We start from the raw sequence: 71,667 nt of genomic DNA on the forward strand, positions 1-71,667 counted from the left end.
CCAAACAACTGAAGCAGAATGAGACAACTTTTACAAAAGTTCACATGTAAAGTCCTGTTAGGATGCACACAGAGGTATGACGTTTTAAAAGCAATGGTAGAATTAATATTTATCAAAACAGGAATAATGCACAACCTCTTCAGCAGCAAGCAATTTAATACATTTCAGTTTCCAGTGTTACAGCCCAGTCTGCAGAATAAATGTTGCCAGTGTGCGTTTCTGCAATGATATGTTGTCGTTCTGTTATATGTTGAAACTTTACGAAACTTGACGTTTCAATTTTTTGTTGCATCATCGGTTAGGTTTAGACACAAAAAACACCTGTTCAGGTTTAGGAGAAGATCATATTTTGGTTTAAAATAGCCAGTTTTGTTGCCACAAACATGCTTGAACAGTAGCCTGCTGCATAGTTGTCTCAAATTCTGGGACTGGGCTGCTAATTGAGCCGTCACCACCTTCACTATTTGGTATTTGTAATGTTTCATTACATGAAATTTCAGGAGCTAGTTTACCTCATGGTGGAAAAATGATTTGTGGTTCCACTTCATGGTTATAGAACAGATAGAGGAATGATAATTAATTTGTAGAGAAAGCCTAGGAAGAATGGAAGTTAGACGGGGTGGTTCTCAGATTGCTGAGTGGAGGGGGGGGGCTTCTTATGAGCTTATGGGAGGGTGCGTGGAGAAGCATTCCTCTCATAGTTTCGGGACACCTCTTCAGCCCGCGCATACGTCAGATCTGCTCCGAGTGTATAAAAGGAGATGGGGACTCCAAAAGAGGGAGAGCAAGCGCTCGCCAACTCACTTGCAGGTCTGGAGTTTGACAGAGGGAAGATTTTTCTGCTCAGGAAAGAGAAGCTCAGCTCGTGAAGATGTGGAAAGTCTGTGTTGTTGCTGTGATCGTCAGTGTTACGCTGGTGAGGAAGTAATCACTGTTTAGTCATAAGCTGCTTTTTTAGCTGTTGTAAGAGAACAATGTTTGGAAGCAAACTTTTGACTGTAAATGTCTGATGTCATGTTTAATCCCAGGTGTCAGCCTCGTGTCCAAAGGACTGCCGGTGTCCCCCTGACACCCCTCGATGTGCGGCAGGAGTCAGTCTCACGCTGGATGGCTGTGGATGCTGCAGAGTTTGTGCACGGCAGCTCTTTGAGGACTGCAGCAAGACACAGCCATGTGACCACACAAAGGGACTGGAGTGCAACTTAGGAGGGAGATATGGCTCTGCGCAGGGCATCTGTCGAGGTACGGTGACGTCTGTGCTGTTTTCTTCTCCCTGTTTTTAATGAGTTTACTCACTTAACTCTTCTCATGTCAAACCTTGCTGCCTTCTCTGTTTCCGTAAAACAGCCAAATCAGATGGAAGAACTTGTGAGTACAACAACAAGATTTACCAGAACGGGGAAATCTTCCGTCCAAACTGCAAACACCAGTGCACTTGCATGGACGGCGCTGTTGGATGCGTGTCCCTCTGCCCGCGTGAGCTCACGCTGCCCAAACTGGGCTGTGCCAAGCCCAGGCGGGTCAAGGTGCCGGGACGGTGCTGTGAACAACTCGTCTGCCCCGGAGAAACAAAGACGGAGAGCTCTGTGGGAAAGAAGCACAGGAAAAAGCACAGCAAAGAGAGAAGACCCTCTGAAGAAGACCTTACCAACAGGAATGAGTTGGCTCCTGTGTGGAGAGGAGAGTCAAAGTCTTTACCTGGTGAGTAGTTACACACAGTGTCCTTTCCAGTGGCATCTGCAGCCAGATATTAGGAAATATATGTAAAATTACAAATGTAGCGACGTGTGCATGGGAATCATCTCGATTCTCTTGCTGTATCATCTGCCCTCCTTTAAACTCTTCTCAACCTTATTTTTGTTTTCTGCCCAGCTTTCATGAGTCACCCAATGGGCCACATGAAGGTCAGAGGTGTCGAGTGTACGTCTCAAACCACAGCTTGGTCCCCCTGCTCCAAATCTTGTGGCACTGGAGTGTCCACCAGGCTGACCAACAGCAACACCCAGTGCAAACCGGTGAAAGAGACTCGGATCTGTTCAGTCCGCCCATGCAAGCAAACGACCTTTACCGGACTGAAGGTACGTTCCACGTTTTCAATGTGCTCATTTTTAGCACGATTTAACAAACACACTATATAATTTCATTATGTGGTGGTGTTTAATCTTAGCATCTTTCATCTCAACCACAAATTACACTTCGGGAGCACTCAGGTTATGTTTAACACACGCTTTTGATGTCGTCTCTCTAACAGAAAGGTCAGAAATGTAGCCACACAGAAAAGGCCAGCCGTCCAGTCAAACTGTCCTACGCAGGCTGCCGCAGCCTGAAAAAGTTCCAGCCGAGGTACTGCGGGTCCTGCTCGGACGGGCGATGCTGCAGGCCTCACCGGACCCAGACGTCACCTGTCCGCTTCCGATGCAGAAATGGCGAGATCGTCAGCAGGATGGTGATGATGATCGAGTCTTGCAAGTGTACCCAAAACTGCCCCAGCAGCAGCGAAAAGACAGCTGCCCCCTACAGACTGTTTAATGACATCCACAAACTGAAGAAGTTCTGAACTCAAGAGGACAACAAGACCCCTGAAACGCTGACTGCGCTTGAGGTTGAGGTTGGCGGTCTTGAGGTTGCAGACATCTGTAGGATGAATTTCTCGAACTCTTATTGTTCATGATTTTGCTTCATAACACTGGAGCCTTGTGATTTGCTTCTTTTAGAAGCATTTTTTTTTACATTGTGAAAATTCTTATTTTTGTAGTTAAACCAAAATTCATACACAACCTTCACATATTTAAGCCTCTCTTGACAAGACATGTCACATGACAACACGGAAATGACATAAAAACTATGGCAGCTACGAAATCAGTCATCGCACACGTCGCTATGTTTCTGCTGATTTACTGTATTTACTCATTTTATTTATAAGGATTAATATATCGTACTTCACCTGATGGGTTGTTAGATTTCATCATGAGATATTGTACAATAAACTCTACCATATATGAGGTAGCCAATTAACTGCAAAACTGACAGTTTTATGTTTTCAAGTTTCACAAATAAACACATAAAATAATGCAGTTTTCCAGTTTTTTTTTTTGTGGGGGGGGTGGGGGGGGCACAGAGATTTAAAATTTGCGGCTTGCAATAATCTGAAAAAATGGAAATTCTCAGGGGGTCTGTTGTAACAATTTTCAATAGGAAATGAGCTATACAGTTTCAGCTACATCTGGCTGACCCACTTCTGAGAGGACCAACCAGTCACTGCATACTTTAGGGAATGAGTGTAATATAAACTTCAGAGTGGTTTTCTTGATGTTGGACTGAAGCTGGGCACAAGCAGCAGAATTCTGCTTTATGAAATAGTTACAGGCTATTTCTGCTGAGATTCCAATCCTGATGCTAAATGCAACACAGTGAGTGTTTGCTAGATATAATGTGACCAGTCTGACCAGTATGACTGCGTGCATCCAAATATTCAGGGATTCTTTTCCATCAAACAGAGTTTATACTTTACATCAGTTAGCCTACTGACCCCATGCAGCAGTGAAGCATCTGCTTTTGATAACTGGCCCAGCAAAATAAAACAAATAATGAGACAAATGGGCCATTCCACTCATTTGAGTCTAACAAGGACATAAGCTCAGGGTGTGTCCATCACGGTGCTGAAACGTGATGCCAAACAAACTGCCAGAAATCAGATGTAAGCTTACTTTCCATCAAACAGCAGAGCAAAGCAAATTCCCAAAGTGCGCATAGAATTACGTAAACGGGCAAGAGCAAGAGAGCGAGAACAACAGCAAAGGAAAAACAGGGGTACTGACGCACGCAGAGATGAAATGGTTCCATCCCCTGACGGAGAGCACAATAGAGCTTTGTCTCTGAGAACTTGAGAGGAGCACTGCTCACTCAGGGGGGATTCGTCCACAGCAGGGCCACATCAGAGCCTGGACACAGGTCTGGACTCATGTAGTTTATTACCATAGATACAGTACGGGACCTCAAGTAACAGCAGCAGAACAAGAAGATCCATGTACAGAACAGTTTTTAGGTAACTCGTGCTGCAGCAGAGACCTGTGTTCTCTGTGTAAAAACTTCCATTACAAAAGCACGCCAGCAAGAGATTTTAAAGTGGTTTGGAAAAATCCCAGTGTTGCATGTTTCTCAGTAATTATGTTTGCAACCCTAAAGGCATGGGCTTCACACCTGACAGCAAAACAATTGATTTCCAGCATCATTCATCTCAGTCCAGCTGAGGATCAGAACACAAACACGTTCAATATACATCACACGTTTTGTTTTATGATCACTACAAAAACAGACGGCGTCAGCAGGTTTACAGGAGCACAGTTAGAGCATGTCTCAGGTTCAGAAGGAGCACCGTGGAAAACGGTCTTTTTCTGCCACAGGTAAACACATAATGTTTTGGTTTTCAGCACTACCTGTGTTGGTTAACAGATACGTTCATAATTAGGTGTATATATGTGCAGCTGCTAACAATGGAAAAAAAACCTGATCTGGAGCCAGTTGCACAAAGATAGACTTAGTCTTACTTTATAAGACTGATGACCACGCATACAATGCATTGTTGGTAAAATCAGACAGAGGCAAAATGATGGCTAATATAACAGTTCCACCTAGTGGCACAATACTTTTCTCCATCTGGAGACCCTTTTTATTTTATTTTTTTAGATTAATTGTTTTAGTCAATGATGATGAAAATAGTGAAATTACAGGTACTAAGAACTTAATGTGACATCTTCAGATTGCTTGTTTTATCTAATCAACAGTCCAAAACCCAAAGGTGTTCAATTTAAAGTGATTAAAAAACAAAGAAAAGCAGCAAATTCTTACATTTGTGAAGCTGAAACCACATAATCACAGAAACGACTTCAAGAATTCATTAATATTCAAAAGTATTGGTGATTAAAATTCAACACAGATTTGCTGTTTTCTTAAAGCTCTCAAACAAACCAAAGATCTGCTACGTTGTTTAAGGTGTTGAAGAGATGAGAGTCTGTCACCAACTCTCAACTCATCAAACATGCTGCCATAACAAGACGGTCTGAACTTAAACTTAGAAGGCGGACTTGTGGCTACTTGCATTAACAGTGGATGCAGATGGCCGCCACCCACGGCCTGGTTCTGCCCGTTAAAAGGAAGCTTTTCCTCGCCGCTGTTGCCACGTGCTTTTTCATGGGGGAATTGTTGGGTCTCTGCATATTAAAGGGTGTGCTCTACACCTGCTCTATATGGAAAGTGTTATGAAGCAACTTTGGTTATGATTTGGCGCAATATAAATAAAAACTGAATACAGAAGTTGATCAGTGATGTTTAAGCCCAGGATTGTCTTCATCATACAATCTTACTCAGTATAAAGTCTAGACTACACTTAAACTAAATGTATGCAACTGGCTCCTCGTCCCAGTGGAATAAGACACAATAGCACCAAATGTTCAAGTCCAATATTTGCATACATATGTGCAATATTGTGTAAGGTGTCTTGGGACTTGAGCTAAAAATATGCATCAAAACCTTTCACAGCAACAGCAGATTTCCCCGGTATCTGGGGGAAAACCAAAGTCCGTGATTGTCAGCTAAATGAAGATGTAAATATCTAAAGATAGCCCAAATCTATCGAAAATAAGCTTTTACTTCCTTTAAAAGTTTCATTATCCTTTTTAAATAACTTATAAATACTACACACAAAAAAACAAATCATACCAAAATATAAACCCTTAATTATTTTAGAAAATATGATGATCCAAAACTTGATGTTTGAAGTCCCTCGTCAAACATTGTCTTATAAGAGTTTTTGAGAAAATCAACGTAGTTCTGAATGCTTTGCTTGTGGCTCTCTGATTGATCCAGGCTGAGCTGCAGGTCCTTCAGACGCACCTCAAACTGTTTCTCTGCCTGCAGGTTAAGATACGGACAGTGATTTTCTACGACACCGACACATCTCAGGTTGCATCAGGGAATGGAGAATGAAATGAAAAGCATGACGTGCTTAAGAAAAACATGACACTCACAGTGATCTTGCTCTGGCGAAGAAGCCTCAGCTCATTGTCCCTTCTGCTCCTCTCAGCTTCCAGCTCCAGGATTTTGGTCTGAAGGGCCTCCTCTCTGGTTGCAGTCTGGTCTTTAACCTTATTGACCTGGACAAGTGGACAAATTTATCATCAAACACATCATTTGCATTGTTGTTTATGCTCTTCACAACCTGCTAATAAATAAACATTGATAGGAATGTTGGCTTGCACCTGTCCTGGCTGAACAATACTTAAAAAAGTGCTTTAACTTCATGCAAACTACAGAAGCACCCCATCAAGTAAAATAACAGATGATGGGAAAAACGCTTGATGCTTTGCGATAGCTGTTTGTTCGTGACAACGTGTGGATTTAAGCTTTAACCACAAGTCGCTTTCATTGATCGCTCCACACTCTGAGCTGTACCTGTTGTCTGACGTCTGATAGAGCTGCCTCCAGCTGCCGGCTGAGGGCCTGGCACTCTGACGAGCGCTGATCCAGCTGCCGGTTACTGTAGCTCAGGGCCTCCTCCTGAGCTGCAAGCCTCCGAACTAGCTCCAGGTTCTCCTGCTGCAGCTTGTCCATCTGCCTACGAACACACACACGCACACACACGTTAAATGAGGTAAGAGACAACAAGCATTTGACGTCTAGAGAACAGACAGGATGTCTTACTTGTGGAGAGACTTCACTTTGTCTTGAAGCTCTAAATTGGCCTCATGAATGGACTCTTTCATCTCCACAGATGACTTCAGAAATTTTGTCTGACTCTCCATCTGTAAATGTAAAATGTACAATTCAGAATCACCTGTGTTGGTCCAAGTGAATGGAGCAGATAAGAGGGTTTCACATCACATGCAAAACTGGATACAACAACAGCCCATTTAATGCTATTTGCCACAATCTAGCAAGCACAAAGTGGGCAGTTTTCAAGACACCAATTCATCATTGCTGATAGAAAAACGTGGGTGACTGAAAAGGACTCACACAGCACAAAACACTCACAAATGGGTAGGTATGTAAGGATGGTTGCAAGGTAACTGATTCCACTGCAATGAGACAATCTTTTTAATCATAAACATCAAAACCAACTCACAGCAGGACCAGAAAACGAGATGCACATGGGGTTGTACTACCGCCTAGTGGTCAGATGTAGGAAAATGACTGCAAATTACATTCTCTGACCACCACACCTTTGCACACCTTAACCTGCAGTTGCCTAATGGACTCTGACTTTTCTGAGCACTTCCTCTCCGAGCGTCGCAGGCTCTCCTGGCACTCGAAGAGACTCAGCTCAGCTGCGCTCAGTAACTCGGGGTAAGGCTTCAGTTCCTCCAAACGCCCCTGCAGCTCCTGCCTCACCTAGGCTCCGGAGGGTGGCAGAAGGAGTGGGTTGTTGGGAACAGACAAAGTATTAGCCTAAAGATTCACCACTCCTTTTCAAAAGATGCTCATAGATGCGTGTGATCCTTAAGCGTGCAGAATGTGCCAAGATTCATCTTTAGACTGAGCTTTGGCAGTTGTTAAGTTCAGAGGTTTTGCTGCCCAGAAACACTGTAGGAGGTTTAGTGGTTAACAGGTCCATGTGCAACAAATGTTATTCGGCTGTTAAAGTAAAGGTTACATCTAATATCTCATCACTAACTGGCCATTCAACAGCAAGAGAAAAAGCACTGCAGAGCTGAACAGACTACAAAATGCAGAAAAAGTGCTGTTACAGAGTTTGTTATCAAAAGAACAAAAAAAAGAAAGCATTGAGTCACCTAAAATATAACATTGACTGTTAAGTATCTTATCAAGTGCAAAAATATAGGACAAAACTTTATATGGAGAGGCAGGACGTTACCTTGTCAACCTCTGTATTTTTTCCTTCTCGTGTCTTCTCTGCCTCTCTTAAAACATTTGCATATTTTATCTTCAGATCATCAATCTCAGCTTGAAGCTCTGCAACCTAGAAAAACACAGAACAGTGTAATCAAATCTGCTGTATCCTTCCCTGCAAACTAGTGTTATCGTTGAATCATTCATTCAGCACTCCCACTACCACATCCAGTGTTGACGTAGTTAAAAGGCTGATATAACCACCATGATCCTTGAAAACTTGCTGTGTTCCAAAATGCATACTACCATACTATTTAGCACGTCAGAAATGTCCTAATACATGGTATGTCAAACGCAGCATGCCAAAAATATCAGCGTGCTCTACTGCATCTGGTCCCATTTTGCAGCATGCAAGCCAGCATGCTTTTCTCACCCACAATTCCCAACAGTCTGTGCAGCAGGACATACGTCACATCAACTGAGCTGTCAAGAGCAGCGTTCGTACGAAGACTTGGCACCCGTTCCAAACTCTTTTTCTTTCACTTTGAAAACAGACTTTGCTGCAGACTGTGATAGATGTCTAAGCAAGAGGGTCAATGTGCAATGTTCAAGGTGAAATGTTATGATAATGTACAATGTCCCAGTTGTGTGCATGCTGAGTGCAACAATACAAACTTTGTAAGGGCAGCTGCAGTCGTGTTAAAACTAAAACAGGAAGTATATGATCTGCAACACGGCCACTGTTTTGTTGCTTAAGGAAGAATTACGTACAGTAAAAATCGAAAATTATGTTAGAAAAAACACAGAACATGACTAATTTATGGCTTTAGAAGAAAGGATTAAAGGATTAACAATTGTCTGGAAATAAAGCACAACAGCTTGTAGTGTTAAAACTTAGTAGATATCCAATCCTTTCTTCCCCACAGTGTTTATAATATATTCAGAAAACAGAATCATATACACCTAAAAACACTCAATATTTCTTTTCATAGATTACAGCAATTAATATGCCATGCCATCTGGTGAGGGAACCGTCCAGGCTTCCAGGTTGGAGCTCTAAAAATGAATCAAATAAAAAGGTGACGTAAAATTAATGAGCAGATGTCAACCTGATATTGGCTCTGTTCCGCTTGATGTTTCCTCTCCTGAGACACAACCGTCTCCTCTGCGAGGGCAGACTCACAATCAGCCAGCTGCTGCTCCAACTGAGCAACAGATGCCTGCAGTCACACAAACATCAAGATAATTTAGTGACAGAAATAAAAATCAGAGACAGAATATTTTTAACTTTCTTAAGGATATGACAGACGTGGCAGATATTGCAGATTGATGGTTATCTGTTAGCTACCCGCAGATTATTTTTTGCACCTTTAAGAGTCATGATTCTCATCATGCAAACTGTTTGGCAACTTGTACCTTGAGTGCTGCATTATTGACGCTGAGGTCTCCATTTTCAGCACTGAGTTTTTCAGCACGTTGCATCACAGCTTCATTCGCTGCAGCGAGCTCGACCTTCTCTTTCTGCAGCCTCGCCGTCAAGTCTGCAACTTGGCTTAAAATACGCATATAAATTCATGTGGTTGCCATATGTGAGTTGATTTTGATGAAAGGGGTGATGTGTGGAAAAGAGAAATTACCAACCTTTTCAACAACTCTACATGAGCTACAAGTCTGTCCGTCTCGTCCGTTGTCTGCTCCTTTTGACGTCTCCTGGAGTCTCTGTCTAAACGTGCGTTGGCCAGCTGAGCGTCCTGTTTGCCGACCAAGAAAAGAAAGTCAAAGCAAGACCCTGAACTATGTGGCTGTGCCTGAAAAAAGACACCTTTTTTTTAAAACCTAAAACCTCTAATCATTTCAACTTCATACCTTTTCCTTCAATTGTGCGTAGCACTTCTCAATCGCGGCTTCGAATCTCTCAGCTCTCGCTTTCTGTGCTCGGGTGGCTTTCTTGAGAGATTCTTTGTCCTGTGCTGCCTTCTCAGACAAAGAGGTGATGGAGCCTTTCAAATCATCAATCTCCATCTTTTGCTCGATCATTGTTCTCTCCAAAGTCTGGAAAAGACATCATACCCATAAAGGTATGCATTAATATCACACATTTTCTCTGCAGTAGTCAGTCATTAGAGAGGCTGTTTCAGGCGTTTGTACCCGTAGCTGTAGAGTCAGACGATTGTTTTCGGCTTCCTTGTTGCGTAACTGCCCCTGCAGGTGAGCGCGAGTTGCCTCCACAGACTTGGTCATGAGGACTGCACTCTTTATGTTCTCCTGTGAAGACCAATATAGACTTTAAAAAGCACTCTGCATCCTTTGAATTTTTAAGAGTCTGCAAGAACATCTATATGAAGATGTCTGCTGTGCTTACTTGCTCTCCTCTCCGCTGATCCATCAGTTCCTCAACTCTCCTTTCGGTCTCACTCAAATCTCTTTTTAAATGCTGTGCAAGAAAACTGACAGCGATCAGTATGACGAGACGAGACTGGAATCTGCATAATTTAACGGTTCTTATGCAATAAAAGCGCATCTGTCTCATTTAAGATATGACATAAAGAGGTATCATTAATTTAGTACCAAATGTGGTGAGGTCGGGTGCAACAGCCTTGACATTATTTGACCACCTGTTACCAATTGAACCATCCAAACCAGTATACTGTACATAAGATTAACCCAGATTAACCCTTTACACAGACTAAATCTTCAACCAGGTTGCCACAACTTAAGCACAAAGCTTAATTTGCTTACACTTACATTAAGTTCTTTCCTTTGAGTCAATGCATACACTTAATGAAACACTCACCTCATTTTCACTCTCAGCCTGTGTGATCTTCTTCAATAAGATGTCAATTTGGTGGTCGGCACCAATTCGATCTGCCTGTGTGGAAAGAGACGAGTTATTCAAAGCAAGTTAAAGGTACCAATACAGAATTTAGAAATACTGTAACCAACCTCTGAATTCTGGAGCTGTTTCAGTTTTTGCCGAACAGACTTATTTATTCGTCTAAAATCCTCCAACTTCTCCAGCAAAAGTCCTCTCTGCCTCGTTATTCGCCACTTATCAGTGGCAGACTGTCTGGAATCCTTGATTGCAAGAGAAAAACAACTTACAATAATGGGTCATGAATGCCAAAATTAAGTTTAAAGTAGGCAAATTGCTTTTGGTTTCCGACATGGAGGGTCCCAACGTGGTGTATGCAAAACTGCAACACACATACAGCAAACTCATCTTCCATGGCATCCTTAAAAGACACAAGTTGTATGGCAGCAGAGTTGGCAGCTGCTTCTGCATCTGTTAGTATTTTCAGGAAAGGACTTTTTCCATCGGCGAGGTCTCCAGGGCTAAAAGAAGAACAGGAAGGAATTGTTTTAAGTTAGGTTGTGGCTGCTGGTGAGCGTATGTTTAGCCTCACAGATTTGACTGTGTGATCACATGTTCATGAATCATAGGATCTCACCGACTGATGTCGGTCTCTGGGGTTCTTGTGTGGAGACTGCTGCGTGCTCTGCTCCATCTCCCAAACTCATGAGGGCTAGCTAGATCACCACAGCTCAGTGTTACATCGTCCCTGGTAGAGCTGAAACCAAGGGGGGGACTTTGGAGTTCATCCTCTGGAGACATACCTCCTACTACTGACAAAACAACATACAGTGTAAGTTAGCATTAACACACAGAGGAGGAGAGAAACTTAGCATGACTTTAAAATTAGCTTTGCTACACTGCATAGCCTTGCTTGTACATCACTACTAGGTTACTATAAGGCACACTGCTACTAGGTTGTCAAGCAAGCTAAGTAAGCTTACTCCATAGCAACATACAGTCCACAGTACCATGTTAAGTCATTGCTAAGCCTTACGTTACTCCGGAGACGGCAAGGATACTGTCAATTCTGCTACACACAACCACTTACATCGACAATATGGGTAACAGAACTAAAGCTCTAACAAAAAATATTACTTACGCTTTCGCCTTGTATCGATTGTGAACAACCGTACTCCAAACTGAAGTGCCCCCTCTCTTAAAATGTCGAAGCTGATTGGTTAGTTCGGATATAACGTAATGACACCGAGTTAGAAGCTCGCTGCTGATTTGTTCCCCAATGGCAAAGTGGGTGGAGATCTATTTGATTAAAGTTGCGAACAGCAAATGAACAAATGGAAGCGAGGAGACGGCTTGAAACCATAGAAACGAACAGGAAGTTTACGGCTATGGTACCTCAAACTACAAACATCAAGTTGCGAAGATTATTAACATATTGGTACAGTTCATTGCGTGAAACTCAAAGCTGAACATATAATCGTTCAGACATATACTCGGATTAAAACTAAGTATTATTTAGCTTGTTTTGGCGGCGTAGTTTAGCATTACCAGAGTGTCTTAAAACGAAGTTAGCTGGACAGCTAACGTTAGCTCGTATTGTGTTGAGTAGGAATGTTCAAAGCAAAAATACTCTTTGTTGGTCCCAATGAGGTACGTAAATTGCTTTCAAACTTTGCAATGTAGCCTGTTTTTACTGCCCACTTGTAATTAGATAATCATTTTTGTTACATGGCACACATTACGCTAGCTAGTTGCACCATCATTGTACTACGGCGTTCACAAACAGCCGTTTTGTTGTTGTCAAAACTGACGAACGCAAAAACATCATGTGTTTGTTCACTGAGAAACGTGCAGTTGTGGAACGTAACAAAGGATTTTTACTCTATACTGTACTCTGTACAATTTTATACATTTATTCAACTACATTACATACTGAATGCAATTATGCCTCCATTAATGATTGCTTTTACATTTGATCCTTTACATTTTTGTAATACTACTTTATACATTGCAACTTAACTAAAACTGTGTATGTGCTGCATGGCAATAAGGTGTTTAGCAGTGTGACAATCAACTAACGTAAAAGTGATAATCTAACTTTTTCTCAGCATAGTTTTTCTTGATTGCAAGAAAAACATAGGTGTAAAAAATTGTATCAACAATGTACCATACCAAAGCTACACTGCATGCACAACCACACCTAACTGGAATGCAAGCTATATTAAGGCTATTAATTACACCTGTACATTTCCTGCTGTCTATGTCACATGTCACACTCCTCCACTGCAAGAAAAAAAGTCTGCATTCAAAATGTTGTATCCCTTTGTGTATACATTTTTCACAGTGGACATTCTGACATGTCACAGCAGGAACATATAAACATATGGAACATATAAATAGATTGCATCCCTTAACTATTAATGGTGAAACATGGGCTTTTCCTGCTATTACAAGTCAGAATGTTTGCAGTGAAAAAACATATTACCAGTAAAATTAACTTGCATATCTAAACTAAAAAGTTATATTAAAGCCCTTTACAGAGTGTTTGTGTACTGATGATAAGCATTATCCTTCTTGCACTGCACTGTATTCTAAAATCATGTCTGTTTTTCAGAGTGGGAAAACGGTTCTTGCAAATTTTCTCTCAGACACAACAGAAAATGTGGGAGGTGAATACAGACCTACTCAAGGAGTAAGGTATAATCTATGTGTCAACTTTACTGCTTTCCACATGGTGCAGTTTACGCAAACTCATTAAATCCCTGAGAAGATGGAAATAACATGATTCAATGGAATTTCTGGAGTGTCATTTTTAATAAAGGGAAAAATAAATGACCTCAATTATTAGGTTATTAAAGTAATATATCTATTTTGCCTTGAGAGGTCTTCTTACATGCCACAGTAGGTGGGAGAACAACTAAATGCAGATGTTTTCTTCTGCTTCAAGGATAATGGAATTTGAAACACAGCCTGAAGGGAGTGGCGACAACACAACATGTGAGGTGGAACTTTGGGACTGTTCAGGTGATTTTAAGTAAGTTAAATATCATGAACACATTTTCAGTGAAGGCTTAGGTATTGCCTTGTCTCATCTTGACATATTTAAGAAAAAACATTCATTTCCTTTTTGGTATATAATATCCAGATGTACACATACAATATATTCTCTTCATACAGATTTGAATCATGCTGGCCTGCACTAATGAAGGACTCCAGTGGTGTGGTGATCATTTTTAATCCTGATATTCCAAGTCACCTCAAAGAAATAGAGACATGGCATTCGATGTTTATCTCATCTCAAGGCTTGCAGGACAACCAGTGTCTACTCATAGCTCACCACAAGCCTGGCAGTGGAGTAGAAGACGGACGGCTGCCATTAGGTATTTTCACTGCAGGCCTCCCAAAGCTGTTATGAGTTATTTTGACTATTTCTGGACTAACATGTTCATTCTATTTGATACAGCCTCACATTTGGGCAAACTACCGCTCATTCACTCCAACCTGGAGGACGAACCAGAGGATGTCAGGCAAGCTTTCTGCAGATACTTGGGAAATGTTGTAAATACAATGTCGGAAAGTCGAGAGCGAGAGGAGATGTCCATCATTACATAGCTGCAAAATCTATTAAATATGCAGCTTAATGTCTAAAAGTTGTGCCGGCTTTGGCAACCTCTTATTAAGGGACATTCATGGACACTTCCCATTTTGAAGTTATTAATTATACATCTACACTGTCATTCAGCTGTGCATGAAATCATCCAAAACCTCTTGCAAACTTTAATATTTTGTCCATTTTTGGTTTTGGTTGCCTACATCTTTTGTAAGTCTTTCCTGAATAAAATATGACCAGACTCACTCTGAAAATGAATGCTCAAGAGACAGTGAATTTATTTCTCTGACTATAGACATCTGTTTATTTGAAAATTTGGTGCAGGTTGTTGAGAATGTGACAATTAGAAGTGCAAATTGACAGAAAAGTACAACATTTAGACATCATATCCAATAATGCCTCCTTTGCCAATGCACTCTCCAATGTAGAACCACATCAGCACCTCAGTGGCCACAAGTCCATTCCTTAAGGCATCCTATAAAACAAAGACAAAGAATTTAAAGAATGTAAAGTGTGTGTGTGTCTTATCTTGCCATGCATCCAGGTCAGTTTCATGCATTTCATTGCACTTGTGTTTGAGTTTCTGTAATGGTTAACTTTTGACATCGCCTGATGTTTTTGGACAACTGACCTGTTTCTGTAAGCTTGGAATGTTTTTTCCCCTCATTTTTCCTTTTAACTGAGATGGCATTTGATCTCCATACACCAGTTGTTTATTCGTGTGGCCCACACAGTTTACTTCTATTGTCGTACACAATTATTCAGTCATTTCTATTGTATATGCAGATAAACTCAGCCATACAACCGGTGTATACAACAAACTGAGGACTAGACATCTGAGCCAAGGGGCTAACCATGTACTGCATCTGGCAACATCAGTCACATCCAGATACAATAACTACCAACTGTAAAATAACATTCTTCGTGTATATACAGTGCACAGCACAATTAAACTGGCTTTTTGGTTTTGTCATTACAAAGCATTACTTATGTCATTTTTGCTAAATATATGGCAAATTATAATGGTCCTTCGAACCTTTATGTTATGCTATGTGACATCACATCAGTGCACACTATGTCTAGAGTAAATGATAGATTGCTAATTCATGAATTCCACTGTTGCCTTTTCAACACAAGCGTCACACAGACATCAATGAAAGAATGAAAGGACTCACCTTTACTGTGGTTTGTCCCAAGCGTCCAGACTGGTAGCTCTTGACAAGGCCCGATGCGGCTTCTATAGCCTTGGGGATCTCAGCTGGGGACGGTGGGACGAGCTCCACCCGGGCGTAGTGCCAGAAGGTCGCTAGTCGGGGTCTGGAGTATGTGACAGCGGCTGCAAGTGACACAAACATGCACTGTGTTAGAAATAGCATTAGCTAAGGAGCAGCAAAGTCATTTCGCTTTCCTCTAAGAGCTACCGAATGAGAAACAGAAGTATGTGAAGAAAAGCTGCAGCAGTGGTTGATTCGTGTATCGACACCTGAGTTTAGCTCAGATACCAGAGGTCACACTGAAGTTAGGCAGGTGCAGCGGCTAACCAGCGTTAACACCGTGACCTCGCTGGTGCTACACGGTTTATTCCACTAGCTCAGTCAATAATTGATAAAAAGAGGAAAGGCGAGTAACTTTACCACTGACTAAAGTCGGTACTTTAGCGACGAGTTTCTGTACTGCCTGAGCCATGATACGGATGTCTTCCCAGACACCTGGAGAAAAAGGAAGAAGAACTGTAGCGCGAAAAGGCTTCCGGGTCGTTTATTTCAAAATAAAAGGAGTTAAGAGAAAAAACTGCTAGAATTATATTGTATTTTCAAAGTAAAAGGGCCTCACAGCGTAAGATAAGAAGTTCAAAAATAAGTAAATAAAATCGGTGTCATATATGACGCTCATCACTGATTTATTGATTGAAAAATACCTTATGTAAAGATGCCCACAAAATGTTTGTTTCTCTTCAACCATTGTAATTTCAGGTTTGCAGAAGAAACCTGTACATTTACAATGCACTCAGTGTTTTCAGAAAGGCTTATTTGTTAAGACATATCGAGAACACACACTAATGTGCTTCTATTCTTTAATCTTTTAAGGCTGTTCTAAAAGTACCATCATTTCATATGAGGAACCAAAAATCAACCCCCAAAAATTGTCATTGTAGGATCTGTATTTGTGTATATGTGTGTTTTGTGAAAGAAAGTGGGAAGTAAAAGGCAAAGTGTGTCTAACTTTTCTGTGTGTGTTTGTGCGTGTACTTTGTGTGTATGACATGGATGACTAAATCATTGCTCACTCTTGTCTGACTCACCCTGCAGCCCACATAAGACAAACAAGCAAAGGAAAACTACTGCAGTAGCAATGTACGAACAAGAATGCAGGTTAGATGTGGATTTCCAAGGGAAACACCCAAATAATGGTGCCATCAGTTTGATATAGACTTTTAAATATGTACACTGTAACTGATTCCTCCAACTCCAAAAAACATCTCAAAACTGGACACGGTTTGCAGATAGCTGTTAGTGTATCGAAGTATTTCAAGAAGTTCTGTGATAACTTTGTAAGATGTTCTCACCCCATCCCTGCATGGTTTAAGGCAGAAACAGGACTGAGAGCAGCTTTAGTGGATGTGTAGTGTAATTGGATTAATCACTAGAGGGCGCTCTATAATAGATCACAATACCAAATGGAAATGGAGAGAAATAGAGGGCAGGGAACTGTCTTTGCTTCAAATTCCACCAATACACACAACTCTCTTGTGTTCTGCATAAGCACGAGTTGAACAGCTATTGTATTTAAGTTGCATCATAGTTTACTGTAGTCCCTTACTCCTGTGGGATGGTTGTGTGATTTGTCAGTATCTTTTGGAGGGTGGGTGTGGGTTTTTTTTATTATTACATTTTCATACCACTTGTTGCTGTATGCACATTAATTTAAAGCACATTTAGTTTGCCTGTAATGAAATGTGCCATCCAAACAAAACTTTGCCTCTTGGGGGAGTCCTTCATCTTCATCTCCAAAGACCAGTAGAGCCTTTTCATCATAACAAAGTCATGCTGCACAGGCAAACACTCTCAGAGCCCACAGAACTTTATTCTTAGTTCAACACAAACTGCCAGGTTTTCCAAAAATATCAAATATGCCAGCCTGAATTACGTGGAATATCATCAAAAGAAAAAAGGCAGCAAGAATTTTCCCTTTCAAGTAGCCATGAAAATGTCACCTTGCATTGAATTCAGAGGGCTAAGTGCAACAGCCATTCAAAGTATTTGTGCACAAGCACAAACAATATACCAACAGGGATGTGATGCCGCCAGAGTGTGTGGAAAAAAAGCATCTGCAACCGACCGTTTGTGTTTTTGTACAGTTTAACTAAACTCAATGTAATGAATGAATTAGTTCGCTTTAGAGGTTCTGGTAGGCAGATTTTGTTACCTGCCAGGCTAGCTGTCTTCTCAGGCCTTTATGCTAAGCTAAGAAACTGACTTCCATAGCTTCAGTGTCATAGTGAACAGTAACATATGGAGTTTCTGACCTCTAGCAGTGCTATAGAGCAGTTTTTTAGTGTCTTACACATTAGCACAAGGATGCACACACATGTGCACACACACACACACACACACACACACACACACACAGGTGACGTGGTTCACATTTCCACCAATGGTTTCACATTATCCTTTGGCCTGCAGGTGACAGAAATGTGCCAAGAAACGAAGAAGACTGCAAGCTAGTAAACATGAATGTAAACCACACAGGATTTAATATGTTCAAAAAAATTGGCTTTGCGAGTTTTATGAGGGAGGAAATGCATTCAGCTCGTTTGTTAGACCTCATGGAGACACACCATGTCCCACAGGGCAGCCTTAATGTCCGGACATGAGAGTGGAAACAATGCCCCCATTTAACTCTGGAAAAAAAAAAAAAAGAAAGAAAAAAAAAAGCTGAGTATTTCTCAAAATGTTGAGCTATTTCTTTAAGCTAAGAGCAGATTTGAAGACGAAACAGGACGCAGCAATGAATATGTAGTATGTATTTGCTGGCTTTTTTGCTGACTCATTTAATGAGACAACTTAATTTCTTTCATAACGAAAAAGATAAGAAACCAATTTTAAGTAGCGTGAAAGGCGTTTTATACCCTTCAGCGATTGCTGTGACCCGACAGCACGTCCTTCATTCAATAGTGATGTGTTAGTTCCACACAGTGAGACAGAAACACTACATGAGTCATACAAACAGACGGAGACAGAAATATACACAGACAGACAGGAAAAGGAGGCTGCACTGACTGAGTGGATCTTGCCTTTCATGGTCTAAAACTGCTTGTACATGCAGATGAGATTAAAACAAATGACATCACTACCTCAGCCTTCGCAATCAACACCAACACACGCATTTGGTGATAGAGCAGCGGCACAGGCTAGTAATCAGCCATAGCCCTCCGGGGTATGAAGACAGATAAGGACATCATCCAGTTCTGTGTGTGGATCTGTGGGGAAGTGTCAAGCTGTTTGCCAAGACTGAGATGATGAAGTCATTTGTTTTAATCTCAATCGGACCTACTTCACAATTTGAGACACCAAATGGATTCTTTCATTGCATTCCTCTTTCTCTTCTTTCTAATTATCATCCTTATGCTAATCAGTCTGTTGATTTCATCTTTCCATTTCTGTCTCTCTGCCTTGTCCAGATCTACCATCTTGTATCCAAATATCCAGCCTGTTTGTAGATAATCCATCAGAAACAGTCTGCAGTTCACAATTTGAATAGAAAAACTCTCCGATTAGATTTCGCTTCCCCGCTTGCAGGTTTTATCTGTGGTCGCACAGCTAGAGAAGAGGATTATTGTGTGTGTTTACTTGTTGGATAAAGCTATAAAACTCAAAATGTTGAAAAAATGGAAACAATATTATATGAAAGAGAAAGAATGAGTTTGACGCATGACAGGGAAGTCATGTCATGTGGACACGCACATTAGAAATGTGGCTGAATGTGCCTCTGACCACCTGCACATGTGGCCTGAAGATCAGATCCAACAGCTGGGTTGCATTCACGCCTGCAAGCTCATTTGTGACCCGATCACACAGCACATATTTTAAAGTCAAGCGTGAACAAGGTCCCTGGTTTTCTTTCTGTGAAAAAAAGTGAAGCCTTGTGCCTGTGTCTCTACTTGAAGCCTTAAATCTGCTTTTAGCAGTATTTGTATATTACTAAGGATCAAATGAGCATATATAACGCTGAAGAGGTGATGAACACACATAGAATTATCACCCAGCTATGCTAGTTTAGCATCTTTCAGCTAATTGTTTTGGTTCACTCTCACTGCTGCTATTAGCGCAGTTTCCAGCCACTACCTGCCCAACATCAAACAAAAGTCAGATACAGTTTAAGTGACGAGCTGGTGATTAAAATGGTGGAGCATTTAGAGACTAAAGAGATATATGTGTCCCGACAGAAGAGGTGGAGACCAAAACAGAGCTCAAAGGAGGGTAACTGGAGAGCCTCTCTTTTCAAACACCTTTCGAAGACGCATACTTTCTTTCACCTGTTGAAAAAAATAATACTACATCCTTGAAGCTTTTTCTCCTCTATAAGTGAAGCGTGAGATACTTCCACACCCTTGTCTAGCTTGTGTGCAGCAAATTCCTTCCGTGTATTAGTCACGTGCATAAACGCTCTCCTGTCAGGCTCACGTGTGACACAGTCGTTTTTCGGGCAGAGTGCATTTTTCCGTCTTTTTGATCAGCTCATCATGACACTATGTGCTCCCTGTTTGACAGATAATTGCTCCCTGGCAGGTAAAGGAAATTTTGACTCTTATACACTAGTTGGGCATGTTTTTTCTCCGTGGCAACCAAACACAGAGAGGTGGAAGAAATGCAGCAGTCCAGCAACATTACAGCTGCAAATGATGTACTACTGGCTTTAACAGGATCATTTAGTGATGCAGGGAGCGATACTCATCTCCTCTAGTACTGTCTCATCATCCAGCCAGCACTGTGTCTAAAACACATCCTTTGCGTGTCTATTTAACCTGTTGCTCTGCCCACTCTTTCACTCTGCTCACTTAATTGTCAGCTGTACCTGCTTCAATCACTGCCACCAACTTTGTTCTTCATATGGCATTTAATGTGTGTTTGCTTCATTGTGTCTTGTATTATGGCCTCAGGATGGCTTTGCAGAGGATTAGTTGTGTTTGTGCTGCACTCTGCCACTAGCCTTGGGTCGTATCAGCTGCAGGCCACAAGCACACTCTCGAAGCCTCAAACACGCATTTGAAGTTTCCCTGCCCTGCTGTCGGAGTTCGTTTCAGACGATGGCGCCTCTTTCTTTTGGTGGTCCCTGCTTCGCTTCGCCATGCTTAAGTAGCTGTTTCCTGTTTTTGCTAATGTGCACATAGTGAACCGATACTGTGGCTCAGCTCAGGCGGTGTTTGCGCGCTCGGTAATACCAGTAAGTTACGACGTTGCTGATCCTGCTGTCTGTTTCTTTTTTTATGGCTCTCCTGCTGATCTGCTTACGGCTGATGTCATAGTGTCTGCCATCCCTGCTAATTTATGTTCTTATGCTGTACTATGTGCATTGGTGTGAACTGCGAATTAACCAATAAGACTGAGCCGGTTTTTCATTTCGCACAAGCATTATGATGTTTTCACTTATTTGCTTTAGATGCTGGTGAAATACGAAATCTCATGTTAAGCATTTGACCTGTAATAATTTGGCAGTACACGTCCCTGCAGGTGTTGAGGGAAGAGGGTCCTGTTGGCTCAGTGTAAACCAGGAAATTATATATATTGGTCATAGCAATTTAGACCTAAATTTTGTCTTGCACACAACCCGTTCACATCATTACTTCTCTGTCATATCAGATGCAATATTTAAAGTCCCCTCCATTCAAAAATATGTTTTATCTTCTTCTTTCTTCACTTGAATGTTTGAGCTTCACTGGGCACTGTGATGGACGTGCAAGATTTGACACTAACAGACTGTCTTCACATTCATCTGCTGAAAGTGGAAAGTTTGTCTGTGCTCATTAAAAACATCCTGTTTTAAGAGGCGGGCCTGCGAGCATGATTTGTGACACCACAAATAGTTCCAATATTCAAGATGCACAAGTGTGATGTGGAAACTTGAAGCCTCCAATGCACAAACACTGAGGATGTACTTTTCAGCAAAGGAGACATCTCCTGTGAAGTAGCTGAGCTTTAGAAATGACACGTATTTGCAAAACCGTAGATACAGGATTTTTTTTAAATGAGGGAGAATGAGCTAACAGCGCTAAGGGCTAACAAAGAGAACAGCTATAATCTTTCTCAGAGTTTTGTTCTTTGCACACTGGAACCAATTTAAGAGCCTTAAACTGCCTCAAATTATATTTTCTTTATCCCATCTCTCATCTGACTAAGAGAACACTCATAAAAGCATTTCAAAACATCCAGATATTACATTAAAATTTGGTTCATTCCAAATCTTTTCAGCCTCACATTAAATTTGATTTTGGACCCTTCTGTCATAGGTGACAGAGCACACAGTTGGAGATTTCAATCTAAACCCAACGACTGCTTCATTAGACATTCAGCTGTTAAAGGAACAGCCTCAGCCTTGTCAGGTTTATCCTAATCCATATTTGTTTAATCTAAAAAGAGTCATTGCGTGTTTTTACAGTTTGGGTCCAGTTTAGTGCTCCAGTGAAATGATCCAGTGAAGTGTCATGTGTGGAAATGTGTGTGAGTCTACTCTAATTATCAAAATTTTAGACCTCATGCAGGGTTTGGCTTTGAGGCTGTCACAAACAAGCTTGACACAGACTTTTAAATGATTTATTTTCATATTAAACACAGATGCGCACACACACACGCACAGCTGTTAGTGTGGTTTCTCTCAGATATGGAAGATGATCTGTTGTCACGCGAACTGGCTTCTCCGTCAGTGTAACATTACAGCTGTGTTTTTACTGTCTTCCTGGTAAGAAAAAACTCTTACTGTGTTATTAATGTTGAGAGTTTACAAGGTCAGAGTGGAACTGTGGCATGAAACCACCGTGGGAGTTGGCATGGTGTGTGTACCTGGGAGAAAATAAGGTTACGTAAGAGAGGAATTTGTGTGGAAGCGAGTGTGTTTATAAATGTCTGTGTTAATGTGGAGATTTGCTGCGCTGATACAACAGAGGCCACAGTGACAAACAAAAACAGGTACATGACTCATTCCTGCAGAATCTAGACGGAGAAAAGGAACAAGGGTGACGCGCTAAAATCTCTCATATTGCAGACAAAACAACAAAAAAAGACCAACTTTTAAACACCACATTTCTTTAATGTTTAACAAAATCTTGGTCTGAGCATTAAACCACAGTTCTGGGTTTAATGAAGGAGGCGCAGTCTCTGTCCAAAGAAGCTCTTACATAACGATTGGTAATGTTATAAACAATAAACAGAGCTCAGTTAGAATTCAGGTTGGAACAATGCTTTGGGGTTGTTTATAGCAATCTTGATGTGGTGCTTAATTGTTTGATTAAAGAAGAAAATTATTATCATATCCTTGCGGCTTACAATGAAGGTGTGAAGGTGGTACAAACAACAATCCAGCCAAAATACTTATTAAATTGAAATGAAATAAACCAACCCCTGCTGAATTAAAACTGGATCTTAGTGTCTCGACTTTTACATGTTCAGAGGCAAACTGTGATAGAAGCAGCTCCCAATAACACAGACTGACGCTGAGCTGGGTATGTTCACAATTAATGTCATCAGCAGCAATTTCTCATGAAGCAGCAGCGGTGGCACATTTCACAATCGAGATTTCATTTATCTACATCCAACTGCTACTAGAAGTGAAAATAAGTAATTATAATAATTAATCTTGATGGATTAACACCACCTGCCTCGTGTATTTGCATTGTACAACCCTGATTCCAAAACGTTGGGAAGCTGCGTGAAATGTAAATAAAAACTGAATGCAATCATCTGCAAACGAACAATGTTTACTGACAACGGCTGTGCAAAGTGTTCCATATCGTAACATCCTTTATCCAATCATGTGTTTATCCAATTCACAAAGTGGTGAACCTCGCTCCATCCTCGCTTGTGAGCGACTGAGCCTTTCCAGGATGCTCCTTTCATACCCAATCTTACCAAGCAACCTGTTTACCTGTGGAACAGGTGTTTTTCCCAGTCTGTTGTTGCTCCTGTCCCCACTTCTTTGAAATGTGTTGCTGCATCAAATTCAGAAGAGCAGATATTTACAAAAATCAGTGAGGTCATACATTAAATTTATTGTCTTTGTACTGCTTTCAGTTGAGTATATGTCAAAAGGGATTAGCAAATGATCCCATTCTGTTTTATTTCTGTTTTTAACTCTTTTGGAATCAGTGTTGTAATAGTTGACACAAACATTACTCATAAATACAGAACACTTAATTATAACCCCCCAAATCAGCAGCATTTTCAAGCAGAATGTTAATAAATGTTTTTGAAACACCATCACACACTTAAACATAGCTGTAAGCAGATATATGAAGATATATATCATCAGTATCAGTAACTGGTGTATAAACAGCTAATGAAAGCTTGATAAAATAACATCTGTAATGATAAAGAAATGTCTTCACAAGTGTTGAGCACAGTTGAGAAAAAAGTTATGGATTGATCATTTATCATGATAGTTTATGATTACAGTTAAGAAAATGTATGTGTATGTATGTATAAGCAATCACTGACTGTCACCAGCTCTGGATGTTTCCTATGAGGAGCTGGAATTGCTGTCAAGTATATTCATTAACACTTAAAATGTCCTCATGTTGGCTTACAATGAGATTATAATGCGTTATGATGTTTAATAAAAGCAGATTTTCTGGTTAACGTGTACAGCAGACACATTAATGTGACTGAAATTGAAAAATCAATCACATACCATCTAGCATTACCTGGGGATCTCGGCGTTTGTGCAAAGTACAGATGAATTCTACCTGCAGGAAACAAACATCCCAAATCATTAAAATCATCTCATCTGCGTCTACGAATGATGAGCTATCCCCAGGTGCTAGTGAAACGTGAAGAACAATACTGAGAAGATACATATTTAAATAAGCTTCTCGTGGTGAGAGCGAGCTCCCAGCCTGTGCAGCATGTGCAGTCGTCTCCACACAGAAACATGCTGAAGAAACGCCTCAGTGACTCAGTGTTGTCTGGTTGCTCTGACAGCCTCGTTCTTGTCCTCAGCAATAGTAAGCCAGAGAGATGGAGCGTCCCAGCTGTGGTTTAACAACTCCACGTTGACTTCCTCTTGCAACTTCCTTGCGAGGGAACCCCCTTCACCATCTTAGGCTATGGTGCAATACTAATAAAATAAAAGAAGCTCAGGGTGGAGAAGTCGACCCTCGAAGGGTGAGGAGCAGGTGAACGATTATGTACACTTAGGGGTTGAATTTTCCCAGTTCTGCAGAAAATCCTGCACATAAAGTATCAAAAGCAAAAGTACCCTATCTGCAGAAAAATGGCCCCTGTGAGTGATATTATTGTACAAACCCTGTTGAATTATTAATGATGATGCATCCCTGCGTTTGTAGCATTGTACTGTAGTAGCTGCGGCACATGCTGCAGCAGATAAAACAGACAAAACGCTTTATGTTTGGAACATTTTTTCACTCTCTCCTTTGCTTTATTTTTTGAAATATGCATATTTTTCCTCTTTGAGCTTTGAACAGGTCTTAACATAATTCATGTGGGAAGCTGTGAACAACTCAGACACGTGAAACAAGACAAGGGGCCCAACAAAGCAACTGGGAAGAACAGTGTGCTGCAATTTATAAGCTTATCAAATGTCTTTTTATAGTAAATCTTCATCTGAAAAGCAACTACAGATATTAGAATGTAGTGAAGTAGAAATTACAACAAAACCCCTGAAATGTAGTGGTGGAAAAGTATGAAGTAGCAGAAAATACTCAAGTAATACTGAAGTTAGTACACAAGTCATTTTATTTATACAGTCAGTAACTTTATTTGTAGATCACGTTTCAGCAGAACATCACAAAGTCTTGAATACAGACTTACAAATGAGTAAAATAACATATCAAAACATGCTTGAGTAAATGTACTTAGTTACCTTCCATCATGAGTTATAAATAAACAAACTGTAATATTGTTTAAGGGCTTAATTATAAATGTAGCTAATGTGCAACAAAGATTTCTCAGTTTTCTGAGTAGTTTTAACCATCATGTAATATTCACAAAGGTTGTTCAAGGGAAAGCCTGACATATGCTGCTAATAGCACCAAAAGAAACTGAATCGAGACACGTCAAACTGTGACCTAAACGCACCACAAGACTTAAACGATGCCCAGAGGAGTCCTCCTGGAAGGCTGGCGCGGTACGATGCAGAGAGTTCAACTGGAAAAACTCTGCTCCTGTGATCTTTCAGTAATACCAAACCAACAGAAGCAGATTTCCTCCATCACGAGCTTTACAGTGACAGGTTCAAATTCAGAGAGGATGTGTGGCCACATTTATGTGACTTCTGTGCTTCCTCGGCTCTGATTAATGGATGATTACACTTTGTTACTTGGAGAATGGCCTTGCTGAGGCTTTGCGGAAAAAGTCTAATGGCCTCTTAGAGCATTAAAGAAATAATGATGACTTCAGTAGGAAAAAACACTCATATAACCCAGCTATATACCTAAAGATGCAAAAGATCAGACACAGATTTCAAACATTATGGCAAACATTGACTACAACACAAACCATTGGTGTAAATCATCTTGACCGCTGAATGCACCCGGTGATCGAATCCGACGACGTTTCTAGAGGGCGTAACTCCGGTTCCTGCTGAACTGAGCCAGTGTTTGTTTAACATCGAACTGTTATCAGCTCAGTAGGCACAGGAGGTTGAGCCCAGGCACCTGCACCACCTCACTTTCACCACAAGGGGAAGCAAACAACCTCACTTACCTCAGCAGAGTACATCCCTCAATTTTATTCCACTCAAAACTAAAAAAATAAAAAGATAAATAAATAGATAAAAAGCCATGTATTTTTGAGATATTAACTGTCAGCAGCTGCATATCTCCGAAAAAATGTCACTCTTACTCTGCATAATCCACAATGCCAACAGTTTTCATTTCAGTATGTCTTCAATAGAAAAGCAACTCCACTGGAAATTGTGCACTTGTGACATAATAACAACAATGTTTATGCAAAGAAATGCTGGTGTTGAATGTTTTACACACATTTCCATCCACTAACATCACGTATATTGGCGGTGGAGGCAGAAATCTATGTTTTCTTGTTACTGGGGAATATTAAACCCAAGCTATCTGCAAAGCTAGATCCCACTGCAGCCACTGAGCCGCTACATTTCTGTAATTTAGGTGAACTGACCATCTGATGCAAAAGTCTTTTTAATTATTTTCCATTTTCCATTATTTCTGTCATTAGAAATACATTGTTTTTTAACGATTTCAACACTGACAGAATTATTGTTTGCATGCAAGTCATGTCGCTCTGTAGCCTTTGAATGTTCATGATATTAATAATAATAATACTTTTATTTTTATAGCACTTTTTAAGATATGAAATTAAGAAGGTGCTTCACAGGATTACAACAAAAGAGCACAGTGAGACTACAGCTGTATGACATTACAACATAGCAATGCATAAATAAGTAGGATTAAAGTGGCGATGAGAAGGAAAAGGGAAGGGGAATAAAACATTGCAACACATAAAAACAGAAATGTAATTAAAAGCAGATTAAACATGTTCTTCTGTCTAATGTCTGCGATGTGTCGCCAACTAGATATTGTACATAACAGTGTGACGACATTGGGAAACACTTAAAAATCCTTCATTCGTGTGATTCTCACAGTGAATAAAGCCAGCAGCACTATGCGGTCAAGCCTCTCTTACTTTTTTCCCTACATACAGTGCATGTTTACTTCCAGCCCTCACATATGCACAATCAGAGCTTTGCTTTCATGACCACCCAGACAGTAAATGAGCTCAATTACATTGCTACTTGCTTTCCCGATGGGACATTTCCTGCACTTCCTTCCTGTATGAGTAAGCCCTCCCCTCCCTGCCTCCTACCCTCTTCTCTTTCCCATCTCTCTTTGTGCTGATCCTCGTCTTAAAGGGGACGGTCAGAGAGAGAGAGAGAGAAAAAAAAGAAAGTTCCTCAATGTCTTTGAGCCTGCTGCGTTATCCAACACACCAAGATATATGATGCTTATTACCATGACATGAATGGTTTGCTGGGAAACATGCTCAGCCACAGTAGGTCAATCACACAGCTATTATGTCTATTATAGAACAGATGTGTATATAGCTAAACATCCTCATGGTTGGGAGCAACGAATGGGAAGATGAGCCCCATAACCCCTTAAGCCCCTTACATTTGTGTACGTCGCAGCACATCTTTTAATGAAAACCTCTGATTCCATGTCGACTTCTCGCAGCTGTTAGAGGTCGCAAAAGGCTGGAAGGGCTTGTGAGGAGCGGAACTTAGCCACTGTGAACACAGGATTTCACTGAACTGTTCACGGAGCGAGCTAAGTCCTGCCCCTCCATCAAACTCTGAGATGACTGACACCACTCTCATATCTGTGAGTGTGAAGTTAGCCAGTTTAGCATCTCAGCTTAGCAAGACTGGAAACAGCTGGTGTGGTTCTGTTTTAACTACGTATTGGGCAATAATTTTCCAAACAGCCACTGTCACGGTTAGCCCACCTCCAGCTATGTTTCTTAGCTTTTTAAGTTTAATAAATACACAAACTAAAATCACAAATTGTCAAGAAAGGACTATTCTTACAGCTATTTTCCTTATGAAACAGAAAAATGCAACCTGAGTTCAAGTTTCTCTTTCACCGAACTCAGACAAGCCTAATGGCCTTGTTTATAATAACACACACTTCTTTCAAACTCAACGGAAACAAAATGAAACTCTGCAAGTCTTTTCACTGTTCCAACAATGACCAACTCTGGTGGAAAATAATTGTTATTAGATGAATAGATTCGGTAGTTAGATGTGAAAATGTTCTGCCTCTGCACGCTGTTGTTGTGCTACTGAATAGAGTCTGTCACTGAACAGCGACTCTCACTCGTTCTGCAGAGGACAACCCTTGAATAAGCAAAATAAAATAACAAAAAAACATCAAAAACAAACAAACAACCACTGTAGACTTAGCCTTTCGCCAAAATCTGAAATATTTGTCAAATCGTCCAGCCGTGGTCTAAAGGTAAATCCACCCAGCAGCACCTCTACAGCTCATAATTCACAGGTCTTTGTTCAAATAGTTTGTCGTCACTGTGAAGCCACTCAACCAGCGAAGACTTCAGAGTGACTGCACCTGTGCACGAAATAGCCCGGCACACAGGTCAGACCTGTAGTTTTACATATAAGATGTTCATTTGTGATATTTAGAGATGCTAGCTGGTGAATTTCTTTCCCTTTGGACAGAGTTGGGCCAGCTGTTTCCTGTCTTTATGCTAAGCTAAGCTAACCAGCTAATGCACAGGCATGAGAGTGGTCCCATGATGTCCAACTCAAGTGTGAGGACATTATAAGACTGAACTTGTGTTGCAAAGGACGCGTCCAAAAAACAGTCAGAGAAAGGGGTCAGAGCGGGGACTCCTGCTAACGTGGGCGTCTGCAGCCGTCAGGTGTTGGAGACCGGTGTGGGCTTCAGCTGTAGCTGGTTGGAAATCCCTGGCAATGTGATTTACATTACATCACAATCAAATCACTCTGCCAGGAATCCCTCCAGCTAAACCAACCGTCCAGTATCCTGTTTGGAAGACGAGGAGGAGTCGGCGGAGGAGGAGGAGGATTGGATGGAGAAGAGGGAGGAGGGCAGTGAGAGCAATACCGAAAACGCCTACAAAAAAAGATGGATGTGGGAGAGAGAGAGAGAGTGCAGACTGCAGGTGTCTATCTGAGCACACATTTACTCCCTCATCACTATGTAATTATGGGAAAGACACGCTCTCTCTCTCTCTCTCACACACACACACACACACACACTCTGTAAATGTTAACACATGCACACCCACACATCACGCATGCTCGTGAGGAGAGCTGGCGGACTTTTCTTTCATTGAGGCACCTGGACAAACAGAGCTGTGTTTTGAATCGACATGCTGTCGCTGATTGCAGGAGCGTGTGCAGGTGTGCGCACGAGTGTGAGCGATCTATCAAGCTCGCGCACGCGTCTGTGTCACGGGTGCGGTTGTCATGGCGTTAATAAGCCTCATATTTCTTTAGTCTTACATTAGGAAACCATGCACAATAATATTGAAGCAGCTGGAAGAATTTTGCCTCGAACGGGGCCCAGTGCGTGTGAAACGTTTTAAAAACCACTCGTAAGCTCCAGACGGTATCAGTATAAAATGGACAAGTCCTCCAAAGATCCATCCGTCCACCAACTTCTTCTTCACATGTTTTTTTTCTTGTCAGGTAATTGTAAACATATTGCGGCTTGTTTTAAGTATTTGAACAAACCACAGATGCTGTCATTTTTCTTGGAGGGTCAGTCTCAGAAAAAAAGATTTTCCACTATTAACTGTCATTTCCATAATTCTCTCAGGCAATTGCCAGCTGCTAAAAAGTCGTTTTTTGCTTTGAAACTCTCTTTATTTATCATATTTCACGAAAACCTCTCTCTATAACGACCCACTGCAGTGGTCTCCAGCGTTTATGGCCCCTCTGAAGCGAAGCTATCTCTCCTCACAGGTTGGGTTTTGTATTTTTGACGCATCTTGTAATTTACAGGAAAAAAACAAACAAAAATTAGACGAAAGACGAAAAAAGTCAAAAATATTTTGAGGTCTGCTGTCCTTGGATTTGTCTTGGGAGCCCTTGTGGCGTCCCGACCGCCAGGCTGGGAACCGCTGACCTATTAGGTGTGCAGCAGTTTCCTTCACTGCTGTTTTATAACTCTGTCCGAGCTACACAAGATTGTTTTGATTGACTGATGGATTTTAAGTGGTTTAATAACATTATATACCCTTGTGATTAAAAATAGTCTGCGATTCTCACAATTTTTCCTTCTAATGACCTTAAATCAGTCTCTGAGAGCTTCATTGTGAGATTCTTTCTATACATCGTCATATATATTACCTAGCAGCATTGAATTTGCTTTGATAAGAGAGGAGAGAGAAGTACCACAGAGAAGAAGTTAAGCAGCAAAGACGTCAAAGGCGTCCATTGTTCAGGATGACATTCAAATAATTTGGCACATTTAAGCAAGCAGTTCTTTGTCCTCATTGCTTGATCATACTTGATTCTAAGTAAAACAGCAGACATGAGAGGACGTGAGTCGGTGGAGAAAATGCGATCTGACTACTGGGAAACCTGACCTGCTGCCTCATCCTGCATCCCAGAAACAGGAGTAAGAGGTAAGCATGGCTGGCCTTTACAAATATTTATCTCCACACGGTGTTTGATAGAACAGAAAATATGAGGGGCCAATCCAGAGTAAACAGCAGGCTTCCTCTCGCTCTGACACTGTTATTCTCAGAGAAACGCTCCTGCTTCTGCTCGCCATAACTTCTGGAGCGGCTAATGCGGATTCGTTCAATCACTCGAATCAGCTCGCTTTCATGTGGCGAGCGAGGCGGGTGGTGCTGTAGGTGTTTGGGCAACGAGTCTGCTGAAGCCTTGGCTCGCTCACACACACACACACACACGCACACGCACACACACACACACACACACACACACACACACACGCTAATCATCTTCAAACAACCTACAGAACCAATGCACCAGATTAAAACTAATTTTCTGTCAATGTTAAACTGGAAAATAATGGTGAACATGTGGCCTAACACCCATAAAAACAATAATAAAAACTTTAGATTATGATTATTATAATATTGTACATTATCATTACCACTGGCGCTCTGGAAAGCCGCAAGCCGTCATTATTTATGTGCAATGCATCAACGGCGTTCCTGGTTTGATCCAGCTGGGGACCTTAATCATATGTCATTCATCTCTTTGTTTGAAAAAGAGAGGAGAAAAGCGTCATAATGTAGCAAGAAAAACACCAACTTTTGTCTGCTCCTTGTTAATTTGAAAGCTGCTGTCAAACTTCAGCAACAAAACAGACATTTCTTCAAGGAAGCAGAAGAGAAACACTGAGCGTTAAAGCTGCTTTAGTAACAAACCCAACTCGACTCTGTGGAGCATTTTTACATCTTTCAGCTTGTTGTTTTGGTTTTTAAGGCCCACAGTTTAATGGATTTGGTTCACTCTCACTGCGTACTCACTGTACACAATGTTAGCGACTAGCTGGTGCACATGGATTTAGCAGCCAAGGAGCCAGATGTTTCCCCTCAGGAGTTGGTGGTGATCACAACCGAGCTCAAATGAAAGTGAATTTTGGACATACATCACAAAATGAACACTGAAGGTCAAGATATCAACTTTAAAAGTGATAATATGTCAACTTTGTGTTTACAGCTGGTTTCTGCTGCCCCCCTGTGGCCAAAGCCTGCACTCCCACATTTTTAATTGCTTTACTTCATTGGAAATAATTAATAAACATCCTGTTATCCACGTCAGTCCCTTCTGCTTCCAGTGCTGCAGAAGTGCTCTAACTCAAACTTTTTTTTTTGTTCCCTGTCACGTTTTTCTGGATTCACAGCTGGCTGACAATCACAGCCCGGAGCTAGTCTGTTTCTGGGCTCGACTTTGACAGCCAGTCACGGTAACTTAATCGCTCGGTGCTGTCTGCCTGTCTCCATCTATGTTTCCATCTCCCTCGCGCTCACTCCATCTGCTAACCGCCAACCTAGAGTGGTATTTTTGGATAGCGATGTGCACTAATGCAGTGCCACTGTACTGCATTAATGCTGGCAAGTGTGGCAAACCTGCACACGGGGGCTTGTTGAGCCCGTACTTCCATCTGCAGGATTTTTTTGGACACCAACAGACCAAAACAGACTCACCCAAAGCGAGACAGCTAGAAAAAAAACAACAACAACAAATTACCTCTGATTTTAACCTCAAACGGTCAATCACATGTCTCCAAAAGAACACATGACAGCATCAAAATGAAGTCTTATATTTCCACCCGTGTACAACTTGTTCACTCCTCGCCTGAGGCTGCCCCTGGGCTATGGCTGTTTGACAGCTAAATGAGCAACAATTGGCCTGGCGGAGCTCCAGACCGCCTGAGCTACTCAATGGCAGCAGGAAGTACGTACATGACTAATGCCCTCCACTCACACACTTTCCTTTTTTTCTGTTCTGTCTCATTTTCCTTTTTCACTCTGCAGCTAGACCGAGGGGCCCTTCAATCCCGACACGTTACAAGATACAGAAGATGCACGAAAGCACTAATGGGCCCGTGTCAGGGTCCTGCAACCTTCACCTCATGACGGATTTTAGTCAAACGTTAATAAGTGCTTCTGACTGTTCAATCAAGAGAGAGAGCGAGAACTGCTCAGATAATGAATCTGCCATGAGCCTTCAGAGCTTGACAGGCGTCTCACGACAATTATCAAAGGAATTCTATAGCAGCCACCACGCCCTACACATTTTTTTTTTTTTACATAAGTGCCACAATTACCTGAAGCTCATCTACCTGGCTATGTCAGCAGAATGTAATAAGTAAGTCCCTACATCCACAAGTGCTTGCATGTTTTTCGGAATGACAGTTTGAAAGTTAGCAGAAAATTGCTTTCCCCCCTGCCACGCTTTCATCAGGTAGAAAGGTATGTTTGAAACACAGCAGAGGCTGGCCCTAAAGCGCGCCCATTCTGGAGGCATCGGCCGCCGCCACCTCAATCTGTAGAAGCATTAACCCGACACTCAGCGCACAGATTGTCCTCACGTATCGAGCGGCTGCCAAACAATCCCTGCTCCTCCTCGGCTTACCTTTTCACTCTCTGAAGAGCGAACAGCCAGGGCCCTTCTCTTGTGATTATCCCGTGATTTTAACAGCCTCAGCTGTGCTGTATTTTGGCTAGACACTTTTTTCTTTTTTTCTTTTTTTTTTTTTTTGGGACCCGGCCAGGGGCACACATGATCATGTCAGGGTCTGTCTGGGGCTCGCACATGTTTGCTTTATCCTAGTCTGACCTTTGGCGTTCGGTAACCTGCACTAAAAAAAAAAAAACTGCAGCTACTGGATGCTTGGATCAGTTTTGCCACTTTGCTCATAATGTTCAAAGGTTTGGATCCGGGCTCGGTAAGCCGATCTCTTGTCAACATCTTGAAGTGGCTTCGCTCCAGAGCTTCAAGTGACTCATATGGTGGCGCCACAGTGTCCACGTCAGTGCGGACAAAGGAGGCACTGCGTTTTCGTACATCAAGCCGACGTTAGAGTTGGCTTTGTGCCTCGTGAAGAGGGGACAGAGTGACAGGCAGGAAGAGGGGGGAGAGGGGCCAGCACAGAGAGACAGAGGCAGACACAGGAAGAGGGAACAGAGGGGAGTCAGAGCGAGGAGACATGACGTATGACCAGAGAGTGAGAACTTCAACGGCACTGAACAGAGGAGCTTCAGAGGTTTCACTTCAGAGATAAGTCCGCAAGCGAAGGACTTCCCAGGATTTTTTAGTGAAATGAAGCCAAAAGCGGTGCCATTCGGGGCCACATCAAGTCTCAATGTCGAAAACCAGCTCTGACTCTCTCCAGCCTCTCCTGTCTCTTGGCCTTCTGGCCAAACACATCCTATCCCAAACCTTCAGCCTGATGTGTCTCCACAGGCCTGAACTCAAGTGCCCCTTCACTGACGCCACCAATCATGTTCCAACCACCACAGCCAGTTTAGCGAACCTACCAGTACCTTCAGCATTCATTACTTTGATCTCATTGTTCCAACTGTTATTTCATTTTCTCAGTGTTTCAATTCATTTTCAGTTTATCATAACCTGTTCATAAATGAGTTTTAACTGTTTCAGCTTCTCTGCTCGCTTGTTCAGGTGTTCAGGTGTTATAGATGACTCAGTATGTGGATATATTTTCATTTCTTTGTTAAATCGTAATTTATATTTTATCAGATCTTCTCACAAGTGCCCCTGCTCGGGACTCCTCGCTGTAAGCTCCAGCCCGGTGTGGCATGTACTGTGCTTGTGGGTAAATACATGGAACAGCCAGTGCCACAAGTTTGAATCAATCATACTATGTGATAATTTTAATGTATTTTCACAGTAGAACATTTACATTCAGTATAAACCATCGGACAGACGCTGTGGTGATTACTGAGTATTTCAGTAGAATAAACCGCTCCAAAATGTTCTTTGATCTTTTATGTTTTGTTGGAAAAAATAGTTTTTCTTCCCTGTGCTTATTATTAGTAATTTAAATCAAAACTTGAGAGACCAGTATTTCATGATGTTTATACTGCAAATGGAACATAATGATTTCATAATTAAATACATCTTTAACGGCTCCGCTGGCACTCGCTTGGAGATTTTCAGCCTCCGAGCTTCCAAACATAACCTATAACATCTATCTTTTTCCAGATAAAGTCTCAATTGTCAACACATGTGTAAAACTAAATAAAAAAAAAGCCTAAAAATAAGTTTAATTACAAACCTTAGGATGGTTTACATTTGCCTGTGAAATAAATCAACAAAAATAATTTGGTTGAGGTTTGGCCACCGCAGCCAGATCACTTCTGCAGAAACTCTTTGCCCACTAAATCTCTTACAGACCCACGTCCCAGCGAGTCTGGAGGCAAAACAGCCCTTAAGGAGCCTTTAACTTTATTTACCTCTCAACATGGTGCTGGGGGAACATAAGCCTTTGCAGCTTTTTCAAGGGCCCTCTGTGGACTCATAGTCTTCTACCAGGTCTGGACTGCAAGGCCAAATTAATGCTTTGGGTGCTTGGAACCAAACAGACCCTTTAACTATGAAGCGCTACAGGAGATGTGCAAAAATACTGAACAACAGGGCTGGTTTCATACCTCCTATATGATCTATACATATATTTTCATATACATATATACAGTACTAAGTCAATTAATCTGTGTTTTGCTTTCAAATAACCATTTAGTCCAGAAAATAATGGTGAAAACAGTGAAAAATGTTCTCAAAATATCCATCAAGCGAGAGGCTAAAACCAGCAAATATCTGACAGCTGATGTTTGATGAAGGAAGGAAAAAAAATCATTGATGATTCATTTTGTGTCCATCACCTGATCGATTGATTGATTCAGTTTTAACAGGCCTCATGATACTTAAAAAGGACTAAAGTGACATATTTCAGTGTGTCAATTTAAAAATGTGTTTTTTTTAGTGTTAAGAATAAAAACATGTTTACATTGTAGTTTGTATATAGTTTATAATACTTTATAATATATAACAGATGTAACGACACACCCACCCACACACACAAACCTGCACACACACACACACACACAGCGCAGATCCAGACGCTGCCAAAGACAAAATGAGTACTTCAGAAGGTGATGACTGTCGGCGTTCAACCTGCAGCAAGCGTGCAATCCACTTTGACGAGAACTCAAGATGAGACCGACCTTGAGCCAAGTAGCAGCAGCAATCATAGTTTCCCACACATAAATGAAGGTATAGGGAGTTTATTGGGCTTGGAAAAATGCAATAAAAAGCCTTTCTGTGAATGTAGCCATCTGTGGACCTTTAAAAGAACTTCCTGTAAACAAAACTGAGGAGAACAAATCCTCTCACACTCTTCCAACACTCCACTGCCGCCTAGAATTAGCCTTTCATCTTTGTTTTCCTCCATTTTTCCCCCTGCTTTGCCTCTCTTTCAGCCTCTGAACTCGCTTCTCTGTCTCTTCTCCCAGCCTGTGCTCTGTCGCTCTGTCCTCTTCCTCGCTCGCCATTTCTGCCTTCCCTGACTTGTCCTGATCGAGCAATTTGCGATGTAAACATGCTTTTTTTTAGTACCACAAATCCAGCAAATTAAATTCAGGATGCTGTTTGTACCTTTAATTGGAAATTTAAACATTAGGAAAACTATAATTTTAAGATTTGGGCCGATAAATGACAAATTATAATGATACGTTTTTAAATTGCTTTTCATATGACAGTTAACGGGATGAGATTGATTAAAATATGCTGAGACATGAGTGACTTTTATTTAAATGATACTGGAGTTCTTTATTTTCACCTGAGTAAATCGTTGTTGACTGTAGTCCTAAAAATCTAAAGCGGCTTTTTATCTCAACATCACACTGCCTCCGATGTTTTTTCGGACTGGTGTTTATAAACAGCACAGTCCGTTAAAAAAAGGGCCTCGTGACATATTTGATTTGGGAGCGTTTTTCCTGGTTTCCACTGAGCACATTAAATATCTGGCTCAATAAAATTAAATCAGCAAGGCCTGGACACTGTCTCAGTACACCTCTACTGATGTGTGATTTTATTAGATTCAAAGCTGATGTAGAGCAGTTTTACAGAACAGCATGCTGCACATAAAGTGCACAAAATCCAAGTATTATCCTGTTGCGTTTTTTCCTGTCTGTGGTACATAAAAATGCAATAAAAGCCATAAAAAAACAAGATGAAGTTGTGTTTTGCACAGCGGCAAAACGATGCAGAAATGTTAGTATACCCGACATTCGAGCGTGATTACGACGCTGGTCGTGACAAGATGGAGCAGACAGTCCCAATCGCCACCGACATGAAAAATGTAGCTTTTAAAAATCTCTGTATGTGTGCAGTATGACACATGTTGCCACAGAAAGTAAAACCATATCATAGAAAGCTGCAGACACTTTCAGCACAGGATCTATTTTCCTGTCAGCAGCAGTCTGTCATGGTGACATGTCACTGCTGCCACCAGGCCTTTGTTCAGTGCTTCAGTTTGGCAGAGACGTTAAACCACCTCTGGCCTGTTTCAGCACACTCCCCATGACATAGACTGAGCCAGGTGCGTTTTTTCAATCAGAGTTCAGTGTGTTACTCTGGTTTTCTGGACTGTATCAGTTAGATTTTTACTGTTCACTGACGAAACCCAGACTAGTAAAGCCAAGTGGGTAGCAGTGAGTTGGGAGAGACCATTGTGTGTGTTTGAGTGTGTATTTGTGTGTGAGTGTGTAGTGGCTAAGTGATGTCAGGTGGAAAAGACTGGCTACTTCCTCCGTCTGTGCCAACTCTTAACGTATGGAGAGAGGAAGGAGGACAGAGCGAGAACCAAGAAGAGAGAAAGTGAGAAGAGAGAAGCCACATGGTCTGAGTCTCAGATTCAGTTTCTCAGGCTTCTGACTTCAAAATTAACCAAATCGACTTTGAAAAAAAAACACACTCGCTCCAATTAGAGATACAGTCAGACACGATCAACCCCGAGTGACACCGAACATGACAGACAGCAGATCCTCTTGAATGCTAGCTTTGGAAAATTGAGCCGTTTAGCCGCAGACGGCCAAAGGAATTATGAATGGGGAAGGCAATTATGTTCCCATCACTACAGACAATGGAAACGCTTTCAAGTTTCAGCTAAAAAAAAACTCATGCAAATGAATGAAAGAGCTGAAAAAGTCATTAGCAGTGTTAAAACCTGACGTGTGCCACGTACACCATCCGATTAATATTTACTTATCTCGTCACAAACATCAAAATGGGCCTCGCTCATACGCGTTCTTGCATTTGTCGCTGGTTTTTAGTTTATGTCAGTACACAAACTACAGATTAATCAAGCAGTGTGTGAAAAATGCACAATTTTCAATATTTGTGAACTCTGATTTTGTAGGTTTGCTCTAATTTCTATCATGAAGCGTTAAGATCAGGCCCTGATCCCTCACAGACAGTCATTTCCTGGTGAAAATAGCAACCAACAACCAAAATAAGGACATAAATCAGCAAATATGCAGACATATCAAGGCTGCGGGGCTAAAAACCATTAAAGCACACCTGCAGTAATTCATTTTGTGATGTCGCTTTAAATTTTTACAATTTTATCTTAAATTCAGAATAAAATATCAAGTGGCGATATTGCAGTACTGCAATTAAAGTGTGTGAACTATGTGAAACTTCACTAAATTAAGTACACATAAAGACAACTTTAAAGCTGCACAGTTCTCCAAAGCACATCATTAACCTCCCGACTCCCTCAACTCTTTCATTTTCACCTTCGCAGCAGCCACCACATGCAAAACTTCACTCACCTCTGAAACTTTACTGAAGCAGAAATTGCTCTGAAACTCACGCCTTTCAGCAGAGACAGTAAGAGAGGAGGGGGATGAATAAAAAAAAAGGAAAAAAGCCTCTACACGCTCAAACTGAAGAGATCCAAAAGTCACAGAGTGCAGCGCTCAGGCAGCACAGGTCGCAGCGTACGTACATGTTGCCTGCAGAAGCCTCCGAGCTCAGACTGCGCTCCAAGCGTTACTTTGCTCCACCTCCTCCAAACTCCTCTTTAAGTTCAAGGGTGTGGACTGAGTCAAAGCTATGACTATAGAGAGTCCACATCATTCACACAAGTTTGCCTCTTGTTAACCACACCCAGTGAGAGAGGGAGAGAGAGAGAGAGAGAGAGAGAGAGAGAGAGAGAGAGAGAGAGAGGGCAGAAAGGGAAACACTGAAGTTTTCCTTAAATAACAAGAGAGGAGGAGTGAGGAAACTTCTGGTTTCAGGGTCACCCGGAGCCTTGAAATAACCAGGCAGTAGGCTCTGTTATGAAAAGAAAATTATGACGCAGAGCAGCGGTCATTTCAGGATGTTTATGCTATTTGGCAGAAGCTCTGTACTTTTTAAGATGGCGGTAGGCGTACGGTGGGCCCTGACGTTAAACATCGGATTACAGAGATGAAAGGGATTAGCTCGTGAGCGTGTTTGTGTGTGTTCGTGCCTCCGCACGCTCCTCTGCGTCTGCACATCCGGCCGCCTGGCGTGTACATCGGCGAACATGTGCATACGTTCATGTGTGTTTGAGTAGGCACGGCCGCGGCCTATAGTTTGGGGCTGCCTGCGCCTCCGCGCTGATGGCTAACAGCTGCCATCGCTTTCCTGTCTGAGTGGGTATACAATCCGTGCTATAATGCAGTAATCATACAGTATGCCTACATCTGTTTGGCGTTAACCAAACACGTGCGATCCCAGAGCAATTCTTCTGCCCCTGCCGTTTATTTGATCTCACTTTATTATAACATAACATAAGGCCCTTCGGAGGCCGCTTTCATCCAGAGGGGTTTTACGGTGCTGTGAGTGCGAAGTATGGCTTGGCGGGAACCTAACCCCCATTCCTGGCAGCGTCAGTGCCACGTTATACCTTTTAAATAGATCCCGGTCAGCTTCACACGGCCATGGATTAAAGTCGTCAAAACTCACATGGAACAACTAGCCTCCAGGAAAACGAGGTTGAGTCCACGTGTTAGTTTCTCGCATCTTGAATATATATTTTCACTTTAAAAAAAAAAAAGCTGAAATGATTCCCTAAGACAGCTCGGCGCTGTGGTTTTTAACAAACATTGTTCAAACAGGAGTGAAATGTGGATTCCTGATAGCACTCATCGCCATCAGTGGTAAGAAAAAGCACCATGTAACCATTTGTTTACTAGGGACTATTTTCAGTGGTGGATTAATACACATTTGATGCTCCAGTGGGTTTTTACAGCAGATTAACTCTAGATAAACTACAGTGCCTATGTTCATCATATTGAAGGAACAAGTCACCCAGTGCGCCGACTGGTGTGGCTCAGGCATGTGTTTTTAATAGTGTTTTTAGTGTTTAATGGTGTTTTTAATAGTTTTTCTGGACAGCTATGGAGCTATATGAATGAGATATATCAAGCTATGGATGCACAGACAATACTTTCAGTGGCATCAGTTCTGTAATGGCTCAGTATTATCAGGTCTGGACCCCAAAGCCCAACTCAGAAGAGAAGTTCAGTTTCACTCGGGGTCAGCAGGGAGTGGCAGCTTTTGAAAAGACGGGAGAGTTCATGTAAGGACTTGTAATCAGGCGCTGAGCCACCGAGTGTCCTGAAGACCACCTTTGTTGGACTTGCAGAGGTTCAGTACTGTTCCTTTAGGTTCTGCTATCTTTGCACATTCGAATAATAAGCAACCAGCAGATTTTTGAGAAAAGATGGTAAAATTACTTGACTTGGAGTGATGTTATTGGCATACATACAAAGATAAATAAGACTTGAAATTTACTGTGTTTTCCTTGATTTTTTTTTTTAATTGCGGGTAATTTGATGTCCTCACTGGAATAATGTTGAAAAACTTAAACTGAACTGAAATTTCATTTAACACTGAGTGTTAAATGAAAGCAAGAACAGAAATATATGAAATATTCCTGCTTGCACTTCAAGAAGGTAAACTAAACGATTTTTCAGGCCAAACGAGGACAACTCCCGACTGCAGGCTGATGTAGCTAAGGTGTGAAAACAAACAAGTCCTTTCCTCCTCTGTTTAATATTTCCTTTTCAGGGAGTTCCTCTGGCTTACAATTATGGCAAAGTCCACATCTGCAGCATTTGAGGAGTAATCATTCATAAAAATGGTCATTGAAACCAGAGGTGTTGTTTGGAAGCTAGCCAAGCCGGGCAATATTTGTCCATCAGTTTCTATTTATGGCCAAATATTATGTTGCTAGGGAACGGCCAGCTCTATGGAAGTTATCAAATTAACATTAACGGCTCAGCAAACGACAGCGACGTATATGCCAAATCTCATCATTCCCCTCTTAGCGAGCTCACAGAGAGACGCAAAGAAACGTTCCGGGCAAAGAAGCAAAAAGCTGCTGCTGGAAGCTCAGCTGACCACCATCAGTGATAGCAAAACCACACAAACTCCAGTAAATAGTGTTTATTTGTCTGGCCGGCGTAATTCACTGTGACTAAATGGATGCTGAAATATTGACGAAGCCCTTCCGAGGAACCATATAAAGCGCTATCTCACAAAGGAGGGCTCTCGAAGCGAACTGTAAAAGTCCTGTTTGGTCTGGCAGGTTGCCCAGGTGGCGAGTGAAAACAAAGGCTGCCCACGCACGTTATCAGCGACGAGAGGAAGACGCGTCAGACAGACAATCCCACCCAGAACACTTTCACCTGAGCCGCAGACGAGCCGGCTGCTGGGAGAGATGTGCGAGAGCGAGAACAACATGTCTGTTGCCTCTGACGCTTCCATTTCAGATTGCCACGAAGATTTGCACAGTTGCACATCCAGAACTGACATTTTTAAGGAAGTTTTGAGTGTGAACAGTACTTTGTGTGTGTGTGTGTGTGTGTGTGTGTGTGTGTGTGTGTGTGTTCCTGTTTGCCTGTGTGTGTATGAATGAGTCATCCCAGAGTGACCCCACCCAACGTGGGCGGTTGATTTGGCGGGCCGGGAGTATTTGGCCTCTGTCAGTCTGCCTGTCCCAGACAGAACTGCTCACATAACTGGCCTCTTTGTTCCAAATGTCACTCCTCTCAAAGGAAGCGAAGGGATCCCATCGCTGCCTCGCGTGCTCTTTTCTCTTAGTCGCTCTGCGCCGCCATGACTGAGCCCGACCCACAAAATAATACTGACGGCCGGGTAATCCGTATGATGTACAACCCCTGACTAATTGCGCCATTTTTCTTCCCGTTCCATTTCAAACGAAGCACTCGGCTTGTTTTGGGAGTCTGATCTTAACAGAAATACATGTTTTTCAATCAAGGGCACTATCTGTGTTTGTGTGAGTCTGCTCTGGTGGAGAAAAAGCAGTGAGAGCCTCTGTTTCTGTTCATCTCATTGGTGTCCTTCTCATTCCTTTTCTGCATTACCTCCCGGTGCACACGAGCAACTGAAATCGTGCTTTTGTGGCAACGTTTGAAGTTGTTTTGCAACTAATTTTGGCGTTACGTAAATGCCAAAATGAAACATAAGTGTCTCGCTCCAGTTGAGGAGAATCATTTACTAGAACACTTGCGGTGTCAAATGGGTTCAAAACCACTTTCATGCTGTTTGAAAGTAGATTATACCATTACATAACCAACTTCAGTATTTAGCATCATACTCACAATTTCACATTTCATTCCTCCTCAGTCACAAAGTGCTGCAGTGGCAATTTAAAGCTTGGCTCCTCGGATCATTTTTATGCTGATGTTCCTGCAGACCAGCTGATGGGAGAGAGGTGGGAATTTGTGTCCATGACTGAAATTAATGTAAAGCTACGAGACGGTGAAATGTTTGAATGTTATTACACATGTTAGGCCTTAAATTTCCTCTACTTCCCCTGAAAAAAAGCTCAGGAACTTTTTGTTTATTGGTGTTAGAAGATACTTCTACCTTAAAGGTGCACCGACGCTTTGGTTTGTCCAAAACTACATGTTTCTGATCAAGTTACAGCGCCGTCTAGTGGCAATAATGAGGTTATGGTTAAAACCAGGTGACGTTGTTAGAGCGACGAAGCTCAAAACATCAACTTGAACACGGGTTGACGGTTCATTTCCTGTTTCCAAATGCAGGTCAACAATGATGTTTTATTTAAGCCTGACCACAGCGCAAACCACACGTTTATTAATGTAACAACAATTTCGGCGCTCCCCTAAACTTAACTACGAGCTTATTTTAACCCAACAAACCAACCCAACCCACAAACTTTCACCAAGCCAAACTAAGTTGTTTTCTTTCCTAACCGTAACCAGAATATTATTTAATTTTAAATCGTGATTTGTGTCAGCTTTGGAAGGCACAGACAGATTATGTTGTCTTGTTGATAGGGGCATCAGATCACTGACATGTTTAGTTGTTTAATTTGAATTAAAAAAAATTGAATACTCAACTGCATATGCACATATTGTACTTTCCAACATTCCTTGCTACCGGACTTGAGTAACACTTGATTGCACAATTCAAACTTAAAGAAATTCAGATTTTAGTCATCAAATCTAATTGAGACACACACTTAGCAACTTCAGGCAGGCCCCTGTTCACACTGACTCTTAAAACAACAGCAGCACTTCTTAAAGCTTAACTCAGGGTAACTTACAGCATTGGAGTGTCCAGTTAATCAGGCTATTGCTTTAGACAGTCGGATTAAAGTCTCTGAGGGAAAGAGTTGCCCAGCTTAAAAATGTTAGAACATGAATTGGTATACCAGGAGCATAAAAGAAACTCTTGCCATGCACTTTTGACTGACTCCTATGCACCCCCCTGTAATTGGGAGATAATTATGTGGCTGATTGAGCTTTTCGAGATGACTTAATATTTGGGACGTTGAAGGTAAAGAGAAGCACAAGAGGGCTGAAGAGGCTGCAGAGCAGGTGTGGCCGGCATTACATGAATAATGATTCAATGAAAAAAATAGATAATTTAGGTACAACTTTTGTAACATTAAGTGCTTCAAAATGAAAATGATCAACAACATGGAAAAATGTTGTAAAACATAAAACTGAATCTCCATTCCCAAGGAGATACTGAGAATTACCGCATTTGGACTGATCGACCACATGATGGAATAACCAGCGAGTTTATCTTCAAACAAAAATAGCCCAAGGACATCATGATTAGCATGAAGACACTTGTAAGGATCTTTATTAAACATCTGTCACATGCTACAAATTCCATGACTCATGGGGGATATATCTAAAACAGTTTTCAGTGAAAACACAGAAAGTTGATGGGCAGTATTTGAGAACTGGGAGCATATCCATGGCAATCACAGCTGCAGTTGCAAAGGAAATACATAAATAAAACTAGATGATTCATTTTCTCAATGGTTGAATAGTTGGACAACTCTGCTTTCAAAATAAATGTGTCATTCCACGTTGCTATGAAACAAAGTTTTTGTTTATTTTTTTTTTCTCCTGCATCGAGTTACATATTTTCTGCCAAGCAGTGCCCCAATTTTATCTGAGCTCATGTCATATCATGCCTTTTAATTAAGATTTAACAGTGAACACAGCAAACCACGTCAGCATCAGGTCATGAACCGGTGAATTGTTACACTGACGGGGTGAACGACGCAGGTGTTAACCTTTGACTTCAAATCAGAGGATCTGACAGTGTGAGCACAAAAAAACTGAATGCATTCCAGGCTGTTATTATCAAAAAACATGCCTCATTATTTTCATCACAGCTTCCACTCTGCATGTAGTTTGCAGGATAAATATAATGCAGACAAAGTGAAATCAAGACTTCTCTTTGCTCAACAGTTTGCTACCGTGGCAGCTGCAGTTATGCCGCCTTGCGTATCTCGCCTCGGCTCAGCAACATCTGCTTCTGACAGAGAAATAGTTTTCAATGTGTCTATACATCAAATAAACTGTGGCGCGGTGAAAAAAAATGAAGAGAGAAACATACTCAGACGCACAATAAGCTGCTGTGGGAGCCGTGTGGCTCCATTTCATTCTGTTCCCAGTTATGAATCTGTGCTGCTCATGCTGTGACGTCCTCCTCTTTGAAGTTTCATCTGAGCCGTGAGGGTAAAGACCAGAGTCGCTGGCTAGCACGGAGATCAAGTAAGTGTGCAACCATGTGGGCCTCTTAATTTCTCTTTAATGCCTACCATTAGGTTTCGATCCTGAGTGTTCTGCCTGCAGCTGTCCTGCGGCGGAACATCATTTCAATGAAATGTTTACCATAGCAGCTAACGGCTCCAAATGTAAGACATTTTTAAAACTAGAAGAGTGCACTCGGCGGAGTTCAGATCTCCGCCAGGCTTAGCGTACAGTCACGATGGCGGCGGAGATAACAAAGAAAGGGATTTATTCATGTCGTATCGTGCCTAACTTTAGTGGATCATAACACATTGGGTATGGGATTAATCTGCAGATGCTCTGCTTCAAGATGAAACTTTTGCACGGGTGCCAGTTTTTCAGCCACAACAAAGGCAAAAATGCGGCCTGCAACAGAGTAGGTGAACCTTGTGTTTAGCCTGGCTGATGGCTGGAACTGCCTTTTGTGACGTCGTAACACATATCGTAAAATGGCGAGTACTGCCAAAAGATTAAAGTTGAAGCTTTATTTTTGAATTCACAACACAGACTGCTCTCAAAGTACTGATGTACCCTGATAGATCTAACATGAACTCTGGAGTATAAACACGTTGGTACCCTTGAAAGTACAGAGTGTCAATGTTGGAAACAAGACTCCGAACTGAAGCAGCTGTTCATCACTTGTGGCCTTCACCGGCTGCAGTGAGGAGTCTGCAGTGAATAGGGAAAACTGTGAATCACTGCAACCGTGAGAGATCCTTAAGGATAAAGTGCACAAAAAATAATTAGGCTGATGGGTCTGCTTGTGTGCGAGCTTAGCTGCATGTCATGTGTCATGGTTTTGGGTTTTGGCTGAGTTATTTCCTGCTTTATGTTGAAAGCGTTTCTTCTCACGTGTCTTGTTTTATTCTACTTCCTGCCTTTGTCTCTTTCCCGCCCATGTGATCGCGGATTAGTTTCACCTGTCCCTCGTTAGTCTTCCCTCTCTTGTGTATTTAGTCAGTGTGTTTTCTCCCTCTCAGCTGTCAGATCGTCTGTTTCCTTGTCTCCATTTGCCCGCTTGTTATTAGCGTGATAATTTGTATTTGTCCTCAGTTTGTTTGGATTTTGCCCCTGCCTGCTTCTTTTCTTTGTTGGTTCAGCTTTGCTTATTAAAGCTTGCTTTTTGTTCTTCAACCTGCCGGCCCTGGTGTTCAGCATTGGGGTCCTTTTTAAACTGCCAAAACTTAACACACACACAACTCCCAGACCCCTCCAGACTCCTGGCGGAGATAACTATGTTTGCTGTTTTCTCCTAATTATCACCCCTGTGTCCATCTGACCATCACTCAAACTAATTGGCTATCGTGCTTTTTATCCGGTTTTACAGCATTACAGTATGTCAATACCTCCACACCCGTTATGTATAGTGAAATGATATGTATACGAGAAATCCTCAAAGGACTTCATAAACAACGCAGCTGGAGGCACAGACAAGTCAATAAATCACCAGGCCTGTGCACTGAAATTCATAAGCACATTGATATTCTGGCAACATGCAAAAAGAATGGGGCTATTTTGTTTTGTCTGTGTTCTAGTGCCAGCAAACGTTAAGCTTTCCCAGTATTTAATGGCATGTGAAGCGGCAAGGAAGAAAGGTCAAATGTAGAATGTATGACTTAAAGGCAATCTGGCAATATGGAAGCACTTAAACAGAGGCGAGCTTGCTCCATTAGTCCTATACTGTGTGTACAACCGCTGAGCTCAGGCAGCAACATCTCACTGATCAGATTTTAGGGAGGCAAATTATCTTTGTCACCTGAATTGGATTACATCTAAACGAAATAAAACATGTCAAACTATTCAGCATCATGGCGGTGGAGCGAATGAATGTGAACAATCTGGAGAAAATCATTCGTATTAAGCAACAGACCTTGAAACGGGGGTTAAGTTTCATGTGTTTTTCTCCGTGCGTAATGGCCTGGCCAAGTTTTAGTAGCTGTAAACACACAAGTCTTCTGATCACTGAGAAAACCATTGGAAAAACGAATTTAACGAATCAGACTCAGACTTTTATTCAGCAAGTATAAACGTGTGTGAGGAATTTGTTTTGTTGCACGTGTCAGAACAGCAAAGTCAATAAATGGCTGAAAAAGACAACAGAAAAACTTAAATAATTGTAAATACTTATTAACATTACAAGACAATACACAAATACACATATACACAAAAGCAAAATATACAACTAAGTTTACAGGGGAAGTAAGGTCTTGTTTCCCAACTGCTGGTAAAATGAAGGGTGTTAGCCTCGAAGCCCAGTAACAACCCCACCTACTATTGGGGCTACTGCCTGCGATGGAAACGCAAAACAGATCTCGGGTTTAGGTCCAGTTCTGTACTGGTTTCAAGGTGCTTTACCAAAAGTGTTTGGTGGAAATGCGGTTAAAGCTTCCTAAGCTCAGACGAGAACCAGGGTTGATCACTATTAAAGGAGTGGATGATCCTGGCAGGAATGCAGAATGAGGTGACTGTCAGCGCAGTCATCCGGGTTGTCACTGGTAGTCATGAAGGCGTCCCAGTCTGTGGAGTGCATGCAGTCTCTTTTGCCACATTTTCACTGGTTTTCGGTGCTCCAGTTGGGCTGACTATGATGACTTCAGAGTCTGGGTGTATATGTTCGACCTCTGTGATGGGGTCAAGAGCAGAATGGTTTGCAGTTAATTGCATAACTTTCCAGGTCAGGGGAGTCTTTCTTAGCTAAAACAGTCACATCATTGCACCATTTGTGGTTAGTGTAAAAACACTGTCCTCCACCTCTTGTTTTTTTGACTGAGAGTAAGGTTGCACAAAGCAGATGCGCTGGAAAAATCCTTATATAAACCAAGAAGTGCCAGTTGGAAGCACCACCTCCAGAGCTACGAGAGTGAGCCGCTCATTCGAGCGCATCACCGCCTATCCACTTTGTCATTGGTGTCTGATTTATCCTCGCCACATGGCGTGTTTATAAGATTTCTTCAGGAATGTGGAATAGATTTACCGGAAAGTTGAGCTTCTAATGAACATAAGTTGTGGTAATGCTTAAGTGTACTACATAGTGGATAAGTATCACACCCAGAATTCAAGACATGAGTAAAATGCTGCACAGTCAATATATAGTGCAGTATTTTATATTTCTGAAACAGGCCTTTACATTGTGGGTTGCTGGAAACTGCTTTTCATACTGCACATGTTTTACACGTAAGCCAATCGAGCACTCCTTTAGGTTTTCTTGTTCGAGTGACTTGGCACGCTAACTGTATATGGTCTCAGTGATCAGTCAGACACTGCAAGAGAAAAATGTGTATGAGAAATGTATGATCCATTTAAGCCCCGAAGCATTAAGCTGGTGATGTTCTCATGCTACATGAAATGGAAAATTTATTCGTACAAAGGAGTTTAAAGCAAATCCAAGTGACTCAATCAGGCAAGTTTAAACAATATGCTGATGACTCTCTGCTATGAACCTGCTCGAACTGACCTCGACCACACCCGACACCCACAGAGACGGATCTCTTTCACTGTGTGAAGAAGAGAAGGGAAAAATGTGATGGAAAATATAAACATCGTGGGTCACATCAGGGTTCACATCAAACTCAAGAGCATTACATGAACAAGCAGCAACACTGTGGGTCAGCGACTCACAAATTGGAAGCATTTACCCTGAGAGTTTGTTTATAATACCCTCATTGTAACCCTTGTTACTCGTTGGCGGACGAGTATCATGTTCAGGTGACTGATTTACTTAAAGATAGACTAGAAAGCCGAACTCGAGCACATCAGGTCTGAATTATGGCACTTTTACTGGCTACGTCACTTGTCACTGTGTATTTGAGAAATTCCATTTAGCAGTGGGGTCTGATGTACAGTTGCCCTTTATAAGTTCATGAAGACATGCTTTCTGTATTCATCCTCAGAGCAAACAACTTTTAAATTAAAACAGACCACACTGCAGCCTTTTCTGATGTCTTATTGCTACATCTTCTAATTACTTCTTCCACCCTTGGTGCACTGTGTGATTATTTGTCAGCCATGGAGAGATGGATTGGTAATTGCCTCTTCAAGTACCATGATGGATTACTTCCCTGTTCTGATTAATAACAAATGATGGATCTCTCTGAAGGCACATGCGTTGTCCATGTTCTCCAGATGTACAGAATAGTCTTTGATTTTTAATCCAGCCAGCCGAGACGTGATGCATCGTTCACGGCTGATTTGGGAGACGTCGTTGCCAGATATGTCTTTTTAGCCTTGTTTAGTGCTCACTGGAGAGCCCTCGTTGGAGGCACTTGATCTCCTCAGAGCATCTTTTTATCCCCTCTCTATAACATGATACACCCTGTTCATCCTCGAGGGGGAAGGTTTTGGTTTCAATATTAAGAAATGCCTGGATTCTGGCAGATTCCGGCAGCTCGTGCAGCATTCCAGACACATGGATGGATGTGTAATGGGTGGCTTCTGCATGGTGTTGGTTAGTAATGAAGATGCCGTGACACCGGGATTTGTCTGGAATTGGACGAGAATAAGGCAGAACATCATGTACAGTGAATAAAACCGCATGCTTCAGCTTCTCTGCCACAGGAGAACTGTTGAAATTATGTAAATTAAATACCCTATGATGCAATATTCAACATGGAATATACACCCATACAACAAAACATACTGGATAAGGACACATAGTAACGTTGAACCGTCATGTATGCAGCTCCTACACAAGTGAAATGAATAACATGCAAAATGGAAGGGTTAGCTTATGGCTAGATTAAGATGTTAAGGGATCAGTGTGTATGATTTAGTGTAGGACCCACACAGACTACTAAAAACGTGGTCACTTCGTTTTTACTGCACTACTGTAGCAACATGGCGGACTGTGTGGATGAGGACCCCCTCCTTCTGTAGATATAAAGAGCTCATTCTAAGGTCCCAAAAACAATCTTATTTTCAGGTGATTCAACACTAATGAAAACATACTTCTGAATATTATATATCCACATATGGAACCCCCTAAATACCCCTATACACTAGACCTGTAAAGTCCAGTTTAAACTGCATTTAGTCATCCATGTTTAGTACTCAGAAATTCAACACATCCTCAAACCTAAATGACCCAATCGGTCGATTTCCAGTCACTCTCAAAACAACATATATCACTTTTGGAGAGTACCACAGGCAACCTTCATCACACCGGACCGTGCGGATCTGTGGCAGTTTGCTTGGGTCAGTTAAACTACTTGGTTAGTTTTAGGAAAATCTCATGGGTTAAAAAAGTATGTTACTGTTATACACGTTATGTAATTTAAAATGGGTCAACGCTGATTTTCGTTTTCACACATAAATTACATAAATTATGGTCTCCTGGACAAAAGTCCTCCTTTCTGTGGACTTTCTTGCTCCTTATGCTACAACATCTGATTTCCTCCTTTGCACCCATCAACCACTAGAAGGAGCCACCTAGCAATTAATGTAAACACAGCATGGGCTGTAATCGCTTACTTGCAATGTTGACCTATACGGTCATTTTACTGGTGAGAACGGGCTCCTAAAATAATGTCAGTGGGTTTTTAAAAAAATGTATTGTTCTTGTTTTTTATTATTAAAGGGGAGTAAAAAAGGTATTTGAGAAAATATTTTCGTCACAGCAACCGGCAGGCTGAGCCCCGGCAGGAGAGCCAGAGAAAAGTACACAAACTTGCTCAGCAGCTACATGGTCATGGGCAGACGGTGTGTTGTTAACAGTGGTATTGAAGAATGAGGACCACAGCTGTATCTACATGTATGGAAGTGATATTTGAAGGTAAGTTTACATGTTGTAGTGCTGCTGATGCTGGCGGTGCACATGTGCCCAGTTTGGTTGGTTACTGGGTGAACAAGCCAAGGTGCAGGAGGTGGAGGTTCCGCTCCACTGGAACCCCACATCATGAGCTACATATACATGATATGCCTCTGAGTATGCATATGCCTCTTGCTGATACACTTTTTTTAATTAAAAATGCACATTATAGATGATTCCTTTTTTTATGTTATGCTTTTCATTTTTGGGCATAACCTAAAATATATTTGTTCACAAAAAGACACAGCAACAGCTGAATAAAGATGGATTGAAAAGAATGTGGCCAAATAAAGCAACATAAAATACAGTAAAATGTATGTTATTGTCCATGATTCTGCTTTTTTTGTCTTGAAAAATTGGATGCCTCTGTGTGTTGTTTTTAGACTTAAGTGGGCTTGTTCCCAGTACATGTTTTCTTCCTTACAATGAATGCATTCCTTCATATTAAAGCTATATTTGTCTTTTTAAAGGACAAGGACAGTTGGTCTATTTGAAGAACAATGAATTGCCTGACACATGCGCATACATAACACATTAAAACAGGACTGTTGGGGAACTTGAAAATGTTAACTGCACTTGTATTAGTTTGTGCACGTCCCATAATTAGTACCATTTACTGTACAATAAGTAATCAAAGTATGCGATTCCTTAACTATCAGGGGGGCTTTTGGTTTTGGTGCCACCACAGGATTTCCAGTGGCACTCTTTGGGCACCCCTATGAAAAATCTCTGGGGGCACCACCGCCTCTCCCACAGGAGAATATGGGAGAGTTTAAGGCTGCAAAAAAAAGTTGCTCTTCTTACTTTCTGTCTGTTTTCTTCTGAGTTATTTATATATTTTGTTGCGCTCCCACTCCCCTTCACTGACTGACGTCCTCTGCACACAGTGTACATACACAGTCACACCCACACATGTAATCGCCCTCCTTCTCCAACCTACGTCAGTCTGCTGTCACTCCACTTTTAACCTACAGAATACTTAATGTTGTAGTCTTAGTTTGTATGTTCTGTCAGGTCAACTCTGTATAATCGCGCACTGTGTTATGTTCTGTCTTGTTCACGAATAAAAAAAACATCCCCATTGAGGTAATAACGAGATGGTTTTGGATGCTTTCGTGGACAAAAGGTTACTGTGCATATACCCTGACTGCAGATGGATGGATGAAAGTTTTAAACTGAGTGTGAGAAAGAAAAGAAGCAACCAATGCTCCGGTGTTTGCATGAAAATAAAATACTGTAAAAATGTTTTGCGAGAGCTGCGCAGCCTTTGAATCAACTATATAAGCAGATGGTGAAAGTTCCACTGTTTGGTGGATCTCGGTTTTTAAATGATTTACTGGCAGTGCACCACAGTGTATTAAGATATTTCTGATGGAAACCGGCGTCTGTGCCAGCTCTGAAATTCTGCTAATCTAAAACATGGTTGGTAAAATCTGTTTTAGCTGAAAGATTTTCATCTCCGCCAAAACTCTGGAAAAAACATCATAAAAACCAGAACAAAATTATAGGTTGCAGAGTAAACAATTAAAACCCAAGATACCTCTTACTGTACAAGGCTGCTGCCCTGAGTGTGTGTGTGTGTGTGTGTGTGTGTGTGTGTGTGTGTGTGTGTGTGTGTGTGTGTATTTTTGTCAGTCTTGTTTTGTTTCTGAAGGTGAATTTCTGAGAATTGCAAACATATTGTCAGGACTCTGACGTAAAATCACCACTGGAAAATCACTTGAGTCGCACCTGAATCCTTTGTGTGTGACTGCTGGGAATACACACACACACACACACACACAGCAAGGTCCGTCGTGTGAGCCATGTGCTTGTGGATATCTGTTGGCATCTGGCTCTTATTTCCTTTCTCCATGTCACAGGCGCAAAGGCTTTAAGCATGAGTCACAGCCCTCAGACCTCCCGGGCATCCAGGCTCGCCTCTAAAGACACAATACATGATCACTGAAAATGTCACGACCATTTTACCAAATTGCAGTAACACAGAGTCAGACACAACCTTTACAAAACCTAATCCTTTAACACCACTGAGGGCTCATTTACCCACACCAGACGTTAACAGTTAACTGCATTTAATACGTTCAGCTCCTATACGCCGTCATGTCACGTCGGCTTCTGCTCTGGAGCTTTATTTTCTACCTTTGCGGAGCGTTTCCCTCAACGTTGAACAGTCTGAGAGAGACAAAATGACTCATTTCCATCTACAATAGGTCAAGATTGTGGATTTGTCTCTGCAGCCGTGATGAGCATGCTGTTTTCTATTTCATAGCCTGTGGGATCTGCTCTGATTGCACAAGATGGCGAACTCAGAAAAAAATAAAGGCAACTGACCCATCACAAACTGTGCCGCTTAAAACATGCATGATGTGTGTGAAAACAGACAGAACTTAAACTTAAAGAGGGGGGACATACAGTTTGATATGTTCGCAACATGCCATTTTGATTTCCACATATTCTGTGTTACATTACAAACTGAGTCCTCCACAAATATTGTTTTGATGCAAATGCCAACGCGGCCATCCAAGCCTGCTTCGTCCTGTGTTTTGGACTCTCTGTGATTAGCAGTGGAAGTGTGGGAACAACACTGGGGCCAGAGGCCATGCTTTGTTCTCTCTCCGCTGCGGTCTGGTCCAGTCTGGTCTGCAGGGGCCATTTTGAGGAAGGCGGTCATAACAATGATGCACTGACTCACCGGCGAGTTGCACAGGCGGCTCGGCAATTTCCACAGTGCATTCAAATCTGCGTCACGATACTCGAAAACGCGGCTGCGGATTATACAATGAGCAGGCTGAGGCAGCGTGCCAGCTTCACGGCAGATATCACAGAGAGGCCACAAAGGCTCAGGCGCTAGCAGCCACACAGGGTGCTTCAGCCCTCTGTGCTTTACTGCTGCTGTGTCTGCTTTGGCCCCTGCTCTTATCACATCCAGGACTGGATGTGAAGGAAATACAGAAGGACTCCACTTCCAGACCCGATAGCTGCAAAAGAAAAACTACTCACATGCAGCAGTAAGTTTTCTAACATGCTGTGTCGGCCTGACAAAGGAGCACAGTTAGAGAAGGAACACCCTTTAAGCCAAAGACCTTTCAATTTTTGACTTAACAGATGAGCCTAAGGATGTTTTTTCTGATTGTCAGAACGCACCATCAATGAATGAATCCTTCCAGCAAAATATTGTCTGTGCAGCCAAAGCCTGACATAGCAGCTCATTCCTTTACCGCCGTTGTTGTCCAAAAAAACTATTAAAAACACATCAAGGCAAGGAAATGCAAGGCAACTTTATTTTACTTTACATTTCATACACTGGGGCAGTTCAGTTTGTTTTACTGAATGATAAAAATATCTTTTACAATTAAAACATCAAACCGACTGTCAGACACCTGGGAGTGCTCTAAGACCCCAACAAGGTTATCCAGCCACGTTACTGCCATCAATGCTGAGCTCTAATGATGCTCATTCACAGTTTCAGTTCCTCACAGTCAGACTATTGTAACGGCCTTTTAACAAGTACAAATCACAAATAAATTAACAGACTCCAGATTGCACAAAATGCAGCAGCGAGAGTCCTGATAAAGACCAAGAGAAGAGAACACTTTGCTCTAGTATTAGAACTGATTTTAAGATTCTGCTTATTACTTTTACAGCCCCTCATGACCTGGACCCAGAACACTGCTGTCCCCTTACCAACCAGAGCACAGCCAGCTCAGGCTTAAAGACTAAAGGGGACAGAGGGTGACGTATTTTCACCTATAAGCTTTGCTACTTTGTTAGCTTTGCATTCACTTATTTTTATTCTTACATTTTCACTTACACTGTGCTGTACTCAGACTCCGGCCTTTAATCACGGTTTCAAGCATACATTATTTAAAGTTTTATTCCTCCTTTATTCTTTATGTATGCCTGTTTATCCATATATTAACATATGTTATTGCTGTTATGTTGTGAAGCACTTTGCAGCACTGGTTTCGATAAAGTTCTGTACAAATTACAAATAAAACTTCTTTATTACTATTATTATTACTATAATTACTATTATTATTATAAAGATAATAAAAATAAAATACTTACAAATTAACAGTTCATATCGGGTGAAAAAGGAAGATAAAAGAACACAACAAATACTCCCACAGTTAAAATAAATGCTAAGCTAACAGACAGACAGGCCTTTAGCCGTTACAGGATATAATACACAGTGTAAAGTAGTAAAGATTTCAGCTTTGACTTAAAAGTGGTTTGACCCATATTATCGGAGATGTTATTCCACATCTGCATGGTAACAAAATGCTGCATGTTTTGCTCTATCTATCTAAAATCAATGAGCCGTGCTGCTGCAGTGGCTGATGTGATACACACACGCACACACACACACACACACACGCACACACACACACACACACACACACACACACACACACACACACAGAGTTAAAGACAGGAAGTTGTAAAGTACGGAGAGATGGATAATACACTATGTTTTGGTATTTTGTTGACTGCAAAAATGTAGAATAACTCCAATCTCATCCTTTAAGAGGTATTATCAACCAAATTTACTTTTAAGTACCAAAAGTACAAACACTCCTTATACAGAGTATTATATTATTATTTATATATTATTGGATTCATTTTAACTGACGTGTTTATTATTTTGAATCACACAAGCAGCACTTTAATGCTGTAGCCGGTGTAAGTGGATCTTATCTGTCCAGATCTTATAAGCTGATCACGTTTTGACAAACTTTATTCATAAAGTATCTGCTGTTAAATAAATGTGGTGAAGTGAAAAGCTGCCTCTGACATGCAGTGAAGTATAAAGCAACATGAAATAGACACAGTCAAGTAAAGGACAAGCTTCTCACAGCTGATGAATAAGCAAATAAACGGATTGTCAGCAATATAGCAAAAATAATGACTACAACACAACAAGCGAGTGATATTCTAAAGGAAACATTGTTCAGCATGTACTTCTTTCATTATTCAGTGTATTGTTTTAATCAATAGTGTTACACTATATGTTGTAGTTTTCCCACACAAACCCCTCCAGGCTATCGAATGTGGGCCTACCAGCCTCTGTCTGATCTATGTTTCCTATAATTATTCATTTTCTAAATGTGATTTTGTGCCTTGAGCCACGGACCTCTGCTCACAGCCTCTTAATATATAAAGGAAAGAAGTTAAGAAGAAGGCTAATTTACTGCAAACAACCCACACATAAGGCGTAAATGTAGACTAAAACAACAATAACGTCATGTTTCTCCATCTTACCCTCTCACGCCCTCTTCATCCCCATATACATACAAATATATACGTGTATACATCTTTAAATGGGAGCAAAGAGGGGTGTTTGGCAAAAACCTGTTTTGTTTTGTAGCTTCTTTACAGCTGAATGCATGATATGGCTGAAGGTCATACACTTTCGCAGCCTGAGGGTCAGACCCCGCAGTAACCACCTCTGTCTGCTTCTGGTCTGCTCTGGTACAACTGTGCTGCTGTCCAGTCAGCCAGCTGGTCCTGACTATCAGCAGGACCTCGGCTCGGGCAGCTGATGGCGGCCAGATGGTGAGGCTCTCTCTCTCTCTCTCTCTCTCTCTCTCACACACACACACACACACACACACACACACACAGAGAGAGAAAGATGCGTGAGTAGCACATCCTCCGCTGGAGAACGAAGGGCTCGCCGCTACCTCAGTCGACCCGACTACATGCTGGTTTTATTTCAAAGGCAAAGGAAGGGCTCAGAGGGGGAAACATGAACTGTAGCTCAGGAGTGAGGTCACTGAAATGTGTAACATCAGCGAAAAACTGTTACTGATTAGAAACAAGTCATAACAACATTTCATAAAAATATGCTCATATAGAAAAAACAACAAACTTGTGCATTCTTCAATATAACTTTTTCATAATTAACTGCATCTAAGCCTGTCTGGACTCCCCTTTCTCTCCAGATATTTGACATTAAACACATGATTTTAAAATTAAATTATGCTTTCACATGATTGGATAATGTATCTGTGAAGGCTGCACGCGCCAGATAGTAGACATGTTCTACCTTAATTTTTCTTTTATGAAACAAGAGATTTTCCATTTGTCTTTTTTTCATGTTAACATGCAGTTTCTTCAATTGTATTTTATAGTAAAAGTTCAAAAACTGACTGATAAATTAAAAAGGTGAATTTGTGCTGAAGGCAGAGCCAACCTAATGTTTTTAAACTGACGTTGGATTAGCACGAACATCTGTTTTTATTGTTAAATGTGTAACCCCAACACTCCGTGAGTCATGTTTGTCTAAACTCTGCTATTATCGCCTCGTATTAACTGTCATTACTCACGTTAATGAAAGGTTTGGACGGGCTCTTTTCAAAGCCATGTTTGACCAGCTGAACTGTACCGCTTGTTGCCCGACAACGGCCCTAACCTCAGCGAGGAACCAGAAATGAGTGAAAAATCTCAAACTGAGCCCTGTGTTATTTTCTTTGTGCTGCAAGGCGGAGAGGAAACGATGTTCCTGCAGCAGGTCTGCCATGCGGTGTGCACGCCTCGTGAAATGATGCTTCCTGATGGGTGATAGAGTGCTAAAAGAAAGGGAACTCGAACAGCAGTCCAGTCAGTGAATACACAAGTTCAGTTTTCTTTGCTTTAAGTAATCTCGCCTTCTTTTTTCACCCGCTGTTCGGCTGCTGTTTATCTCAGAAAGAGACGTTTTTTGTTTTTTTTTTCCACACTTGGACGCTCACCAGCACAGAGTATTCTGCTCTGCGTGGTAGTGCCTCTGGTGAAGCGGACTGGCAGACAGCCGGGCCTTCAACTACAACCATCTGGGGATGTTTGAGTGTTGGTAGTCAAAAAAACGTCTGAACTACTATGTACTCCTTACTCCCTTTAAGAGATTTCACTGTGAGACTTGTAAAGTGTCTTTTCTTAACTTGTTTTGTTTTCTTCTTACCAATAAAATGGAAGAAAATGTGCAAACACTTTCAGACTGTTATGTGGCTGTTTGAAAGATTTAGGGAGTTAGCATGCAGAAAAAAACCAACACAACAACAACAACCAAAAAGTTTTTGACGGCGTGCTTCTGGCTCGGACTCAGTTGTAGCTTGACTGCGTTTGTCATGAGATTGTTGGTTACTGGTCTTGTTTTGGATGAATACCACATTCATCTTTTGGACAAATATTATCCTGTATACATAAAGGAACAGTATTAAAGTCATTCTGTTTTGTGCTGAAACTGTATATTACTATTACTATTACTAATAAAGAGTGAAATAATATGAAGTCATGATGAATACTGTTTTTTTGTTTTTAAATTAAAGAAAAAAGTTGATCTTTTTTCATATATTCCTTATTTTCAACAAAAGCAATGAAAATACCAAATCCACGAATTCTTTAGTCTGACTCTGAACACTTTGAGGTTTGAGGACTGTCTGAGGCACTCAGACCAAAGTCAATTTCTTCTTTTTCCATTTTTTTTCCCCCCTGAAACAGCTGTGCCCTGCAGATTTTATCAGATGTTCCTCAAACAAGAGTAAATGCATTTGCTGGGGACTATTTTAAGCCGTGGATTAACATAGACTCGGTACACTAGTGAGCAATTATGGTACCCAGATGATGTTTGTGGGATGAACTCAAAATAAAAAAAGAAAGGAACCAACAATGTGTCCGTCGGTCGCTCGATGCTTTCTGATTTCCACATCCTGGCTGTGGCACTCAGCCCCAAACCCATGCTCCTACTGAACATGTAAATCTTTAAAAACATGTCAAAAGTATGTTGTTTCATTTTTTTTTAAACAGTCCCAGTCATTTTCTGGACCAGCCAGGCACTTAAAGCAAAGCAGGAAATAGTGCGTATGTTGAGGACTCTTTTCAGCTGTGGAATAATACACATTCGTGCGATTGTGGGTTTATTTACAGCGACAGGACTGTGTATGTGGGATTGATTCAGAATAAACTACAATGCCCATGTTCATTGTCATGAGGAAACATGTCACCCAGTGCAACAGTGTGGCTCACTGATGATTTTAGTAGTTTCCAAACAAAAATTAAAGTCTACAGGGCAGAGGAAACAGCTATTTTAAGCTTTGGCCACATAGATAGTATTTATTATTGAGAGTAATTCATTGCTGGTTTTGGTCTTTAATGTCTTTGTTGACAATAAGTAAAAAATACAGAAATATGCCGCCTGTTTAAATTTAAAATAATCCATTACCTCAGGTTTACCTGTCATAAAATGTCCTTTATTCAGCTTATTTCTTGGGAAGAAGCAGAAAAACAAACAAAAGTGTCCTTCTGTTAAATGTGAATGAAAGCAATGTTTCATATTGTTCAGCAGTATTCATCCAACACTGTTTTACTGTCCTCTGCGGACACACGCTGGATGCCTTCCCAAAACCTTTCCAGAATAAAAATGAAATGAAACCTCTTCCCCTCTGCTCTGGAGGATCTACAATAAAAGGCTTTACGGGAGGGACCACCATCCGTGCTCGTCATCCTGACAGTCTCTGTTTGTTATTCCAGGCAACTGCACCGCCTGATAGGCCTCCAGCACCCGCAAGGAGTCTCATTCAAACTACGTCTCTCTGATTCCCCGCCACAAACCGTTCCCTGCGACTTAATCTGTCCGCTTTCTGTCCGTTCCCCGCCTCCCCCTCTCCTTCAGCTCATTTACCCATGAGTCATCGCTGCGGTTTGGACTCGGGATCAAGAGAGTGCAGATGGATGAATACGTCTCGAAACAGAGATGGAGTTAAACCCGAGGGTTCAGGGAAGCCTGGATGCAAACCACTACGAAATTTCTTGACTTAATTATGTGCCAAAGTTGCCATCCAGCCATTTTTTACTTGGTGGTGAAGAGAAAGTGAAAAACCAGGATGCACATTTTTTGAATGTGAGAGGGAGGGCCCATCTGGGGCTAAATCCATCAGCCATGTGCATCCACCCTGAGAGAAGAGGTAAAGATGTGAAGCCCAGTGCTGAAGAGGCAAATTAAATATTTTATTTCAGCTCCGCGTTGAGAAAAATTTAATTTCAACAATGTGATTAAAAGAAAAAAAACACAAAATCCTTATTTTCATGTGTTTGACTAAATAATAACTTTGATTTATTACAACTTAGGTCTCTTTTGTACTTTTGGCCTCCATTCCTATTGGCAATATTTAGCTATATAATATTCAACAAATTAATTACTGAGATCTGGAAAATGGAAAGTCAAATCCCCAGATTAGCCAAACTCATTTGGAAGAGAAAACCATGGCAAACTTTAAAATATTACTGTCATCATCTGTCTTACAGACTGACCTTCTAGTTCAACTGTCATTTGCAAACAAACTGTGTTTACCGCGTGCGTTGCGTAATATGTAATATATAAGGACATTCAGCACATGACAGAGCATTATAACATCAACTGAACGAATGCACAGCGTATTACTCAGTGTGATCATTTTACAGTGTATATTCAGTACATATTAGAGATTATGGTCCAGCTTTTAGGCTTTATTCTGGTATTGGTATTCTGGTGGCTTTTAACTGAATTGTATGCTGTTTCTCACCTTTCTTCCTCTTCCATTTGTATCTTATATGATTTGACTGTAATTTCTCTTTGGTGTTAGTACAGTCCTCTATCAATATATGGATTTAACTTCTTATTCTTATAACAAACAATAGAAATTATGGCCCAAATCTATGGAAATCAGTTGCAGGAAAACACCTTTTTTTTCTTATATACATATATACCAGTTGACATTTCAGATGCACTCACTTCTAAAAAATCTTGCTTAAACACTACGATATTGTAACCAGAACAAATTGTATTATTCCTGAATGACCTGGCCGTTAACCTTTTGGCAATGGGCAGCAATGGGCCAATAACACCTGCAACCAATCTCACTATATGCCAGCTTGTCTATTTTTTCATTATATATTAGAAAAATACAGCAACACATGCGTAGGTATTTGTGTCACGCTGTCACTCATGCCGACTCAGGTACACCTGAGTGTTTGGGAGGTCTGCTTATCCTGTTGCCGGTGCACTGTGGTGTTCTGGCAGCCACATTTATGGGCCTCGCACTTCACGTTTTGTTGAGGTAAGGAGTAGAGGGCGAATATAAAAGTTGAATTTACAAGTCACAAGTGGCAAAATGCTTCTCATTATACATTTAAAGCTTTGTTTGCTTCATATTCATTATAATCTCCAACGCCACATTAGGTGACATCAGCAAATTAGTTGTCAGAAAGATTAGTCTCCGTATCTGCTGCTCCCGTCGACTTGCATCAGCCTGGACAGACTCCCAGTCTTTTCATGCTAATGAGGTTTCTCTCCTGGAGATGCCCATTTATTTTTCTATAATTGGGTGTAGTTTTCGTGGCCATCCATTCGATTCTGCCTAATTAGGTGTACGTTTCAGGAACAGACTTGACAAACTGGCTAGATCAAGTAACCACCCACCTTATAGTCCTATGTTAAAATATTTGATGTTTATCTGAAGCTCGTGAAGCTGCTGGGGGTTAACGTAAACCAGATTGCAGTTAATCTCTGCTCTAGTCAGCCTTAATTAACAGGCAACAGGGGAGAGATGCTGCAGACCCAAAGCCCAGATTGCAGCCCTGTCGTCTACATATGCTTGATGTGGGAACATTGCTACTGACAGGGACATATATTGTTACTGCTGAAATTGCTATGTTGCACAGACTTGCTTTGTTATGGTGTTGTTTTCCCTCAGAAAGCAGAGACACTTTGAGAAAGGAGGCCAGTCATAACCCGTACATTAATATTTACCCACTGTAATTCATCTTTAGGACCAATTTTTCCAATTTATTAACACATGTTGCCAAAAAAAACAACCAAAACCAATCTGCTTGATGCAAAATTGTGATATCCAGCTGCATGTTGCTGCTGAAAAAAAATGCTTTAAATTAAACCATGTGCAACCTCCATGGCTCGCATGCATTGCAGGACCATATTCTTGCATGTATTTGCAATCAACCTACTTTTTTAGATTGTGCCAGTGGATGTGACTTGTATCTCAGCTGCATTCAGGTCTTGTTTTTATCAGACCCTGCATGGACCGCTGCCATCCGGTGGAGGAATTACTGCTCGGGTTTGCTTCTTCAGCAGTGAATTACACAAACCTGATGATGAATCACCAGCATGTGAAAATCATTTTAGGAAATACACCTATTGGCCCTCTCGCGGAGAGATAGATGAGAGGATCAATATCACTCTCATGTCTGAGCTGTAAATATGAAGCTGCAGCCAGCAGCCTGTTAGCTTAGTTTAGCACAGTCTGGAAGCAAGGGGAAACAGCTAGTATGGCTCTCTCTGTGTCTAAGAGATAAAGTATGTTCATTAAAGACTTCATTACATTACATTGCAAACAATCTTCTCGTCAAGAAAGCAATTAATACCTATTAGAATATTGTATATGATATTTCCCAATGTCCAACTAACGTAGAACTACGAAATAAGTCAATCTTGGCCCTGTTTTAATGAGGCATTGACCCATTTTCTAACCCCAACTGTCATTTTGCCCACCAAGGCTGTCAGCGAAAGTGAACAAGGGGCAAATTAATAATTTTTCCACTGTCAGTGCGGCACTGGAAGTGCCTATTTAAATTGTCCACACCCTTGATGCCCTCTTTCATTTCTCTCCCTCCGTGGAAAAGAGGGAAGTGTGCCATCCGGTTACTGGAAGAGTCAGCCGACCATGTGGAAAAGTCTGGTTCAGGGCTGCATTCTTTCAACAACCCGGGCACGTACACTCACTCTGTGGCGTGTGTGTGTGTGTGTGTGTGTGTGTGTGTGTGTGTGTGTGTGTGTGCGTGGATGTTTGCAGGGAAACCTTTCTGTCTTGAGTCACTGTTTTGGTTCGGCTCAGAGCCTGCAGTCCTGTCCTGTAGCACAGTTTTGAAAACATCTTGTCATAGATTGGTCCAGTGTGGATTTTGACCTAAAATGGGCTTGATCGCGTAGGCTGTGAGGAAAGTGGCGTAGTAATAAGTTAAACAACGCTGCAGCGAAACAGCTTTCAGTGCTCAATTTGGTCATTTAATTGAGCTAATAAAGGCTGTGTGTCCAGTATGTAGGACCTCCGGACTCATGCTAATGGATGTCACATTCATGTAACATTAGAATAATCCTTGTTTTTACTGGCAAGCAGTTTATGTCTCAAGGGGAAAACATTAAGTGTGTTAAGTCTACTGGATTGTTCTCCGGAGTGGAAGAAGGGTCAGATTATTGCTGGAGGATACTGAAACAAATATGCAGTGGTCCAAAACACTTTCACTAACATAAAGACAAAATGTCAAAGTATTACTTTATCAATCTCAGAAATCAATATCAAACAACTTTAGTTTACCGCTACTATATTTATTGACAACATTTTGGTCTGCATGACCTTCATCAGGTAAACAAGCACCACAACAGTGCTATACCTGTGGTGGTTGGTATTGTCTGTGCTGTTAATTTGAAGGTCCACTTCCTGTGTTCTGTTGTGTTGGCTGTAACTTTACGTTTTGGAGACATACATCCAGGATTCCCTAGCCTCTGGACTCATCCGCCCCTCCTCCTCTCCGTTAGGGGCAGGCTTCTTTTACGTTAAAAAGAAGGATGCCTCCCTTCGCCCCTGCATCGACTTCCGTGGACTCAACGACATCACCGTTAAGAACAGGTACTCTCTCCCTCTCATCGACCCCTCCTTCGAACCACTCTGCTCCGCCACCATCTTCTCCAAACTAGATCTCCGTAACGCTTATCACCTCGTCCGGATAAAGGAGGGTGATGAGTGGAAGACAGCTTTCAACACACCGTTAGGTCATTTTGAATATCTTGTCATGCCCTTTGGTCTCACTAACGCCCCCGCAGTCTTCCAGGCTCTCATTAACGATGTCCTCAGAGACATGTTAAATCGGTTTGTTTTCGTTTATTTAGATGACATATTGATTTTCTCTCGAGATTTAGAGGAACATAGGCAGCATGTCAGACTAGTGCTTCAGAGACTTCTTGAGAATAAACTGTATGTTAAAGCGGAGAAGTGCGAATTTCATTCTGACTCAGTGAGCTTCCTAGGCTACATCATCGCCAAGGGTCAGTTAAGACCCGATCCTGCCAAGATCCAAGCTGTCACGGATTGGCCCGTCCCTACCACCCGGAAGGAGCTGCAGAGGTTTCTCGGCTTCGCTAACTTCTACCGCAGATTCATCCGTGACTACAGTAAGGTAGCTCTTCCCCTCACTAGACTTACTTCTGTTAAAATCCCCTTCCTGTGGTCTCCTGATTCCCAACAGGCTTTCGCCCAGCTTAAAGCACTGTTCACCTCCGCCCCAGTGCTCAAACACCCCGATCCCGCCCATCAGTTCGTGGTCGAGGTGGACGCGTCCGACTCCGGTGCTGGTGCCATCCTTTCCCAGAGAGACCCTCAGACTCACAAACTTCATCCCTGTGCTTTCTTCTCCCGCCGCTTATCCCAGGCCGAGCGAAACTATGACGTCGGGAATCGAGAGTTGCTGGCTGTGGTTTGGGCTCTTCAAGAATGGAGGCACTGGCTGGAGGGTGCTACGGTTCCCTTTTTGATCTGGACTGATCATAAGAACCTCGCCTACTTACGCACCGCTAAGAGGCTGAATCCCCGCCAAGCCAGATGGGCTCTGAGCCGGTTCAACTTCACCCTCTCCTATCGCCCCGGTTCCCGTAACACTAAGCCCGACGCCCTGTCCGGTCTCTTTGCTCCTCCCTTGGACTCGGAACATCAGGATGTCATCCTCCCGCCGGCTTGCATCGTGGGGATGGCTACATGGGAGATCGAATCCCTCGTGCTCAAGGCGCAGAAGCAACAACCGGACCCGGGTTCCGGTCCCCCCGGTCGCAAGTTTGTCCCGGATTCTGTCCGATCGCAAGTCCTCCAGTGGGCTCATTCCTCTAGGCTTACCTGTCACCCTGGTTTCAACCGCACTCTTCAGTTCCTCCGCCAGAGTTTTTGGTGGCCCAGGATGTACCGTGACACCCGTGCGTTTATTGCCGCTTGCTCTGTCTGTGCCAGGGGAAAAGCTTCTCATCATCCCCCTGCGGGGTTACTGCACCCCTTGCCCGTCCCAAGCCGCCCATGGTCACACATCGCCGTGGACTTTGTTACTGGTCTTCCTCCATCTGAAGGTAACACTGTCATTATATCTATTGTCGATCGCTTTTCCAAGTCTGTGCATTATGTTCCCCTGCCTAAACTGCCTTCTGCCCTCGAGACTGCTAGTCTACTCGTGTCTCATGTGTTCAAGCTTCACGGTATTCCCCTCGACGTGGTTTCTGACCGGGGTCCACAGTTCGCTTCCCAGGTGTGGCAGGAGTTCTGTAAGGCAGTGGGGGCCACGGCGAGTCTGTCCTCTGGTTACCATCCCCAGAGTAACGGCCAGACAGAGCGAGCAAACCAACATCTGGAGTCCGCTCTTCGCTGCGTGGCTGCTCATCATCCCGTCTCTTGGAGCACTCACCTGCCTTGGATTGAATATGCCCACAACTCCCTCTCCTGTTCGGCCACAGGTATGTCACCGTTTCAGTGCTGTCTGGGTTATCAACCCCCCTTGTTTCCCGAGCAGGAGACTGCGGTGTCCGTCCCCTCTGTGAAGGAGCACCTCCGGAGGATTAAGGAGGTATGGCAGTCTGCCAAAGCTGCTCTCACTCGCTCCACGGAGAGGAACAGACGGCTGGCCGATGCTCACCGCGTCTCCGCCCCCGAGTACCGACTGGGTCAGCAGGTGTGGTTGTCGTCACGGGATCTTCCGTTGGATGTCGAGTCACGTAAGCTCTCTCCTCGTTTTGTCGGCCCATTCGAGGTGTTGAAGGTCATTAACCCGTCTGCTGTCCGGCTCAAACTACCAGACTCTATGAAGGTCCACCCCACCTTCCATGTTTCTCTGTTGAAGCCGGTGCGTTCCAGCGAGCTCAGCCCGCCGGCCGCCGCCCCGCCTCCCCCCCGCCTCATTGACGGTCACCCCGCCTACACGGTGTCACGGATATTGGATGTCCGTCCACGCGGTCGTGGTTTCCAGTTCTTGGTGGATTGGGAGGGTTACGGTCCGGAAGAGCGTTCCTGGGTCTCCAGGGGGCTCATTCTGGATGACTCTCTCCTTCGGGACTTTTATGCCGCTCACCCGGACAAGCCGGGTAGAACGCCTGGAGGCGTTCGTTGAGGGGGGGGTACTGTGGTGGTTGGTATTGTCTGTGCTGTTAATTTGAAGGTCCACTTCCTGTGTTCTGTTGTGTTGGCTGTAACTTTACGTTTTGTTTTCCTGAGGCTCCCTTCCCCCCCCCCGATGCGTCGAGGAGTGATTGGGCACACCTGAGTTCACTTCCTGAAATTAGGACGCCTATTTAACCTCTGCGGAGACGCTCCTCGACGCCAGAGTATACTTCCACGTACCGTGGTATCAGTTGGTCTCAAGTCTCTTGTGGTAAAGTACTTGTTGATATCTCGTTAAACCTTTTTGGAGTAATCGTTTGTCTCTTCTCTTTTCGTTCCAGTGCCTCCCATGCCCACACAGCCCAGCACTCTCTGGACCTCTCTGAGTTTGTGTTTGTTTGGACCTCACGCTGCCAGCGACTGTTTGAGTTATTGCCTTTCTTGTGAAAATAAAACTTTTGTTAACCTTCTCCGTTTCCGCTCCTGGGTCTCTCTCTGCACCCGCCGTCACAATACCGTCTATATACTAAGATGCTAAGTAAATTGTCTCATCAGATGAGTACAGAAATTAGATCAATGGTGAATGAAACACCTTGAGGAAAGACACACACCTTGCAACCAAGTAATTAGGAGACGAAAAAAATCTAATGAACGTCACACTGTTAAAAGATTGGAAAAAAAAAATGCAGATAAATCACAATGATGCAATTTTAACATACAGTATGTAACAACATGCCTGCAGTATGACAACACCAAACTATCCAAAAGTCAAAGAATCAGAAAAAAAAGGAAGGAGAAGAAAATTAAATTTAAGATTAAATTAAAAGTTCATATGGGCATATGTGTTAAAATAGCATTTGTAAGACTGTTTTCAGCTTTTTTTAATAACTGCAGAAGGGAGCTGGTATTATTATAACCAGAGAAATTATCATATTTAATATATCTATTCAATTCTAAATTAAACATTGTTACAGGCATAAACCCTGAATATCAAGCCAATGATCAAAAATATTATAACATCACAAAGAATTCACCATTCGGTCCAAGTTCTGTAGAGTAAATATCCAATAGAAGCCAAGAACCAGCATTTTTATCTGTTTTACAATGACACAACAGTGATTTTAAATCAGAATCTTTCAGCTCTTAATCAGTATTTTTTTTGATACCTCAGTATTTTGGCTGGATAAAGGAATAAAAATATTGCTTCAAACAGTGCTGCAAGAGTAACGCATTTAGAAATCAAATATTTATGTCAATTTACTGACAAAACACACTGATATCTGCCGATATTTGCCGTTTTTGTTAAGTTTCCTCATATTCATGCTTTCATAGTTAGGAAGCCAAGCAGCACCTTGAGAGGTTCTTGAATTAAGAGGTAAGACTGAAATCAAAGCTTAATTACTGTCAGATGTGTACTCTACACGTAATTATCATTTGAAAAGGAATAAAGTCGCGAGTGCACTCCACAGAGTGACAATCTGTGTGATGGGTCAATTGTTTTCAGGTTGAATGCCGACAGACTTGGACTTTATGAGATCTATTGATCTGAGCAAAGTCTTCCCTTTTTGTAAAGTCATCATTGGAATTCAGTAAAAATCAAGGGGAGCGTGACTCTTCACATGCCGAAGCATGAGAGTCTGTGGATTCAGAGGACTCCTTTGGTTTACAATGGAGCTGTGATGAGAGCTCACGCAGGGAATAACCACGAACCCCTGGAGAATCTATTCATATTGATCACGAGCAGCGTCGAGAAGGCTCATATTGAGATGTTAATGTATGGAGATGAAAGCTGCAAGACGTCTATAATGCGGGAAAATATGTGGCCGTGATGAATGTGAAAGGCAGTTGTACATGGAGACATGCCGATCATGGCTGCACAATCTGGGCTCCGTCTCGCGCTGCGTCACGTTAAATCCCCACTTATAAATAAAGTCCGTCTTTCATCGCATTTGAGCAGGTGTGTATGTTAGAAAGGAATGCATCATCCATTTATCTTAAATGCTCTAAGTCCTGTGTGTGATATATGGTGAGTGAATTACACTTAACATAAAGGGACACTTGAGTGGGAAACATTTACCCCCTGTAAGCTTGAGAAGTGGCTTTAAAAAGCCAGACAGAGGGAAATATCCTGCAGTGACAACTTGTACGTGCACAAAATATTTTTGCCCTTAATCCTAAAAAGACAGCATTTACTCTAAGCTTGCTACATGGCTAATGAAAAAGAACATGCCGCTAATATTCCCATTTACACGCAGCCATGCATACCCCGATTAACGAACCCAGCCACTCTTTCATTCATTCAACCACCGTCCTAAAATCTGCTGATATGCACATCTTTCATTATGTGTAAAAGTAGGTGTGTTTTTCCCCTTCTTTTCTTTCGTGCATGCATCTCCACCCCAGCCCTGCAAGCTGTTGGCTAAGCAACACACAGAGCTGATGGTAAACAGGCAAGAGGCCATGTGTCGCAAACTGCGGTTAAAAAAAAAAAAAAACAACTGAGACACATAATCTGAACGTCCAAAGAATGCTGGCACGTCCGACATGCTCCATTCAGAATACGACCTAATTCAGAGTATCCAACTGGAACAAGCTGTGTACGTGACCCGTGTAAATCAGAATAGTCGTGTGATATTAGTTTGCATGTAAACGTAATCAGCGGTGACAAGATTTTGTGGCAGGAAACACACGGAAACTTCTCCTGCAGCATGTAGCAGTATATTCAGTAGAGAAACACACTGCTTCCCATTATCGTCCTACCCGACGCTCCCCTTTAAGTTGTGTATTTGGCCATACTTTGGTGTATAGACCACAATAAACACACGCATGAACGGTAGACGTGGATTTGCTTGTGGGGCCTTTTGATATGCGCTCGTGTCTTCAGGACTTTTTCATCATCACAATCCATTGTATACAAAATGAATTGAAGCTAGCAGCATGAAATAGCAAACTGAAAATAGTTTATAGCCACCCTCTAAGCCCACAGGCGGTGAGTGTTTGATGCTCGAAATATACACCGGGTGGACTGTCAGGAAGAACTGGACGTCTTCTCAGCAGCGGCACTCCCGAGTTCACGATGTACATGTCATGTATCCAAACAATGAAAAACTTCAAGGGAAAAAAAATTGTTTGACATTTTGGGGAATAAACGTATTGAGGATTGTGATTTCACTCACTCTCATGTCTGTATGGTCAATATAAAGCTACCTTTAGCTTAGCATAAAGGCATAAACGAGGGGAAGCAGCTTGGCAAAAAGCTAATTTGTAACCCCTGTTTCCAGTCTTAACGCTAAGCTAAGCTAACCAGTCGCCGGCTGCAGCTTTATATTTATTGTACATGAACGTGGTGTCAATCTTCTCCTCTGATTCTCAGCCCAGAAAGCTAACAAGTGTATTTTCCAAAACGCTTGTAACAAAAAGGCTAATTATTGCTGCAGGTTAAACTTACAATATTAACTTGTAAATATGCAAAAAGTTAACTCCAAACAGTCTAAATCAACTTAGTGCACTTGAGATTTTCTAGTTATTCATCTCCAACACAACACGCAAAAGAACAGAGGAAGCAAAATACACAGATACAAGGACAGAACTTGACATTTGGTTTTCAGCGCTTCATTGTAACTCACTACACCCACTTCATACTGCTACTATCCCACTTCAACACGGGATGTTCACAGATGTATCCACTCTCCTCTTGTACTGAATTCATTATGTTTTGCTGTCATATTTTTTTCCACATCATCTTCACTGGAAGTATGGATAAACAGGATTGTCACAGTGTACCTCCCAGCACCCCAACAATGATAATAATAATAATAATAAGAAGAAGAAGAAGAAGAAGAAGAAGGAGAGCACAATAGGTTAATAAAAAATACTGTTAATAAATAAATAGATACATATGAATAATACCTTCATATGAGCACAAACGTTTTTCAACATATTTAAGTATATACTCATACAGCAGGTACAAATTTAAATCTGGTGTCTCCCTCCTCACAAAGTTGTATCTAAATATGTCAAATTCACAACCTCAGACGGTGGGACGCTGTCACATGAGCCGCATGCAGGACATTCATTGCCCGAAATTCAGGCACGTACTGCAACATAAGTCTGTGTGAGCAATGTATATCGGCTCCTGTGATATCCTCTGTTGCCTCTCTTATAAATCTCCAGTAGGGTCCGTGTCTCCGCTTCACCTTGAGGACACATTTTAGAGATTCTGTTGTTCATCATGCAGAGTCTCTCCGGTGAAAAGTACGTTCTATGAATCACAATAAACTGCAGCAGCTTGTGACGCCTATTGTTTTCCATTCACAGTCTGTAAAACAGATGTCCAAATCCTTTTCCCAATTAGCCTTAACTGCTAAACCTCCATTAGCTGTAAAACACAGCCTCTGCTGTGTTGGCTCTTTCAGGATATGTTGATTATAATGTAGGTCATAATAAGCAAATATAGTGCCTAACCTCGAAGTACTTAACTTTATACAAATGATAGATTATCCGTAATTGTTTTTAAACTGTTATATCTCTTACAGTAAGCTATTATGTTTTTTTATGTAGCAGAAAAATATTAAATATTGAATCATGTAAATTATTTAAAAATACTCTGTAGGCTGTTTGTGGGTGTTTGCATGCTTAGCAGTGAGCTAAATGAATTGGTGGTGCACACCATGCATGCGCTCCTGCAAGGCATAAACATGTGCTTATGCTTGAATTTGCCAATGTGTGTGTGTGTGTGAGACAGGGAGAGATAGGGAACCGGTTGAGTGACTGGTGGGTGTGTGTAGGGGTGTGACCCGGTGACTCAGCCACCAGCAATGTTCTTCTTCAAGGTGAATGAGTCACAGCCTCCCTCCGTGGGGAGATTTCTCTTTCCAACGGATATTTGCTCCTCCAGTGAATATCTGCCTCGCCTTCCAAACAAAAACTGAAGCCAGACCATTTTGAAAGACGCACACCAGTTCAAAACAAACGTGCCATGTGAATTAATGCAGGAAATGATGGTTTCTGTCGACGAAAGGTACAAATGAGTTGTTTGATCTCTGTGTTTATAGCGACAGCTGCAAATTATTCCTGGAGTCATTTGCATTTTTGGTGCATAACTACAAGGTCATAACGGTTCATGCAAAAACTGACGGCAGCCATGATGAGCTGCAGTCACCTGCCTGTGGCTGAAAAAGCACCAGAATAAGTACAACTCTTGATGTTCAGATATGCATCATGCATTTCCCTCTTAAATGATGCTCACGTAGATCTGTCTGTGAACAAGCTTTACTTTCTCAACTAAAAAGAGGGAGTAAATCCGCTGTAGGTTTGTGTACCATCCCCTGCGTTCCTGCCGGGTTCACTGAAACAAATATCTGAACCACTAAAATACATTGTTTTCCTTTTGAGGGAAATTAACGCTTTGGCTCGCTCCTCTTTTCCCCACATCTCCTGCCTCGCCCTCCTGTTTCAACCTCTCCCCCACCTCCTCTTTCCCTTCCCCTCGCATCTCTTGTCCCGTTTTTCACCTCTGCGCCTCCCATCAGCGCTGTCCTGCTGCTGCATACTCCTCACATCATGAAAAGGATTTGCAGGCTGAAAGTTATTCCAACACTGCTCGCCACAAGAAGTGTAAATATTTTCGGTGATATGAGACGATCATCATGCTTGAGGAGTTCTCATTTGTTCTAAATAAATTCTTCCCTAAAGGAGAGAAAGTTGAGCATTGAAATTGCTTTTTTTTAGCCAGGTATTGAACAAGAATCAGATCTTTTTCCAAGGTGAGGCAACAATTACATTTTGCTGATAGATGCCATTAGACATCCAGAGTTCATACTAAATGCTCTATTTGTATTTGTTTGCGACCAAGCCTCCATTTAGAGCAGGATGTATGTTTCAACACGTTGAGCCGCTGTTGCTGCAGCGGCTAAATGAGCCACTTGTTGAGAGTACCACAATGCAGCTCTGAGAAACACAGGAAGAGAGCAAACAAAGAACAGCATGGAGCAGACCTGGTTTTCTGGGAGCGTCATTTGGCAAGAGGTCACACAGGAGGTTAGTGTGATCGATGGGCTGATGGCTTCCCT

General features: G+C 41.9%; 4 protein-coding genes across 4 annotated transcripts; 2 read left to right on the forward strand and 2 right to left on the reverse strand.

Moving 5' to 3' along the window:
- Window positions 1-784: 784 nt before the first annotated feature.
- LOC121615066 (CCN family member 1-like) lies at window positions 785-3,022 on the forward strand. The gene is made up of 5 exons (XM_041949233.1): window positions 785-916; window positions 1,029-1,242; window positions 1,348-1,701; window positions 1,873-2,078; window positions 2,252-3,022. The coding sequence occupies exons 1-5, from the start codon at window positions 872-874 to the stop codon at window positions 2,555-2,557; spliced, it is 1,125 nt and encodes a 374-aa protein (XP_041805167.1). The 5' UTR covers window positions 785-871; the 3' UTR covers window positions 2,558-3,022.
- Window positions 3,023-3,507: 485 nt separating this feature from the next.
- LOC121615070 (outer dense fiber protein 2-like) lies at window positions 3,508-11,843 on the reverse strand. The gene is made up of 17 exons (XM_041949237.1): window positions 11,799-11,843; window positions 11,295-11,469; window positions 11,055-11,178; window positions 10,789-10,920; window positions 10,640-10,714; window positions 10,208-10,279; window positions 9,994-10,110; window positions 9,712-9,897; window positions 9,487-9,596; window positions 9,262-9,397; window positions 8,955-9,065; window positions 7,871-7,975; window positions 7,228-7,386; window positions 6,700-6,800; window positions 6,451-6,613; window positions 6,027-6,152; window positions 3,508-5,910 (listed from the first exon to the last, which is right to left on the reverse strand). The coding sequence occupies exons 2-17, from the start codon at window positions 11,456-11,458 to the stop codon at window positions 5,737-5,739; spliced, it is 2,055 nt and encodes a 684-aa protein (XP_041805171.1). The 5' UTR covers window positions 11,459-11,469; window positions 11,799-11,843; the 3' UTR covers window positions 3,508-5,736.
- Window positions 11,844-12,044: 201 nt separating this feature from the next.
- On the forward strand, window positions 12,045-15,215 carry ift22 (intraflagellar transport 22 homolog (Chlamydomonas)). Its single transcript, XM_041949256.1, has 5 exons — window positions 12,045-12,307; window positions 13,272-13,354; window positions 13,605-13,691; window positions 13,835-14,037; window positions 14,121-15,215. Exons 1-5 carry the CDS (start codon window positions 12,269-12,271, stop codon window positions 14,267-14,269), a joined length of 561 nt encoding a protein of 186 aa, XP_041805190.1. The 5' UTR covers window positions 12,045-12,268; the 3' UTR covers window positions 14,270-15,215.
- LOC121615087 (ATP synthase subunit g, mitochondrial-like) lies at window positions 14,532-16,015 on the reverse strand. The gene is made up of 3 exons (XM_041949257.1): window positions 15,902-16,015; window positions 15,443-15,603; window positions 14,532-14,742 (listed from the first exon to the last, which is right to left on the reverse strand). The coding sequence occupies exons 1-3, from the start codon at window positions 15,951-15,953 to the stop codon at window positions 14,644-14,646; spliced, it is 312 nt and encodes a 103-aa protein (XP_041805191.1). The 5' UTR covers window positions 15,954-16,015; the 3' UTR covers window positions 14,532-14,643.
- Between the last annotated feature and the right edge of the window lie 55,652 nt (window positions 16,016-71,667).

The sequence above is a fragment of the Chelmon rostratus genome, chromosome 12, assembly GCF_017976325.1.
Source record: "Chelmon rostratus isolate fCheRos1 chromosome 12, fCheRos1.pri, whole genome shotgun sequence".
Classification (NCBI taxonomy): Eukaryota; Metazoa; Chordata; class Actinopteri; order Chaetodontiformes; family Chaetodontidae; genus Chelmon; species Chelmon rostratus.

Coding starts and splice junctions, on each gene's coding strand:
- ift22 (XM_041949256.1), top strand. CDS start 12,269: ATGTTCAAAGCAAAAATACTCTTTGTTGGTCCCAATGAG. Junction 13,355..13,604: donor AGACCTACTCAAGGAGTAAG/GTATAATCTATG, acceptor TTCTGCTTCAAG/GATAATGGAATTTGAAACAC. Junction 14,038..14,120: donor AGACGGACGGCTGCCATTAG/GTATTTTCACTG, acceptor TATTTGATACAG/CCTCACATTTGGGCAAACTA.
- LOC121615066 (XM_041949233.1), top strand. CDS start 872: ATGTGGAAAGTCTGTGTTGTTGCTGTGATCGTCAGTGTTACGCTG. Junction 917..1,028: donor TGATCGTCAGTGTTACGCTG/GTGAGGAAGTAA, acceptor GTTTAATCCCAG/GTGTCAGCCTCGTGTCCAAA. Junction 2,079..2,251: donor CGACCTTTACCGGACTGAAG/GTACGTTCCACG, acceptor TCTCTCTAACAG/AAAGGTCAGAAATGTAGCCA.
- LOC121615087 (XM_041949257.1), bottom strand. CDS start 15,953: ATGGCTCAGGCAGTACAGAAACTCGTCGCTAAAGTACCGACTTTAGTC. Junction 15,604..15,901: donor AGTACCGACTTTAGTCAGTG/GTAAAGTTACTC, acceptor TGTCACTTGCAG/CCGCTGTCACATACTCCAGA. Junction 14,743..15,442: donor TGGGACAAACCACAGTAAAG/GTGAGTCCTTTC, acceptor TTTGTTTTATAG/GATGCCTTAAGGAATGGACT.
- LOC121615070 (XM_041949237.1), bottom strand. CDS start 11,458: ATGTCTCCAGAGGATGAACTCCAAAGTCCCCCCCTTGGTTTCAGCTCT. Junction 7,976..8,954: donor CGGAACAGAGCCAATATCAG/GTTGACATCTGC, acceptor GTGTTTTTCTAG/GTTGCAGAGCTTCAAGCTGA. Junction 6,614..6,699: donor AAAGTGAAGTCTCTCCACAA/GTAAGACATCCT, acceptor GTGTGTTCGTAG/GCAGATGGACAAGCTGCAGC.